Source organism: Oryctolagus cuniculus, chromosome 7 (genome assembly GCF_964237555.1).
Source record: "Oryctolagus cuniculus chromosome 7, mOryCun1.1, whole genome shotgun sequence".
Classification (NCBI taxonomy): domain Eukaryota; kingdom Metazoa; phylum Chordata; class Mammalia; order Lagomorpha; family Leporidae; genus Oryctolagus; species Oryctolagus cuniculus.
Window position 1 is genome coordinate 140714545 of NC_091438.1, and position 62192 is coordinate 140776736.

The 62192-nt window shown below is 59.7% G+C and overlaps 1 protein-coding gene and 1 long non-coding RNA gene across 5 annotated transcripts; one reads left to right on the plus strand and one right to left on the minus strand.

The window, feature by feature from the left end:
- Positions 1-6524: 6524 nt before the first annotated feature.
- On the plus strand, positions 6525-52913 carry COL16A1 (collagen type XVI alpha 1 chain). 4 transcript variants are annotated; one of them, XM_051832133.2, is made up of 71 exons: positions 6525-6737; positions 8259-8365; positions 10319-10393; positions 10486-10603; positions 11438-11561; positions 11762-12028; positions 12865-12945; positions 13085-13210; positions 13984-14037; positions 14304-14330; positions 14906-14941; positions 15903-15992; positions 16187-16228; positions 16327-16371; positions 16463-16498; positions 16846-16908; positions 17213-17257; positions 17340-17435; positions 17611-17649; positions 18152-18196; positions 18375-18410; positions 18871-18981; positions 19347-19382; positions 19834-19869; positions 19945-20034; positions 20403-20447; positions 22162-22197; positions 22308-22352; positions 22586-22717; positions 23421-23456; positions 23660-23767; positions 23992-24114; positions 24200-24253; positions 24400-24441; positions 24785-24820; positions 24906-24959; positions 25147-25215; positions 27877-27930; positions 28021-28047; positions 28798-28857; positions 29047-29094; positions 29228-29281; positions 32362-32415; positions 32616-32648; positions 34662-34778; positions 34867-34908; positions 35006-35092; positions 35697-35741; positions 36556-36600; positions 38188-38241; positions 38728-38781; positions 39238-39291; positions 40642-40686; positions 40795-40848; positions 41099-41134; positions 41450-41512; positions 43898-43969; positions 44141-44194; positions 44758-44802; positions 44967-45011; positions 45282-45335; positions 45718-45771; positions 46787-46837; positions 46991-47080; positions 48427-48462; positions 49003-49047; positions 50177-50365; positions 50753-50819; positions 51516-51692; positions 51877-51954; positions 52565-52913. In XM_051832133.2, the coding sequence occupies exons 2-71, from the start codon at positions 8293-8295 to the stop codon at positions 52765-52767; spliced, it is 4857 nt and encodes a 1618-aa protein (XP_051688093.2). In that variant the 5' UTR covers positions 6525-6737; positions 8259-8292; the 3' UTR covers positions 52768-52913. The 4 variants fall into 4 exon arrangements, with proteins under 4 accessions (XP_051688093.2, XP_017205727.2, XP_051688091.2 ...); XM_017350238.3 differs by having other exon boundaries at positions 6525-6715; XM_051832131.2 differs by lacking the exons at positions 6525-6737; positions 36556-36600.
- LOC138850692 (uncharacterized) lies at positions 12408-14705 on the minus strand. Its single transcript, XR_011390808.1, has 2 exons — positions 14577-14705; positions 12408-12641 (listed from the first exon to the last, which is right to left on the minus strand). It is a non-coding gene; the product is annotated as an uncharacterized lncRNA (long non-coding RNA).
- Positions 52914-62192: the final 9279 nt, after the last annotated feature.

Sequence of the window (62192 nt, forward strand, 5' to 3'; positions counted from 1 at the left end):
TCAAACAGGCTCTAGGAGGTAGAGTTGATTTGCTAAATTGCTGACACAGCTAGTAAGTGGTGAAGTAGGGCTTGAACCCAGTTATCCTAGGGCTGGAGCTCATACCCAGTCACTAGGCGAAGCACTCACTTGATTTCTACAGGTGAAGAAAATAAAGCCCAGAGAGGCCCAGAGGTTAGCTCAAGCTCAACACAGCACAGCAGGGCTGACTTGAGTTGGTTGGTAGCCAAAGGGATTCTAGGGTAAGGGCCACAAACTACACCATCAGGCCTCAGGAGGCTAGTTCTTGCTGTGAAAGGCTGGGGTCATTGGGGATGGGGCAGGGCCTGGAGGAAGACTAGGGGGGTCAGACCACCCTGGGGGTCCTTGATGCTGCCTGTGCACCACTCTCACCCCTGCCCCAGGAGGTGCTGTGCCTTGGGGCAGAGGCCCCGGGTGATACCCGGAGGGCTGGGGGCTGCCTCACACTGTCCCTCTCATGTTTGTCCTGAGGCGCCATCTCTGTGCCCTCTCTCTGCAGTCCTGGTGGCCAGCAGGTAGAAGAGGAAGAAAGATTCATCCTCTGCCCTCTAGGAGACTTTCTGGGTGGGGACTGGGCAATTGCCAGGGTTGGGGGTGGTCAACCCGGCAAGCACTTGAGTGCTTGCTAGGGGGCAGCATCAAGAGAGGGGCTTTCCCTCCTTAGCCTCTCCTGGAGTCCTTTCACCGCTGTGAGTGTGGCTCTCACAAGTGACATGACATCCCCAGGTTGGCAAGAGCAGGTGTCAGGATTTGAACCCAGATTCAGGTGTGGTCTCTACTGCCCGAGTTCCCCAGTGCGCTCTCTGGGGCAGCAGCAGCAGCACCTGGGAACTTGTCAGAAAAGCCAACCGCAGAAGCAGAAACTCGGGACTGGGGTCTGATCACTGGCGGTTACCACGTCCTCCTGTTTCAGAATTCCCGCTGTCCAGCTTGATGGCACCTGGGGGCTGCGGGTTACTTGCTTGAGGTCATGGGCCCTGGGGTCAGGCAGAGCTGAGTTCAAATCTGCTTTACTACTTCCCAGCCCTGTGGCACTCAGACTTCAATCTTTTTTTTTTTTTAAAGATTTATTTATTTGAAAGGTGGAGATACAGAAAGCGAGGGGAAGAGACACACAGAGAGAAACCTGCCGTCTGCTGGTTTACTCCCCAAGTGGCTGCCACAACAGGGCTGGGCCAGGCCAAAGCCAGGAGCCAGGAGCATCTTCTGGGTCTCCCATGTGGGTTCAGGGGCCCAAGTACTTGGGTCATCTTCCACTGCTTTCCCAGCTGCGTTCATGGGGAGCTGGATCAGAAGTGGAGCAGCTGGGACTCAAATTGGTGCCCATGTGGGATGCCGCATCACAGGAACCCAGGAACCCCAACCTGCTACACCACAACGTCAGCCTCTGAAACGTCAGTCTTGAATCCTCACCTTCTCATGATGTGGAGGTGAAGATACCACCTCACCTCTTAGAACTGTTGTGGAGTTAAATGAGACAGTGGGTCCTGCCTGACAGAGGAGGAAAAGGAGGCTCAGACGGGGAACAGGCTTGGCCAGGCACCTGCCTTGCAGGCTCTTTCCTGGAAAGCACTCTCTCCAGGTGCCCAGTTTATTTTATTTTATTTTAATTTTTTTTTGACAGGCAGAGTTAGGGAGAGAGACAGAGAGAAAGGTCTTCGTTTTCCGTTGGTTCACCCCCCCAAATGGCTGCTCCAGCCAGTGTTGCGCCAATCCGAAGCCAGGAGCCAGGTGTTTCTCCACGCAGTCAGCTCAGGGTCACACAGTGGTCGCACATGGAGCCTGGATTTAAACTGGGCACCTGGCCGGCGCCACGGCTCACTTGGCTAATCCTCCTCCTGCGGCGCTGGCATCCCAGGTTCTAGTCCCGGTTGCTCCTCTTCCATTCCAGCTCTCTTGCTGTGGCCCGGGAAGGCAGTGGAGGATGGCCCCTGCCACCCATGTGAGAGACCCTGATGGAGTTCCTGGCTCCTGGCTTTGGCCTGGCCTAACCCTGACTGTTGCAGGCATTTGGGGAGTGAAGGGAAGGTCTCTCTCTCTCTCTTCAACCTCCCCCACCCCGTCACTCTGCCTTTCAAGTAAATAAATCTTAAAAAATATCCCCAGGCATTGCCAAGGGGGCAAAATTATCCCCAGCTGAGAACCTCTGGGGTAAAATCCTCAGACCAGGTCCTGTAATACAGCAGCCAGGTAAGGCAGACTGGATCCCACCAGGGCTGTAGAGCTGCCAGCCAGAGGTGAAAGATGGGTGTCCCTGCCACAGGGACACCACAGGCTGTGGACACACAGAAGCAAGGCTGATTTAGGGCAAGGAGAGAGAGGGAGGGAGAATGAAAGAGAGACAGAGAGATGGAGACCCATCTGTCTGTGGAGACACAGACAGGTAGAGAGAAATACCTGGAGACACAGGGTGAAGACAACGATGGCAGGGATGTGTGTGTGTGTGTGTGTGTGTGAGAGAGAGAGAGAGAGAGAGAGAGAGAGAGAAGACAGGGACATAAAGATGCAGAAAGTGTGAGCAAAAGAAAAAGCCAGACTCCAGGGGCCCAGGTGATGGAGATGCAGGGTGAGAGCCCCTGATCCCCAAACAGACGCAAACTGGGGAGCTGGAAACAAAGGCGAGAGAGCTGCAGAGAGGGACCATGTCTCAGAGTGCTCAAGAGGCAGTGATTTTACAACCGACGCAGAGAAAAGGGGCCAGAGACGGCGAGAGTGCCCTGAAGTCGCAGGAGACAGGACAGAGGCACCCAGAGAAGCCGGAGTAGGAGAGAGAGGCCCGGAGCCTCAGATTACCGCCTCTCCTCCATGCCCCAGAGCTGTGTGCATGTGTGTGTGTGTGTGTGTGCACGTGTACGTGTTTATGTCCTGCCTCCTACAGGTGCGGGCCGGTGGTGTGTGTGTGCTTTTGTCATGCCTCCTGCAGGTGCGGGCCAGCGTCTCAGAGTCTGGCTGGCGCTTGCGTGCACGTTCATGCATTCAGTCCCTGGCGGGGTGCCTGTGGGATGCCAGGCTCAGCTGCGGGCTACCGTCATGGTGGACGGGCTCACTCGCGGAAGCTCAGTGTCTGTGAGCGAGAAAGACAATGAGCAAACACCAGAGCTGCGCAGAGATTTAAAACAGGGTCACGTGACAGGGAAGACTTGGGGAGCTGCCTGGAGAAACGAGGGAAGCCCAGAGACACAGAGATGCACTCCTCAAAGAGATGAGAGGGATGATGGTGGTCAGGGAAGGGCCCTTGGAGGCGGTGACTCAGCAGGGGAGCCCTGGACATGAAAGAGGCAAACCTTTCCAGGCAGAGGGAAGAGCAGATGGGAAAGGGACGGCCGATGTGATGAATTGAGGGCTGAGAGAGGGGCGGGCAGGAAGGCAGGGGCCAGGTCCTGCAGGGCTTGGCAAGGCCGAGGGGAGGATTTTGTGTTTTATTCTGGGTGTCATGAGAACTGGAAGACTGAAGGAGGAGAGGGAAGTGAACTGATTCAGGCTGAAAAATGCTTCAGTGGCTGCTGGGTGGGGAGCAGGGGTGGTGACGCCCAGGCTGCGGGCGGCTCAGTGAGGGGGTTCCGGGTTCTTTCTGCAGCCTCAGCGGAGGGGAGGAAGATGATGGGGGCTTGGGCAAGCAGGGAGAAGTGGATGAATGTGAGTCATGTTTGGGGATCGGAGGGACAGAACGACCCAAAGCAGGGCAGGGAAGGGGGCCCAGCCGAGGGCGTGGCCTGAGCACCCGAATGAATTATGGTGACATTTACCAGATCTGCAGGAAGTAATCACTCCTATGATGTCTGTCTGTGTGTGCACACCTGTGTGCATGTACCCCAGGGCCTGGGTGTGCACGTGAGCAGGTGCCGCATTCATCCTGCAAGCCGAAGACATTCAGACCACCTTTGCCTGCCTGCGTGGGGGCTCTGGGCCTATCCTGGCTCATCTGGCTCTGCTCTGGGCCCTCCCCCAGCCCCAGGGGCTGCTCCTGCCAGATGGGGATTCCCCAGTGGGCAGCTAGGGTGATGGGAGGCCCTGGGCACCGCCAACATCTGGGCACATTCCCCGGGCCCAGGAGGCCTCGGTAGTCCCACCCGGCAGCGGCAGGCAGGCTCCGGGGCAGCTGGTGGCGATTAGCAGCGTTGATTACCTCGTGGCGATGCCATCTGGGGTGAGGGCACTGAGCCCAGCCCCACGGGATACCCAGCTTGCTGGCACGCAAGGCTTCCTGTGGCTGAATGCATGTGAATATATCAGCCTCGCCGAGTGCAGGGACACGTGCCCCCGTGCCCGTGTGTGCGTCTCTGAGCGCGTGTGGCTACCTGTGCCTGTGGGTGCATGTGTATGTGCCGCGGGGCTGCAGGCTCCTCTGTGTGTGAGTGCACACCTGTGTTCTGTGTTTCTATGTATATGTGTGCATGTCTGGGTGAACATGCATGTGACTGCATGTGCACATGTAAGTACCGGCAGTGCTCAGAAGCCTGCCCCCATCAGTGCTGGGTTTGCCCTGGGATCTCCTTCTGTGGCTTAGATGAGCTTAGGCTCCTGTATGTGGTCTTGTAGATGTGGCTGTGGAGGGGCAGCGTGTGTGCCCGGTTCTGGGGTCAGGCGTGTCTGTGTGAACATGAGTGCACGTGTGCAGGTGGAGTCTGCACACCCCAGTGCAGACAGAGCGTACCTGACTGCGGGCTTCTGGGTGCAGCCAGGTGTGGCCGGGGGCGGAAGGGGCACAGGCACACCTCCAGACTGCATCCGTGACAGTGGCTCTGGGTAGAGCATGTGTCCTAGGCTTGGCTGTTCTTGTGAGCACCCTTGGGTGCTATGGGAAGGCATTTAGACTCCTCCTTCCAAGGTTCCCTGCCAGCCACGTGCGAGTGGGGGAAGGGTGGGAGAGGCCGGGATGGCCCAACAGGCCACTGGACCTGTGCTGAGTCTCCACTCTGCCGGTGGCTGTGTGCGACCCTGGGCAGCCGTGGCCTCCTCTCTGCTCTAGGCTTCCCTCACTGAGATGGCAATGAGGCGAGAACGCTGCTTCCCAGGTGGGGGAGGTGGCGGTGAGGAAGAGACGATCACACATGTGAGTTCTTAGGACAGAGCCTGACCTATTTGTCCCCAGTGCCCCCCTCCATGCCCCGCGGACAGGCGAACCCCACCCCCTGCACTTCCTGCCTGCTGAGCTCAGCGTTTCCCAGGCCCCGCCACAGCATCTGGGCCAGCTCTGCGCGGGGACCACAGTGGGGCGCCTCCGTGGCAGTGGCGTGGTTGGGGTTTCCACTGACTCAGCGCTTCTGGGTCTGGAGGAGGAAACCCCAGACCTGCCCCCCGACCCCATTTGGGTTAGATGGAGCCACAGGGCGAGGTGACAGGAAGCACCCCCCACCCCCACAACAATCAAGGCACTCAGTTACTCCCTGGGTGACCTTCAAACCCATTTCTACCCCTCAGCAGCTGCCTGAGCCTTGGTGCCTCCAAGGGGGAAGCCCCCTCCCGGGGGAGGTCACCAAGCCCCTGCCTCTGGACACCACCTGTGGCTTCTCCCTTGGAAGCCTGATCTTCTGTCCTGCCTCAACTGCTCTTGCCTGCCTGGACCTCGTATAAGGCAACCTCCTCCCCATCACCGGGCTGCCCCGGCCTGGCCCTCTCCCCACGCCCCACCTGGGAGCACCAGAATAATGATAATTTACTGAGCCCTCTTCCGTGCCGGACGGTGTCTGAGCGCTTCCACAGACCCTCACTTGCTTCCTGCTCACAGCAGAGGTGTGAGACCCGCATGCTCCCAGCCCACAGATGAGAAAGTAGAGTTACACTCAGAGCCGGGCTGGAGGCAGGCACCGGGAGGTGAGCCCTCCTAAAGCTTGTGGAGTCAGGGGGAATAAGGGGCCTTGCTCGGCGCCACTGCTCTGGGAGGGAGGCCAGAGCACAGGGCTTGCTTTAGCTCCCCTCTCTCCCAGCCCTAGTGCAGACAGACAGAGGGACAGGCTGCCCAGGAATGCTAGGCCGAGAAGCTGGAAAAAGCTGACCGCTGAGCCTCGGCTGGCAGCCACGTCACCAGTTCCTTGGACTCTGGGAGGAGGGTCCCTACCCGCCTCCCCCAGCCTTCTGGGGGCCCAGCCAAGGCAGGGGAACAGGGGCGGGTGGGGGGGGGTTGGGTACCGGGAAGGCTCTTTAAGCTCCAGGCCCAGCTCTCAGAGCGCCAGACCCCCGCCTGCCCCCCGCGCAGGAACCCCCTTCCGGGGCAGCTCCGGGCACGCAAGGTCCCGCCTAGCGCAGCGCGCTGCTCGCTCACCTGGCGGGGAAGCGGCAGGGGCGGGCCTGGGCTCCCGGCCAGGCCAGGAGCGGGACTGCGCGTCGGTCCGGCGGTCCAGCCGCCTCTCCCGCTGCCGCCGGGGCCCCTCCCGGCCTCCCGCCTCCTCCGGCCTGGCGGGCGGGCCCAGCTGTGTTCCATTAGACGCCCTGGCAGGCCCCCAGCCCCCTGGAGCCGCCCCTCTTCCCCCACCCGGAGTGGCCGCAGTCCCAGGCAGGCAGGCAGGCAGGCAGGCGTGCGCCCCGGCGGCGGCGGCACTCAGCCCCGGGAGCTCCGGGGCCGGCGCGGGAAGCTGGGGACCCGCGGGGCCGGCAGCCGGGAGAGATCGAGGACCCCACCAGGGGGCCTGAGGAAGCAAGGCCCTGCGTGCCTTGGCTGGCTGCCTGCCTGAGGCTGCCCGGATTGCTCAGGGAGGTGAGGGCATCCCTTACCACTGGTAAGTGGGGGTGCAGCGGGCTGCCTTGGGGCTCTGGGCTGAAAGGCCCTTTCTGCTCCCGACTTGCTGTGTGACCTGCGGCAAGTGGCGTCCCCTCTCTGGGCCTCGGTCATCTTCTCTGCAGTGGCATGAACTCTAAACTCCATCCTGGTTCTGCCTCTCCCGGCCCCCGAATCCGTGCTGCTGTGTTAGGGCCGTGTCTCTGGCAGCTTCTCTCCCTCGCGTCCTGTGGCCCTCCCCTCTGGCTGAGGCCTGGGCAGTGGAGGCCAGAGATCCGGAGGAGCCGGGAAGAGCACATTTGTGCTCACGCCTCTGCAGGCCCTCGCATGTGTGGAGTGGCTGGCCTTCCATTGGCTGGCAGCAAGGGCAGAGCAGGATGGGTTTTGAGAGATGGGAAGTGTGCACCTTTAGGATGAGGGTGAATGGGGTGAGGGCACGGTTCTGTCCCAGGAAGAAGGAGGCTGAAGTCCTGTCTCCAAATCTACTGGGGTGAGGGGACCCTTCTGTTCTCACTCACTATCCATGATAGTGGGGTGTGCGGCATAGGATTCCATTACAGTTGGAAGGAATGAGGTCAGACTCACGTAAGAACTTCCCAGCAGGAAGGCCTACTGGAGGGGTGGTCATTAGCTGGCTGTGTGTGTGTGTGTGTGCAGGCTGGTGTGGCTGGGCAGACCAGCGAGCATGCCTGTGTGTGCGTGGGCTTTTGTGTGCATACCAGTACCGTGTGTGTGTCCGCTTATCCATGTGCCTGTGCCTCCGCATGTGCTGTGCACGCACACACGTGGCTCTGTGCACGCCCGAGCTGCCTGTCCGGAGGGGGCCGGATGATATACAGCGCTGCTGGCCGCATGCAGAGCCTGCATTGATTTATCTGGGCCCATCCATCAGGGTTTCATAAAACTAAAAGACGAGCATCCATCAGTAGGAAAGGTTGGCAACAAGATCGTGAGCCCTGGCGACCTGCTCTCCCGCCCACCGCCTCCATGGGGGGAGCTTCCTGGCCCACACGCAGACCTGTGAGACCTGCCAGGAGCCTCGGCCCCTGACCTCGCGGGTGCCTGCAGGGCTGCCTTGGCAGAGCCCAGTGCAGCTAGCCAGATACGAGGCTGGTCTACACTAGCACAGAGCACAACTTATTAAAATACTGAAATGCTTCCCATTCTCAAGCCCCAGCATGATCCTGACTTCTCTGGGCTTCTAGAACTCTCTCGACTGCTCCTTCATCCAGCCACTGGCACGGTCAGGTGCTGCCTGGCCCCCGTCTGGATGCTCTGGCCAGCACTCTGCCCTGCTGGTCCATGTCTGTGCCATACCAGTGGTTAAATATTTTGAATATCGCCCCCGCGCAGATCCTAGCTCAAAGCCTGTGGCTGGGGCCCTGAGAGGGGCTGATGCCCGGCCAGACCGCCCGCCACCGCAGTCCCAGTGCCTGGGCCCCATGCGCTGGCTGCCGCTTGCCCACGTGTAAGCCGTGCTGTGTCAACTCAGGATCCCGTCTTCCCGGTCTCTGGTTTTCAGGTGCTGTGGCTGTGGCTCATCTCTCTGGACCAAGATGTGGGTATCTTGGGCTCCTGGCCTCTGGCTGCTCGGCCTCTGGGCCACCTTCAGCCATGGAGCAAACACAGGTGAGATGGCATAGGGAGGGTCAGGATCCCCCAGGCCTGCAGCTGGCTCCTGGCGATGCCGGAGTCCTTATGCGTATGTGACCATGTGCATGCCAGTCATGGGGGCCCTAGGGGAGAGTCTAGGGGCTGGGCCCAGGGTAGCCTGCGGTGCTGGCACCTGTGTGAGGTGAGCGGGAGAGTGTGTGTGTGCATGTGTGTGTTTGTGCCCTGAGCATGGCTGTGTTTGCACTCAGAGTTACTCTGTTCGTATTCCTGTGTCCCTGTGTGTGGGAGAACAGCTTCCTCCCCGCTCCGTCACCCACCCTGTGCTCACATGCTGGGAAGGCCTCTGGGGGCGGGGCAGGAACGGCAGTGCGTTCTTCCTGCTGAAGATGCCCGAGGCCTCGGATCCTTTGCACGGGGGAGAAGCTGTCCTGCAGCCCTGTCCTCCTCCTGTGCTGATCTGGATCTCTGACAAAGGCCTGCCCGAGGCCCGAAGGCTGGCTGGGACTAAGGGTGCAGCTTTCTAGGGCCCAAAGCCAGGGGAAGTTGATCGGGCAACTTGCCCGGCCTCACTGGGTGCCCTCTGGGCTGGGTAGCACCCTGCCTAGCCAAGTGGAAACAGAACTTCTGGAACCCAGATCCAGCTGGGGAGTGGGGGAGAGGGCAGGAAGAGCCGGGTGCTGAAGCGAGAGGGATTGTGCGCTGGGGGTGAGCGTGCCTGCCCGGCGGCTGTGTGTGCCTGCCCTGCGTGCACGTATGATTCCCTGCGTGTGTGCTCGTGAGCCTCGCTCTCCTCTCCCGCTCCAGGTCCCCTGAGGGGGCTGGGGCAGAGAATTTCCACATCTGTAAGGAATCTGGGCCCGGTGCCAAGGGGTGAGTCACCCATCGTGCTGTGCTGGGGAAGACAGTGATGGTCTTTCTGGCCAGACCAGGGGGAGGGAGGCTGCAGTGGGGTCGCTAAGTTCAGGGACCCAGGGCTCCTGCCAGCCAGGCTTGCCAGGGAGTGGAATGCCAGGTTCTAGGGGCAGTCTTCGATGTCTCGTCCCGCTGCCCCATCTGCGTTGCTAGGATGGCCTTTCCAAGTCCCCCCTCTGTCTCTGCTGCCACAGCACCTCCCTCGATACTTCCGCTCAGCCAGTCCCAGGCAGAGGGAGGCCCGTGGCTGCCCACCTGGCCCTTCAGGGCTTTGGAGACCTGAATTCAACCATCCTCTTTAGGAGCCCTTATTCCCTTAATGTACCCTGCCTGGAGCCCCAAGTTCCTCCTGGAGGTGCCCTGGAGCTTGGGGTCCCCTCAGACCCTCCATCTCATATCTCACAAGACGGTGACCCAGGTGAAAAGCCATTCTGTTGGCTTAGCTTTTATCTGGCCTGCTTGTCTGCTTTGGTTGTGGGACGTGGGCAGCCACCCATTGCTGAGGACATGTGTACCAGCTGCCTGTGACATCCCTCATGGCATGGCTGTCCACAACTCATGCACATGTGGGCACACACATGCCATTGTACATGCCTGACACAAGGCGTGCATGACCTTGACGGTTCCCCACCTGCCCTGGGTGGGCATGATGGCGAGAACACGCGCGCACACACACGCAGTTCCCCAGCGTGGCCCTCCGGGGCTGCCCAGGGTATCTTTTATTCTTTGCTGGCCTGGCCCCTTGGAGCACTGGGAGATTTGACTTTCTCGAGTTCTGATTCTGCTCGGCTGTTGACTCATTTCTTGGCCCGGGGTCTCAGTCTCTGGGCCTCAGTCTTCCGGACTATATGCTGGGGCGGAGGGTGGGGGTCGCCTTGGTTCCCGGTGCAGCTGGGATTCAGAAGGCACGTGGTGCAGGCAGCCTTGAGGAAGGTCCTGGCTATGGGTCCACAACAAGGTGCTACGCACTTGCTCCTCCCCAGCGTTCCCAAGAGCCCAGCCATGCAACTCCCTTGGCCGGAGCCGCTTAATGCCTGGCTCCCCATTCCCTTCCAGGGGGGCAGTGCCCACCTTCTCAGCAAGAAGGCCTCAAGTTGGAACACAGCAGCGATCCGTCCGCCAACGTGACCGGTGAGTACCTGTCTGTCCTGCCGGCCCCTCTTCTGGGCGTCTGCACCCTCTCCTCGCCTGCTCAGCTGAGCTGTGCACTGTCTCCCCTAAAGGCTTCAACCTCATCCGCCGACTCAGCCTCCTGAAGACGTCCGCCATCAAGAAGATCCGCAACCCTAAGGGGCCTCTCATTCTGCGGCTGGGGGCGGCCCCGCTGACCCAGCCCACACGGTAAAGGCCCCAGGGTGACGGCCAGGATCCCTGCTGCAGTCAGCCCCCCCAGCGACTCTGGATGTGGGGCCCCAGCTGGGAGCCCCGTCTGCGGGGCATTTCATACCTACCCCTGGGCCTTCAGGCTGCTCAGAGACAGGGCACATGACAGCCCCACTCCCAGATCTCCCCCAGCTCGGCTCACACTGGGGGCAGGGACAGGCCTGTACCCTAAGGGCACCCCAAGAACTCCAGGATGGGGGCGGAACCTGGCAAGAGGGGTGTGTGTGTGTGTGTGTGTCCACCCTGTGAAGTCCAGACTCCCACACATCCCCGGGTGGTCCGGCCCCTGCTTGTGTCTCAGGCTTCAGTTCTTGCTTGCTGCTCTGGTCTTCTTCAGCATCCCACCTCCCACCCCCAGTCAGCCCCTCCGGGGAGTCTGGTTCCTTGCAGGTTGCACAGAGCGGTCATTCTGGGCCTTCTTGGTGTGTGGTCCACCCACACCCCCATCCGACTGGACACGCCAAGGGGGCAGGCATCTCCCCCACTGTGATCCCCAGCCGCCAGGCACCTGATGAACGTGTAGAGAATGAATGAGTGGATCCGAGAGGTCTTAGAAAGCTCACGGGGCTGGCCTCTGGTGGAAAAACGGTGCACGGATTTCAAAATGTTGATACTGAGATCAACTTACCTTTGCACTCCAGGTCCCGTGAGCTTCTGGCAGCACCCTCCTGTGGGGCTAGAAGTCTGACCTGTGTGTGCCTGGGGCAGGCTCCCTAGATGGAGAGCCCAGGTGGGCAGCAGTGGGGGCCCTCACACCCGAGCCTCACGGCACCTTCTTTGCTCCATCCCCAGCCGAGTGTTCCCTCGGGGCTTCCCGGAGGAGTTTGCGCTGGTGCTGACCCTGCTGCTGAAGAAACACACTCCCCAGAGCACGTGGTACTTGTTTCAAGTGACTGATGGAGATGGGTACCCGCAGGTGAGCCCCACGCCCGACCTCTTTCCCAGCTGTGATTTCTGGGGCCTCCCTGCGCCATCCCCAACCCATCAACACCTGACCCCAGCCAGCTTTCTTCGCTGAGTCTGCATGTCCCCTCCCGAGCACTGAGCTCCAAGGCCTTTGAGTTTGGAGCCCTGGAGCTCTGAATCCGCTCTTTCCTCTTTCCCAATCCCATGCAGATTTCCCTGGAAGTCAATAGCCAGGAGCGGAGCCTGGAGCTCCGGGCCCAGGGCCAAGATGGCGACTTCGTGTCCTGCATCTTCCCAGTGCCCCAGCTCTTTGACCTGCGCTGGCACAAACTGATGCTGAGCGTGGCTGGACGCGTGGCCTCCGTGCACGTGGACTGCGTCTCCGCCTCCTCCCAGCCCCTGGGGCCCTGGCGACCTGTGCGGCCGCTGGGCCACGTGTTCCTGGGTTTAGACGCTGAGCAGGGCAAGCCCGTCTCGGTGAGTCGAGGCTGGGTCCTGGCCTCTGCTTGCACCCCTGGCCTCTGTATGTCACCAGGCCCTCCCCTTGCTCAGAATCCTCCTTAGCTCCCCACTGGCCTCCAGACCCAGCCTAAATGTGCTAAGCTGGCATTCAAGGCCCTTCATGAACTGTGTGTGTCCTCTTCCTTTATGTCTCTCCTTTCATCCCTGGTCAAGCTCCCTCCCCCCCCCCGCCCCTGCCTCTGCTGCTACCTCCGCCTGAACCACCTTTCCTTGTGTTGTCATCTGTGGAATATTTACTGTCTCTTCCAGACCCAGCCTGCGTGGACTCTGCTCCCTCCTTGCTCCTCTGGGCCTCCTCTCCCTCTCCCTGCATGTGTGTTTGGTGACAGCTATATTTTGAAAACAAAATATTTATTTATTTGAAAGGCAGAGTTACAGGGGGAGCGGGGAAGAGAGAGAGGAGAAAGATCTTCCATCTGCTGGTTTACTCCCCACATAGCCGCAACAGCCAGGACTGGGCCAGGTCAAAGGCAGGAACCAGGAGCTTCATCAGCGTCTCCCACATGGGTACAGGGGCTCAAGGACTTGGGCCATCTGCTGCTGCTTTCCCAGGCACATCAGCAGGGAGCTGGATAGGAAGTAGAGCAGCCAGGACTTGAACTGGTGTCCGCATGGGATGGCGGCTTTACCTGCTGCTCCACACGCTGGCCCCAACAGCTCTATCCCTGAGAGTCTCCCAGGCAGACTGGAAGCGCTGCAGGTCCAACCCTGCAGGGACGTCTCTGCCTCCCTGGAGGCCCAGGCACTGAGCTGTTGGAGCACGTGAAAGTGACCTGTGTTGTCCCCTGCAGTTTGACCTTCAACAGGCGCACATCTACTGTGACCCGGAGCTCGTGCTGGAGGAGGGCTGCTGTGAGATCCTCCCTGGAGGGGTGAGTGGCTTGGCCCTAGCACAGCTTATGGGGCTCGAGGCACTGCCCAGGCGCACTGTGCTGGCCTTGGGGGTCTGGGAGTGAGTGTCCGGGAGTCTTGGGGCAAGTCTGACCCTGGCCCTTCCCCTATACCAAACAGTGCCCCCCAGAGACCTCCAAGGCCCGTCGGGACACCCAGAATAATGAGCTCATCGAGATCAATCCGCAGACGGAAGGCAAAGTCTACACACGCTGCTTCTGCCTTGAGGAACCTCAGAACAGTAAGGTAGGTGAGCAGGGCCGGCAGACGTGGACACAGGCGGGCACCGGAGAGACTGCCCCTCCCCGTGACCTGACTGTGAGGTCTGCCACCAGGGTCAGGTGGCCATGTGCCCAGGGCAGGAAGGGCACAGGAAGCCCCACCTCTTTGCATACCATCCCAAAAGACTCAGGAAGGCTGACACAGCCCAGTGAGTGACCCTGTGCCCGCCCACTGCTGGCATTGAGAGTTAAGCCCAGACCCTCACCAGTGCCACCCAGAAAATTCTGATGAGGACAGGACCAGGCTTGCTCCCCAATGCAGGTTCTCCGAGACAGGGACATCCTGGGGTCAGAGGCCAGGTCCCACTGCTTCCCCCAGGGCTGGCTCCTTCTCCAGAATGCAGTCCTGGTCAATGCCAAGCTGTTTCTCTGCCCAGCACCATGGCCAGCTGCCCTCCTAGGTTCTTTGGAGGTGGCAGGGAAGCCCAATTCCTCCCTTAGCCCCGCCCCCTGGCTGGGCAGTGTCCCTGCCCTCCTGGGCATCATGCCTGGCCTTGGCCGCCGGAACACAGGAGCCCATTGATTCATGGTCTTGTTTTCTCCGACATCACGTGGGTGGGGAAAGAGAAGGGGCGCCGGCGAGGGAGGCCTCCGGGGTCTGGGCAGGCCCTTGATGTCCTAGGAGGTGCCAGATTCCAGGTTGAGGGTATTCCTGGGGTCCTTGCCTCCACCTGGGTGCCAGCGTGGGCCCCAGAACTGCTCCCTGCCCAAGAGTTTTCCTCTGCTTCCTCTGCCTAGGTGGATGCCCAGCTGACGGGAAGAATCAGCCCGAAGGCAGACAGGGGAGCAAAGGTAGAGGTGGTAGGCGGGGGGGAGGGGCATGCGGTGCCCTCAGTCTGCCCTGTGTGCCCTCTGTAAACCCCCAGAGGAGACACTCCACCCCCACTCTCCTCCTGCCGGGCCCCGCTCCTGGACAGAGCTTAGGACTTGTAGGTGCCAGCCCTGAGAGGGAGGGCAGATGGGGCAGGCACTCTAGCATGCCCACGCCTGGTTCTTGGGCAGGGGATGTTGGCAGCAGAGTTTGGTCCCTGAGTTCCATGCCCCTCCCTGCTTCCCAGGTCCATCGGGAGACAGCAGCCGACGAGGTGAGCAGGCATTTGGATTGGCAAAGGCCTTTGGACAAGGCTTCGGGCACAGAGGCTGGGCATGGGGCTGCTGGATGACTACACAGCTGCTGGCCTTTACTGGGGCCCATGCCTGGGCCCTGCCTGCCTACTGCCTCTCCTTGGGGTGCACGAGGTAGCCCTGGGGACACTATTGCTGAGTTGGCAGCAAATGACCATGGGCATCGTGGAGGCCTTGGCCACAGGTCCCCTAATTCTGGGTCTTACCTGCTAGTCTTGGCTGGGCTTCCATTTCCTGGTCTGAAGAAATGGCTGTGGATCGGGGCTGGTGGGAAGGGAAGGGCGAGGTGTGGTTTCCGGGATGCCCATCTCCGTGTCGCTCTCAGGTTCCACCCAGAAGTGTGATGTTCTCTAGGCTTGGGGCGTGCGTGTGTGTGCATGTGTGCCTCTGTGTGTGCATGTGTGCCTCTGTGTGTGCATGTGTGCCTCTGTGGGTGCGTGTGTGCCTCTGTGTGTGCGTGTGTTGGGTGGGGATGGGGGTGGAAGAAGGGTCCTGGGGCTCAGAATTGACCTTCTGGACTATTCTTGCCTTTCAGTGCCCACCCTGTGACAAGGGTACTGGAGAGAGCAATGTGAGTGAACGGAGCATGGGCCGGGTGGGGTGGGCGAGGGCTGGGAGTGGGTGTTGCCTGGAGTTGGCTGGGCAGCTTCCTGGTTGAGGACAAGCGGGTCTTTGTGCATTTCTACTCCCTCTCTGCCCATCTCCCAGAGCTAAGCCTGCCCCCACACCCACCTCCCCAAGTCCTGTGATCCAGCGATGCACTGGGCCCCAGGGTGGGCTGGGCACAGGGGCAGCTGGTGGGGTCAGGCCCTCGGTTGCTGAGCCCAGCTTTGCACTCCTACGCGATCTGAGCCTGCTATGCTGGAACAGCCTCGCAAGTCATCTTGCAGGCCTGGAGAGCAGGGAGGGTGGGGCGGGGGTCACAGAGCCCAACACCAGCCCCCGCAGCCAAGTGGACACAGGACCTGACACAGGACACAGGACCTGTCCCTCGCCAGTTGGACCAGGCTCAGGCTCCCTCTAAGGGTCCAGAAAGACAATGGGGGAGGGACCTAGTGAGAGCCCAGCTGGCACCCAGCTGGCACTACCTCTTCCGTGGGCAGCGTGAGTCACTACTTTCCCACGACCTGGGCGCTTCTCTCGCCCTTGACTTTGGGGTACATCAGGAAGTACCCCCTCTGCTACCTGTCCCGCTTTTGATCCAGCCCAAATCTGGTAAGGCATCTGATGGTCCCCAGAGGTAAGGGGTTACCATGGCAACCAAGCAGCCATGTTATCCTAGCAACAGGAAGGGGGTGTGGGGAGGAGGGAGCTAGCTAAAACCAGGCAGATTAGAGAAAGTAGATTGGATACCTTGGCAAGTTTCACTGCCTTCGGAATAGAGTCAGCAGACAAGATGGCCTGGGACGCAGAGCAGGGGCTGGGATTCAGGTTGGCAGTCCTACCACCATACTGTGCTGCGCTGGCTGAGCTGCTTGCCCTGGTTTCTTCTCCCTGCCTGAGGTGTGATGCTCTCTCCTCTGTCCCCTCAGGTCACTCTTGGGCCCTCCGGCCCCAAGGGAGGGAAAGGTGAGCAGGGCCCGCCAGGCCCATCAGGCCCCAAGGGAGAGAAAGGAGCACGGGTAAGTGCCCTGGCTCTTCCCCGCTCCTGCCAGCCCCTTCCCAGCTGTGCCCTGGGAGCTGGGATGAGGGCGGGGTCTTCCTGGGGGTTCCTATGCAAAGCCTCTGTTTTCCAGGGGCACATGGGACAACAGATCTAGGAGATGTCCCCAGAAGGCCCCACCCCTGACCCTTGCTCTCCACCCCCCACCCCCAGGGCAATGACTGTGTTCGAGTCTCCCCCGATGCCCCGCTTCAGGTAAGACAGGTGACAGCGCTTTGGGGCCAGTAGGGGGCAGCCCCTCTGCAGCCCATGGGGTGCCCCTGTGCCCCTTTCAGCGCTGTCTCCCTGTTTAGTGTGCAGAAGGCCCAAAAGGAGAGAAGGGCGCAGCAGGAGCCGTGGTGAGTGTGCACCAGACAGAGGGCGGGCTGCAGGGTGCTGGCCCAGCCTCGCCTTCCTCCCTCACCCCTTCTTTATGTCTCCTCCTCTCAGGGACCCTCAGGACCCCCAGGATCAACAGGCCAGAAGGTACAGGCCTGGATTTGGAGGGGTGGAGGTCCGTGAGCCCAGTGGGCATGCAGAGGGCCAGCGTCCCGGGTCTTCCAGGCTGGCGGTGGCAGTGGCAGAGTGGCATTGCCCCCACCTCTCCCCCCTGGTCATCCTGCCTTGTCCCAATGCCCCCAGATCTAGAGGTTTGTAAGTGTCACCGACTCCTGGGGTGGCTTGTCTGCTTGGGAAATTCTTCCTGTTGTCTGTCCCACTGTGGTGACTAAAGCCATTCAGAGACCAGGGTTCTAGGAGGTGGCTCTCCCTCCCAGACACAGCTCTCCAGTCCCTTCTGTCTGCCCCACTCACTCTGCCTCTTCCCTCCCCAGGGTCAGAAAGGAGAGAAGGGGGACGGAGGCATCAAGGGCCTGCCTGGAAAACCGGGCCGAGACGTAGGTTCCTGGGCCCCTGCTCTGTGCTGGGACTGAACCCTGGGGACCCATCCCCTACCACCGCTTGCCAGGGAGGGGAGGGGCTGAGCCCTGGGAGGCACAGCAAGAGGGGGCAGAACAGGACCTGGACCCCAGGTCTCCTGAGCCCCAGCCTCAGAGCCCCCGCCTATCTGATGTCCTGGGACATGGGGAGCGGCCTGGCTTGGGGAGGGGCAGTGAGAGTGGCACATGGGATAGTTCCTGTCCCCAGGGGGGAGATGCCAGGCCTTGGGGCCATTCTTACCCCCTACCTGCTTCCACACAGGGCCGACCGGGAGAGATCTGTGTCATTGGGCCCAAAGGGCAGAAGGTGAGCAGTGGGTCTGTTGGGGGGCAGCGTGGGGGCAGGGCAGAGCCACAGCTCTCACCTCACCCCCTTGTGTCTGTACCAGGGAGACCCTGGCTTTGTGGGGCCTGAGGGGCTGGCAGGAGAGCCCGGGCCCCCCGGCCTCCCTGGGCCGCCTGGGATAGGACTGCCGGGGACCCCGGTGAGTGCTCCCTTGTCTCACCTCTTGTCTTTGGCTGGGGCTGGGCAGAAGAGGCTATGTCTTGGGGGTTGTGGCTGGAGGCGGGGGTGGGGGGGGGTGGTTGGGGTAGACGGGCTTGCCAGGCCACAGGGAGAGGTCCCTGGGCAACCTTTTCTGACCCTGTTTCTGCCCTCAGGGGGATCCAGGTGGCCCACCAGGCCCTAAGGGGAACAAGGTGAGCACAGGTGCGGGGCGGGCACAGAGGGGCTCTCTGCTTGGCAGAAGAGAAGAGCAGACAAAGCCTGGCCCAGCGGAGAGGCCGGTGTTGGCTCAGCCAGGCCAGGGTGGGGTCCGTCCCTGTCCCCGTGCTTGAAAGATGGGGGCTGGGTAGGCCCAGGCTGGTCCAGACCACGTGGCCTTCCCTGGAGGGCCCTGGATAAGCAGGGAGCCATGGGAGTGACCATCTCTGTCTGTGGTTCCCCTGATAACCTCTGACCTGCTGCACCAGGGATGGGGCACCCCCAGGCAGCACTTCCTCCCGTCTTTTTGCAAGCCAGGGGGCTCGGGTTAGACATGGAGAAGGACAGGCAGCAGGAAGGGAAAGTTAACCGACCAAATGGATCAAATGGGGGCGGAAGGGTGGAGGTGATTGTCCCTCCCACCAGAAAGAGGATGGGTGGAGAAGGGTGGTGGTCACATCAGCCAGGCCTCCCCCTTCACCTTCCTTCTGACCCCAGGGCAGCCCCGGAGTGCCAGGAAGGGAAGGCCCTGGCGGGAAACCCGTGAGTAAGCTCGATCTGGTCGGTGAGGGGTGGGGATCTTGTCCACCAAACCTGTGTCTGTTCCCCTGAGGCCTCCAGAGAGGTGACCTCGGGCCTCGGGCCCCTCTCAGCCCCCCAGACCCTCTGCCCCCCAGCCCCTCTGCCCTGGCACTAATGCCCTCTGCTTCTTCTCCCACAGGGGAAGCCAGGGGTGCCAGGGATGAAGGGGCAGAAGGTGAGTCCCAGGCCTGGTTGGCTCCAGTGGGATGGGAAGGGAGCCCCTCTCTGTGGGGCTCACGGAGGAGTGCTGGGTCTTTCCCAGAGGGCCCCTCGCTCCTTCCATATCCCCAGGGACAATGTCTGTGATCAGTGGATAAAGAGCCCGGCTTGAGGTTAGCTGGGGTCACATCCTGCCCGTACCACATACGTGGTTATGAACGCAGCAACCCCATCAGCTCTCAGCCCAAGACCCCAGTCTGTCCCCCAACACAGTGGCTTAGGGCCTGCTCTGGCAGGGGAGCTGTGCGATGGCCAGGATTCCCCGCGAGTGGAGGAATCTGCAGTGTCCTGCTGCCCACTTTGGTGCTGGGGGCAAGCACTGGCCCACCCAGGGTCCAGGGCGGCTGCAGGCAAGAGGCCCCTCGCCTCCCCAGGGTCTCACCCAACCTGTCCACTCACAGTCCCCCTTCTGCTAGGGGGAGCCCTGTGAGGTGTGCCCAACGCTGCCTGAAGATTTCCAGAACTTTGTGGGGCTGCCTGGAAAACCAGGGCCCAAGGGAGAACCAGGTGATCCAGCTCCGATCAGGGTGAGTGCCCAGGGACCCCCACAAATCAACCAAACAACCCTTGGTGGGGGGCACAACCATCGAGAGGAATGGGGCAGAGGGGCTGAGTTCTCCTGGCCACAGAGATTGTGGACAGAGGGTCAGGCTGGGGTCCGGACCATAGAGCTCAGGGCCAGGCTAGAGTGCCGCCCGAGGTCTCCATGGCAACCTCCCACAGCTCTCCAGGAGCCTCCAGGATGCCTTTTGGGCACGCTGGGGTGGAGCCGGCTCTTGTTGTGAGTGGGGCTGTGCCCTGGGCCTGGGTATGACTGGAAGTATGGGCAGGGCTGGGTTGGGGTTCTGGCCTGGGCTCCCTGCCCCACTCCCTCACAGGGCCTCTCTTTCAGGAGGGCCTGGGATCTGCCGGACAGAAAGGTGATCGGGTACGTAACAGGAACTTTCCGTTGGGGAAGCTTAGATTGTTATTTATACGAAAGACGGGGAGACTGAGATAGTCAGACCTTTCCTCTGGTTCATGTCCCCAAATGCCTGCAACTGCTGGGGCTGGGCCAGCCCGAAGCCAGGGGTCAGGGAATCCATCCAGGTCTCCCCCGTGGGTGTCAGGGGCCTAAGTACTTGGCTATTGCCTCCTGGGTGCTCATTAGCAGGAAGATGGAATCAGAAAAGGAGTTGGGACACAAACCCAGGCACTCTGATGTGGGATGTGAGTGTCACCTTGGCCTCTTCCCCCGTTTGTTACATGGGCTGGTAAGCCCCACCTCTGGGGTGGAGGGACCCCGGGGTGTTGGAACAGGGCTGTCCTCATCTATGGCCAGAGAGTTTGGGCTGCCCCAATGTGCCCAGTTTCAGCCCACAAACCTTTTTCCCCTGCAGGGAGACCCTGGCATCCAAGGCATCAAAGGAGAGAAGGTGAGGGAGCCCCCGTTCCTGCTTTGCTCCTCTGCCTCCCCGGGAACCTTTCTGATCCCTCTGTCCCTCCCACAGGGGGAGCCCTGCTTGTCCTGCGGCTCGCCTGTAGAAGCCCAGCACCTCAGAGAAGTGAGCTCCCCGGGCCTCGGCTTGCCTGGCCTTCCGGTGAGTGACCGCTTCCTCCCCTCCCAGGCCTGCACAGCCCGTCCTTGTCACACTGGTGGCCTTCCTGATTCTTCAAGGGCAGGGACCCAGAGGGAGGCCACGAGGGAGATGTCCCAAGCCTGCACCCTGGCCCACCCGCAGTCCTCTCTCCGTCCCAGTCCCAGTCCCTGGGATGTCCCAGGCTGGGACTTCCTCTTAGGACCTCCAAGTGCCTGGGTGTAGACAGAAGGAACTGTCCAGCTACCCGCGGGCTTGTGAGAGTCCGAATCCTGATGTTGCCCTGCTCCTTCGGGCTGGACACTGGGACCCAGGGGGGGCCTTGCGGGGCCTGGGGTGGGAGAGGCTGTGACTCCTGGCTCTTTCCTCAGGGCAAAGCTGGTGCTCCGGGGCCTGCAGGGCTGAAAGGAGAGAAGGTGAGGCTTGGGTCAGAGGTCAGGGACGGCAGGCTTCTTAGCAGGGAGGCAGGGTGGGGTGGCCCTGGCAGGAATAGAGACGATGTCGACAAGGCACCCAACTGTAAATTCACAGTGAAATAAATTCACCAGTGTTTTGCAGATGGAGTCCAATAATTTATTTCCAAGAGCCCGCACGCTCTCCGAGAGAATTCCTTAGTGTTGTACTTTTAATTTAATGATCATCTAAAACTATTAAGCTTACTCAAGACTACCTTATAGTAAAATAACATTTAATCCTTCTTCATCACTTATTATGCTCCGGGCCCTGTTCCAAGTCTTGTCCATGTGTTCACTTGTTTTATCCTCCCCATGCACTCTGGAGTGCCTCTTCCTTTGTTCCCATTTTATGGATGAGAGCAGAGCCGCGCACGCAGGCCAAGTGAATTGCTCAAAGTCACACGAGTGTTTGGATGTGGAGCTGGGAGCCGAGCCCAGGAAGTCTGGCTCCAGTGTGTGTCTTCATCACTGGGCCTGGTCACTCCGTCTCCGGGCCCGTGGCGGCGTTTGTGTTTGTGACTACACTGGAGACAGCGGACATTGATCTTGCAATGCAGTGTTCCTTAGATGGGGATGAGGGCCCTGTGGGCAAACCAGTGCCCTGGTGCGGGCAGTACAGTAGACATGTGTGCAGGCCCAGCTCTGAGAGGCAAAGCACACTCAGATGGGGCTTGTGCACCCTCTCCCCACTGCCCGCCCTCCTTCCAGTCTTCTCCACTTCAGGGACTGGCATCTATGCAGTTTCCTGGACCCCAGCCCCAACCCCCACGTCGCCTTTGATTCCTGCCTTCCCCCACACCACGCCTGCCATCAGCCCACCAGCTAGGATCTGGCGCTTCGGCCAGCGACTCCTCCCTCCAGGGCCTCTGCTCTCTCCGCTCCCACCGCCATCGTCTCTCGCCCTGCATGGCCACTGCGGCCCTTCAACAGTCCACTTTTCCTCGGGTAGTTACTGATGACCCGGCTTCTGCCTTTCCAGGTCCGTCTGGCTCCGTCTCTCCTCTTCTCCACCGTGCTTTAGTGGCACCGGCTCTCCTTCTGTTCTGGAACATGTCAAGACGGCTGCCACCTCTTCATTCTGTCCCTGTGGTCCCCACTAGGAACGTCTAGAACATTCTCCCCCACCCCCTCCTCTTCTTTCCTCAGCCGACCTTAGGCTCATCCTTCTGATGATAATCGCAGCTAACATTTCCCAGGCCTCCCCGGCTGAAATGCCTCCTCCCACTCACTCTGTCGCCTCCCTCGGTTTCTTTGCTTCCTTGCTGTTTGAAGTCAGTGTTTTGAGGGTTCTGAGTGTGTAAGCCCCGCGAGGCGTTTTAGCCAGCGCTGGTTGTCGCTGTGCACCTGCTGCCTGGCCCAGCGCTCCGTGTAGGAAGGTGAAGGACCCAGCTGTTGGGTGAACGCAGATGAGCTCTGGGAGCCGGGGCAGTGTGAGCGTGGGGCTGGGAGTCTGTGAAGGCGGACGTGGGCCAGAAACATGGATCTGAGCCCCTGGCTGGCCACAGGGGCCTTGGGGGAAGAGCTCTTCTCTCTCTGGGCCTTAGCTTCCCTAGCCAGGAAATAGGATGTCGTGTAGACGTCCCGGGGGGTTCCTCTTGTAATTCTGGGTTGAGGAATGTTCTAGCACCCAGACCCCACCCCTTGTCTGACCATGCCTTCTCTGCTCTGCTCTCAGGGTAATTTTGGGGAGGCGGGGCCAGCTGGCAGTCCGGTAAGTGTTGTCTGGGACGGCAGCCGCTTGGGGGAGGACAGGTGGGAGCGATTGGCCTGGGCCGGTCCCCGGCAGATGCTGGGTGTCACATGTGGCTTCTTATCATGCAGGGGCCACCAGGGCCGGCAGGACCAGCGGGCATCAAAGGGGCAAAGGTGAGAGGGGACAATTCCTAGACAGACACCTTGCTTACTTCCAGCCTCCCCGCTCCTCAGTGCCTGGGCCCTGGAGTCAAGACCCCCTTTGACAGCCCCTGCCTCTGTTTCATGCCTGTTTCCCCCCAGTCTCTCTTGAGATACTCCCTCACCTGTGTCAGAATCCCAGATCCCAAGCCTGGCCCTTGGGCCCCAGAGCTGGAGAGCCCTAGCCCGATGCCCTTGCTCCACAGGGGGAGCCTTGTGAGCCATGCCCAGTCCTGTCCGAGCCCCAGGATGGCGTTGGCCGCATGGTGGCCTTGCCCGGCCCTGCTGGAGAGAAGGGGGATCCCGGGCCTCCAGGCTTCGGCCTGCCGGGAAAGCAGGTGAGTTCTGGGCCTCTGCAGGCAGAGGCAGACAGGGCTGGGTCTCTGGACTCCCTGGGGGTGGAGTTGGGGGTGGAGGGGGAGGGGTCAGTGTCTCTGCCCCCAGCAGGAGCCGCCCTGTCCTTTACCCTGGGATGCAGTGGGCAGAATGGGCAGAGAGCGCGCTGATTTAGGACTGGGTGGGTTCCCATCCCAGCTCTGCCTCTTACTGCAGCTTTGACTTGAGCCCCTCGCTTTCATTCTCCACACCCCCGCGTCCCACCAGTGGCATGACCGTAAGGCTTAGCAAGGACGTGTACGACGCGAAAGCCACACACAGCGGGCCCTGGAGAAATGATGGTGGTCACCACTATGATCCTGATGACTGTTACTGCTTTGAAAGGAGCAGGGGCTGGGACATACTGGGCACCCTGTGCCAGGCACCACTGCACACACATGAGCTTGTCCGGTCGCCTAAGATCCCCAGGGGTCCCACCTTGTGTGGTTCTCGTAATTCCAATTTGACAGGTGAACAAACTGAGGCGCAAGCTGGAGGAGGTAACTTGTCCAGGTCGCCTCTCTTAACCTCCACCGATTGCTCCAGGAGCCTGTGAGCAGGGCTCTGGTCTATGCTGTTGAGGGTGGGGCCCCAGGCCCAATACTGCACTGGGCACTTTGGGTGTCCAGTACAAGTGAATGGGGACTGGCAATGTTTTCTCCTCAGGGCAAGGCTGGAGAGCGTGGACTGAAGGGGCAGAAGGTGAGAGGTCCTTGGGGGACGTGGCGGGTGGGGGCTCCTCCTCTCCGATGCCCTCCCCACTGCTTTTCCCTCACTGGCCTGTGACCCCTCTCCGCCTCCTTCCCAACCCCCAGCCCCAGGCAGGGACTGTGTTTATGGGTCCCATGGGGCAGCCCATGTCTAGCTGGGTGACCCCTGGCCCTGGTGAACCCCACTCCTTACAGGGTGATGCCGGGAATCCTGGGGACCCGGGAATGCCAGGCACTGTGGGGCAGCCGGGACTGTCAGGAGAACCTGGGGTGCGGGGCCCCGCAGGGCCGAAAGGAGAAAAGGTCAGTTGGGGGTGCAGTTTGTGGTGCGAGAAGCATGAGGGCAGTGGGGTGGGGAGGAGGGCAGAGCTTGTGAGGTGGGGCTGTGAGCCTCAGAGGAGGCCAGCGGCCCGCCAGGCTGAGGTGTGGGCAGCAGAGGGGCGGAGCGCTCAGAACAAGGACCCCCTTTGCGGTGCCTGTCCCTGGCCGGGCTCATGGGCTCCCGGGCTGTGCCCATCTCTGACCAGGGTGACGGCTGCACTGCCTGCCCCAGCCTGCAGGGAGCGTTGACCGGCGTGGCGGGGCTGCCTGGGAGGCCGGGCCCCAAAGGAGAGCAGGGCCCAGAAGGCGTGGGCCGGCCTGGCAAAGCGGTGAGTGCGGGCTGCCTGGACTATGCCTCCTTTTCCTCGGCCCCTGCCTCCCATGGGGATTCCAAGGATCCCCTGTGCCTTTTAGGGTCAGCCTGGTCTGCCAGGAGTTCCGGGGCCCCCAGGACTGAAGGGCACACAGGTATGTGTGGGCTACAGCTGTGTGGGGATAAGGAGATACCTGGGGTCAGCCGGTCTGGGATGGGGGGAAATGGAGACAGGTACAGAGGAGGGAGGCGGGTGAGGGCGAGGGGTGTTTTACAAGAAACTGTGCCTCTGCCTCTCCAGGGTGAGCCAGGGCCTCCAGGAATAGGAGCACAGGGGCCCCAGGTGAGTCTCCAGCCTTCCCTTTGCGTGTCCACCCCCAACCCTTCCATTAGACAGCTGCTCACTCCCATCGCCCCAGACTGCAGGGCTCTGGCTGGCTCGGTTGCTCACAGCTGCAGCTCTGGGAGCAGAGTCAGCAGCAGCCCTGGCCGCTGTTGCTTTTGTCAAGGCCTTGGCTTAGACCTCCAGCTCTCTGACGTGCAGGGTCTCCCTGGGGTGCTCCCTCTGAGTTTGGGCAAGCAGACACTCCACCCTGGACCAGGTCTGCAGTGGGGTAAGACCACTGGGTCCAGAGGGGCAGGTTGGCCTGGGTGCCATGCCCCAGTGTGCCCTTTCTCACTTGCAGGGGGAGCCTGGAGCCCAGGGCTTGCCTGGCATTCAGGTATGTCTGCCTTGGGCCCGGCAGAGATGGACGGGGGAGGGGCCACTCTAGGATAAGGGAAAACTGCCCGTGCTTTCTTCTGCAGGGCCTTCCGGGACCTCGGGGCCCACCCGGCCCCACTGGAGAGACAGGTGCCCAGGTAAGCCTCTGCCTCCCTGGGCGCTGGGCCTGCAGCGCCTCCAGGTGCTCTGGCAGTGGGTACAGGGTCTCAGGGGGCTGAGAAGTGCCGGCCAGAGGCCTGCCCTAGGCCTGAGCTCAGCTCACCCGGGGGCCTGTGGCCAGCTGCGAATTGTGTCCCTGCAGCCTTGTCACCCTCTCTCCTCCAGGGAGCTCCAGGGATGAAAGGAGCCACTGGGCCTGCGGGGCCTCCAGGTGCCAGTGTCTCTGGCCCTCCGGTAAGAGTCCGCTCTGTGAGCTGTGCTGGGGGCATTGCTGGGACCAGGGACCTTGCTGCTGGGAAGGGGGCAAGGGGCTGACCAAGCCTTTCCCAGCAGCGTGGGGGATGGGAAGAGGAGAGCGGGCTCAGCAGGCCCGTCTCCTGAGGAGGAAGAGAACACTGTTACAGGGAGTGCTTGAATGGTAATAACGAGCACCATTGCTTTTATAAGAGGCCCACAGAGACACAGACGCAGAAAAAGAGAACTCCCATCCTCTGGTTCACTCCCCAAATGCCCACATCAGTCAGGGCCAAAGCTGGGAGCTGGAAACCCAATCCAGGTCTCCCACATGGACAGCAGGAACACAACTACCGAGCCATCACCACTGCCTCCCACCCTGTATCACATCCTAAAGAGAGAATGGAGAAAACACGGACTTTGGGCTGGACAAACTTAGGTACATTGGCAGGAGGCTGGAGTCAGGAGCTGGAGCCAGGAATCGAACCCAGGCACTGCGGTGTGGGACACCAGTGTCTTAACCTCTGGGCTAAATGCCTGCTCCTAATTGGCACCATTTTTTGAGCAGTGACTGTGCTGAGGCCCTGTGCTAAGCCCTAAACACAGTCTGTCACTTCTTCCTCATAAGGAAACTGCTATTATTGTCCCCGGTTCATAGACAAGGACACAGAAGGCTCAAGAGAGAATGACAGGGGCGGAGCCACGAACCTGCACCCAGGCCTGTGTGACCCAAGCCCGCCCCTGACTTCAGATCCTGGGGCCCTTAGGGACGCTCCAAACCCATGCTGTCTGCGAGAACTCTCTTCGTGGCTGGGAACATTCTAGGTGGCAAGACCTGAGACAATGCGTCAGGTTTAAAAGATGTGTCTATTGAACAAATTGCATAGATTAAGTAATAATAAATGCATTTTCTCATTTTAGTCATCAAAGACCTGTATAATAGCCAGATTCTGCTCCGCATGAACCCACTAGAATTTTGCAAGATGATATAATTTTAGCCTAAATCAAAGAAATGCTACCTTTCAGCTGGGCTGTGCCATGCTGGGTCGTGGGCAAAGGTATAATTTTTCTTGGGCTTTTGGTAATGTTGAAAATAGCCCAGTGAATCGTGTCGTGTGCTTTCCTGTCTTTGTGGGTCCCTAGAGAAGTTCTGGTTCCAGTTTGGGAATTGCTGACGGATTCCTCCCCAGGGTACACCAAAGCCCAGAGGGCACGGGACTTGCCGTGGGCGCAGCAGAGCTGGACAGTCAGGCCTCTGCCTGTCCCGAGGAGGCCCTGGAGGGAAAGGCAGCGATGCCGAGGCCCTGTGGGCAGGTGGAGGGTCCCAGGGGAAGGCGGCCAGCACAACCCCACCCCTCTGCCACACTGCAGGTTCTTCTACGAGTGCTCTCCAGCTCGCCCCTTAAGCTGAATCCCACCCGGGAGACCTCCCACTCCTAGCCCCTCACTCACTACCTGTGTGACCTCAAGCAAGGGCCAGTTCCTCAGAGTCTGCAGTTCCTTGTCTGTAAAATAAATAGTCCCAGGGCTGGCGCTGTGGCCCAGCATCCTCTACGAGCCCTGGTTTGAGTCCCGGCTGCTCTACTTCTTCTTCTTCTTCTTCTTCTTCTTCTTCTTCTTCTTCTTCTTCTTCTTCTTTTTTTTTAATAACATACTTTCTTTTTTTTTTTCTTTTTGACAGGCAGAGTGGAGAGAGAGACAGAGAGAAAGGTCTTCTTTTACCATTGGTTCACCCTCCAATGGCTGCTGCGTCCAGCGCACCACGCTGATCCGAAGCTGGGAGCCAGGTGCTTCTCCTGGTCTCCCATGCAGGTGCAGGGCCCAAGCACCTGGGCCATCCTCCACTGCACTTCCAGGCCACAGCAGAGAGCAGGACTGGAAGAGGGGCAACCGGGACAGAATCCGGTGTCCCGACCGGGACTAGAACCCGGTGTGCCGGTGCTGCAAGGCGGAGGATTAGCCTATTGAGCCGCGGCGCCGGCCTGCTCTACTTCTAACTCAGCTCCTAGCTAATGCACCTGAGAAAGCAGCAGAAGATGGCTCAAGTGTGGGAGACTGTGTGCAGCTCCAGTCTCCTGGCTTCTGCCTGGCCCAGCCCTGGCTGTTGTGGCCTTTTGAAGAGTGAACCAGGGGATATAATCTCTCTCTTTCTCTCTCTCTCTCTGTGTCTCTCTCTCTCTTTCTTTCCCCTGTGTCTCTCCCTCTGTCATTCTGGCTTTCAAATAAATAATCTTATTTTGTTTAAAAAAGGGCATTGAAAATAACAGAAAAAAAAATAGTCCAGTCACTCAATGTGGCATGTGATGGAGAGAACGTGTGTCACACACTAAAGAGAGACACTTGGGGTTGGCCAGCCTGGGTGCAGTGATGCTGTTGGGTCTATTGCTATCTCCCCTTGAGCTTCCTGAAAAGTGGAACCATGCCACCCAGCAGGGCTGGGTGTGGGGGCTCCACCCTGTGTTCCTGGTCAGGCACGTGGCCCACAGGTGCTCAGGCAATGCCAGTTCTCCTCCTCCTCCTCCTCCTCTTCTCTGATTGCCTGCTGTGCCTCCGTTGCCTCCTCTAAAATGTGGGCACTGGGGAGCCTGGTGCTGCGCCTGCTGGTCCTGCCCCCTCCTGCCGGCCAGCATCACCCACTGACTCTGGGCTCTCTTCCTTCAGGGCCACGCTGGGCAGCAAGGACAGATGGGCCATCCAGGAGTCAGAGGGATGCCGGTGAGTCTGGTGCCAAGGGGCAGCAGGAAGTTGTGGCTGGCCCTGCTCCGCACCTCTTTCTACTCACCTCCCTATGTTTCTTCCCTGCAGGGCGAGAAGGGATCTCGAGGAGAGAAGGTACGACCCAGACCCAAGGACCTGGGACCCATTCCCAGGGGGCATTAGCAGTGCCTGCAGCCCGCAGGAAAACCCCTGTGTACAGAGATGCCCTGGCTGCAGGGTGGGGGCCGGAGACGCATCCTGATCTCCATGCCATCCACCTGCTCCCTGATTCCAGGAGCCCCCAGAATCCCTTACTCCCCTAGTTGCTGGCCCAAGACTAAATTAGGACAGCAGGAGGCCAGAGAACAAGGTCCCGCTCCCACTGGCAGCTGCAATTTCAAAGCAGGCGGGGTGGAGTCAGAGGATGAAGCAGGAAGTGAGTTAGGAAGGACTGACAGGGAGAGGACAGACAGGAGAGTCTGGGAGAGAAGGGCTTGGAAGCCCAGCTGGGCCAGAGGTGCAAGCCTGCAGCAGGGTGGAGCTGCGGCTGTGAGGTGAGGACACCCGTGCCGCTGCACGAGGCTGTAACTGAGCAGCCCCAGTGACAAAAGTAGCCGGGCTCTGCCGAGTCCTCACCGGGTGGTGGGACCTCGTGTGCAGGCATCCAGTCTGGAATCACGATTTCAGTGTTACCCACAAGGAGGCTGAGGGTCAGAGAGGTTGGACAGGTTGCCCGGGGCACCATCGGAAGCGGCAGATGCTGCACCTAAGCCCTGGCCCCCCTCTCTGGAGAGCACACTTGGCCTCCCAATATTGGTTTCCAGAGGCCTCCCCCTGACCCAGCCCACTCCTGCCCACCCCTCACAGAGGCTCTTGTCTCTTTAGGGTGAGCCAGGGGAGTGTGCCTGCCCCCACCGAGGCGACCCCATCTTCTCTGGCATGCCGGTGAGTGGCGCTTAGAGTCTGCGCCCCAGCCAGGGGATGCAGCCTGGCTTCGGCCAAGCCTGCTGTTCTCCAGCAAGGGCCTCGCAGGGCTCCGCGCCCCAGCCAGCCGCCTCCCCACGCAGCCCCGCGCTTGGTGTGGACGTTGCCTATAACCTCTCCTCTTCTTTTGCGACCCCCACTCCCACCCAGGGTGCTCCGGGACTTTGGATGGGCAGCTCATGGCAGCCGGGCCCGCAGGTGTGTCGCTTGTCTCCCTGCCTCTCCTCTTGTTCGCCGGCGCCCTGTGGCTTGCCCGCCCTGCCACTGCTGCCCCCAGCGATGGGGCACAGCTCTCCTCTGGCCCTGATTCTTTCTTCTCTCTCTCTCTCAGGGTCCTCCGGGTGTTCCTGGACCGCCAGGGCCCCCTGGAATGCCTGGGCTGCAGGTAAGGGGGGAGGAGAGAGGGAAGGGTTCGGGTGGCAGGGTCGTGCGGTCACGGTGTCTGCTCTGTGCTCTGTGTCTGCTCTGAGCAGGTGCTCCTCAAACTGGTCCCAGCCGTGCTCCCACATGCTCTTGTCTCCAGGGCGGTGAGGAGGGGGCCCGCTGAGCCCAGCCCTTTATTTATTTATTTTTGCGGAATGCCCTGTTGTGTGTTAGCATCCGGTAGACGCCAAGCTCAGGCTTTGGTCAAATGTCAGAAAGGCAGGATCTGGGTCAGATCAAATCTCTCACACGGTCCAGAGCTCTGCCATTTGATATTCGTTCACACAACACATGTTTTTGTACACGTGCTGATTTCTGAGCACTGGTTTAGGTGCTGGGGACACAGCATTGGACAAAAATAAAGACCCCTGCCCTCCTGGAGTTTGCAGTCTAGAAGGAGAGACAGACAATAAGCAAGATGAATCAACAGAATGTAGTGTATTAGACGTACGCGCTGCGGAGAGAGACGGAGTGGGAGTCGGGGTGGGGATAGACGGTGCAGGGAGGGCAGGAAAGATATTTGCAAAAAGTGCTGAAAAGGAGGTGGAATTAATCAAAACTTAAAGGAAATGGGGGGCAAGCTGGTGATGGAGAGCAGCCTGGTCAGGGAAAGCAGCAGGTGCAAAGGCCCGGAGGTGGGAAATAGCAAGGAGAGCAGGGACTTCGAGCTGAGGTGGGTGCGGCATTGTCACTGGAGCGTGCATTCCAGACTCAGGCAGCCCGATTTTGAATCCCAGCTCTGCCATGTGCTGTCTGTGTGACGCTGGGCAAGTTAGTTGACCTCCCTGTGTCTCAGTTCCTTCATCTGTTAAGTAGGGATAACCACAGCGCCCCCACCATAGGGCAGAAACCAGTGCATGGGAGGAGTCAGTGTGTGCAAGGGGTCTAAGCCGAGCCTGGCGCGTGCTAAATGCTGGGGAGGCACTGACCATTGTTACTGTGATGACGGGGGGAAGTGCTGTGTGGCCTCCATTCTCTCACCCATCTGAGCCTTGCATCATGCTCCTCCCTTACATAAGGAAGGGGGTGCTACCCCCTTAGTCACGGCAGAGCAGGATCTCAGCCATGATCATTGGCCACGCTGGACTGTGCCTCCCCCACGCAGAGCACTCTCTGCTGCCTTCCGCTGGCAGTCAGCACAGCTCCCCAGTGGCTTGCACAGCAGGCCACCTTTCCCAGAGGGCCCAGGAGGTCCAGCAGGAAAGCTTCCGTGCCTGTGACCCTCAGCCCCTGCAGAGTGACTCCCACCTGGAGAAGCAGAGTGACTCCCACCTGGAGAAGCAGAGTCACGTGGTGGCTCCTCCCCACCCCAGCACACCGCCCCTTTCTGGGCTGGGAACGTGCCACGGCGAGGAAGCCACCATTGCTGATGGGAAGCTCCACCAGGATCCCAATTCTGTGTGTGTGTGTGGGGGGGGGGGGGTTCTTCCAGTTTGCTTAGGGGAAGCCAAGAGTCCTTTCAAAGCGCCCCATTCACAGGGAGCGCTGATGGGCTGTGAACCCTGCCAGACATGCTGACATTAGGCAGAAAAGAGTGACCGCTGAGTCTGGTCCCGGGCACCAGAGTCCTCTTCTGGTGCCAGTTCCTGAGCCCAAACCCAGGCTGCCACCAGCAGGCCCCTGCCCTGTGCCGAACAAGGTGCCGGAGGGCTCAGCCGCTCCTGTCTTGGGATGCAGAAGCAGGCTCAGCGACGCATGGCCCTCGCTCACCCAGTGCCTTGTGATCTCGTTTCATCCCAAACCATTTCACAGATGTGGAAACTGAGGCACAGAGGATAAGAAATCTGCCCGAGGCCCCATAACTAGTAGGCAGTTGAGCCTAGTGTTAACTCAGGCTGCACTCTTTAGTTCTATGGTAGAGCAGGTGGAACGCCCACTTAGTTCTGGGGGGGTCAGGAAGGGATCACCAAGTATCAGGCTTGAACTCGCACATCTGCGCTGAAGAGAGGAGCAGGGGTTGAGTCATGATCGAGGGCCTGATCATAATTAGCACGCAGGCATTGTCCCTGTGCCAGGCACTGTCCTCCACCCTGCTGGTGCCGAGGAGGGGGCCGCCTGGGTGGGAAGGGACGCGGTGGGGCTGGGTGAGGGCTGCCTCCCAGTGTGACCCAAGCCTGGAGGAGTCTCCCAGCAGCGATGTGTTCCGGTGCTGGGAGCTGGGATTTGAAGGGAGGCCAGGTCTCGGCACAGGCCAAGGAGATCCCGTGCAGGGAGGAGCGGGCCAAGCAACAGTGCCTTCACTCTGCACGTGTTTAATGTACACTCCCTCCTGGGAGTTCAAGTAGGGACACCCCCCCCCACCTTCCCTGGAGAGTTTAATACCCAGTTGCACACTGTGAGCTGGCCAGGGGTCCTGGGAGGCTCCCAGGTGTGGAGGACTAAGCTCCCTATAGCCACTGTCTCCTTGAAGCCTCACCATAAACTCTCCCTGTTTGACAGATAAGGAAACTGAGGCATGGAGTCCCCCCCCCCCCCAAGTAATCTGCCAAACATAGCTCGTCATGCAGCTAGATGGGTCTGAGCCGCAGGCACACGCCTTGCTGTACACACGAACGTTCTGGGGATGTCTTTGGAGGAACGAGGCTGAAATCGTCGTTATGAGAGGGGTCGGAAGCCGGTGGTCCCCATTGAGTCCCAGCCCTGTGACTTTTTTCTTTGGTGGCCTTTGGCAGTTTGCATACTCTCTCTGAGTTTTTTGCTCTGTTTTTAACATGGAGATAACACCACCAGGTAACCACGATGATTATAGGAGAAAATGCCAGAAACTGCTTAGCCCAGAAAGAAATGTTAGCCACATGGAAGCGCCTCTGCCTGGTTTTGGTTGCACCCCGGCCTGTAGGGAAAGCACTCTCTATTGGGCTGGTTTTGGGGGGTCACTCCTTTGGGCCTTCTTGGCTGCACCTGCAAAGGATCTGGAGACTCCCAAGCTCAGAAGAGATGTGAACCTTGTGCCCGTCAGGGCTTGGCTGGGCAGGACAAGGGAGCAGGGTGACCAGCAGGCTGGAGAGAGGGGGCCACTCATTCTTGTCTTCCTGGCTGCAGGGAGTGCCTGGGAACAACGGTCTGCCAGGACAGCCTGGGCTCACCGCGGAACTGGTAGGTACCTGCCAGAACTCACTGGCCACCCCCTCCCTGCCCAGGGCTGAACTGCCCACGGCGGCTCCTGCGGCTGCCATGGGTCGGGAGAGTCCCTGTCCTCTCCCTTCCAAAGCTGGGAGAAGCCGAGGTAATGCTTCCCTAGGCTGCCCCAATTCCCCATCCCTCACCTGCTGTCCCCCACGCTCTGTCTCCTGCAGGGGTCGCTCCCCATCGAGCAGCACCTCCTCAAGGTAAGCGGGCACGAGGTGGGCTGGGAGTGCTGGGGTTGTCCTCAGGGGACTCTCCTTGTAAGTGCTCAGTTGCACAGACCTTGCAGAGGAGGGTGGGAGGAAGCAGAGCGCTGAGCGACTGGCTGGCTGTTTGTAGGGAATATGCGATCCATGCAGTTGCCTTGCAGGGCCTAGCTGCTGCCTGGTTCATAACAGACCCCCAGGCACCATTTGCTTAAAGGAGTCCTGGGAAGGGACCCATATGGCGGCTGCTGTCAGCAGAACCCAACCTTGAGTGGGTCCACGGCAGCTGGCAGTGAGGCCCTGGAGCTCCAGGGACACATCAGGGCGTGACCTGCAGCAGAGCAGAGACGGGCAGTGGAGGGCTATGAGGAGAAAGGCTGGTGAAAGGCTGCAGCCCCTCTCTGGTCAGTGCAGAAAGAATCCAGCAAGGGAATGAGAAGCCATGCCAGTGGTGCAATACAGGGCCTGGGTTTGGTGTGCACCTGCAAACTGCCATAAGACCCCACCCCATGCAGTGGAAGGGTCAGGCTTCGTCACCACAGGGGATGAGGGTGCACTCATTCCTCCTGCTGCCTTCAGGGCTTTGCACTTAGCATCCCCAGGGGGCCCTCCCAGCCCTGGCCCCAGAGCATGCCCCCTTCTCCTGGCACTGCCACTGGCCAGGACGTCCCTCAGCCCTGCCGGGGACCCGGTCAAGCAGAGTTTGAGACTGCCTGCCCCACCCCCCATGAACAGCTAGACACAGCTAGAGCAGGAGGTGGGGCCGACCCTCTGGTGCAGCGACAGTCGAGATAACTGCGGGCTTGTGACAAGCAAGACCCCGGCATCCTCATTGCGGCTTCTGTCAGCCTGGGTCTCCCCAAGTCTTGCCCCTGGGCGGTGACTGTGTGGCTCCAAACCCAGAATTTGGCATTTCTTCTCGTGACCATTCGTTTGTTGGTTTCGTAACCACGTGCTCCACCGTCATCCCCAAATGCGCCCACTGAGCGAGCGGGGTCTGGAGAAGGGGCTGGGTGGCAGCCCAAGGGGTGCTGCATCCACAGCCCAGAGGAGGCCTGGGCCTGGGGGGAGAGCGCTGGCTCAGGCCGCACACTGACAGGGCCGCTCCGGGCTCCTGCCTACCCAGAGCAGTCCCGCCCGCCTCTTGTGGGCGTCAACTTGCTCTTCTGCACAATGTTCATAAGATCCCCACCCCCTGAGCCCTGAGCACCGGATGTGAAAATGTGCGAAGGTCCATTGCCACTCCTGGCCTCCCAGGCACAGAGTAAATGGTGACTGGTGATTGCTCTCATTGGGCGAACAGTGAAGGGGAGAGCAAGGGCTGCTGCCTGGGAGGCCATGGCCACCACACCAGGCCACAGAGAAACTCCAGGCCCCCCAGGCCCCTGCAATCGGACACTGGCTTTTTCTAGTGGGTCTGATCCTTCCGTGGGGGACACCTGTAGCTTTTATCAAAATTTCAGAGAGATCTGTGACCCGAAGAAGCTGAAAATCCCGGGATAGCAGCAGGCCCTTCTGATCCCGACCCAGCCTGCTGGGGAGCCCGGGAGCAGTGGGGTCTGCTTGGGCCACCCGGTCCCAGAGGGCGTCTGGCACGGCCCGGCTTCCCCCACAGCGGTTTCCCCCGCTCCCTTGGGCCGCGAAGCTGCGTTTGGAGCCAGCATTTTCAGCCTCAACCCGCATGCCTTGTCCTGGCAGTGGCTGCAGGCTGCGGGGACAGCCGGGACAGATGGTCCCTCTGCGGGCCCCTCCGCCTCCTCCCACACGCCTGTCTGGAAAGTGGCTCTGGCTTGGTTTTGCCAGAGCTCCTTCCTGGAGGAAACTCAAAGCCGATGGCTGGGATTGGGTCCCCTGGGGGCGGAGCAAAGCTGCCGCAGGCGTGGGGCTGGGGCAGGAGAGTGTGGGCTGAGGACGGCTGCTGGTCAGGGTGCCCCCGTGTGGCCCAACCTGGCCATCTCCCCGCCCTGCCGCCCCACCCCAGGCCCCACTGCCCTCCCCTTCCCTCCGCAGAGCATCTGTGGGGACTGCGTCCAGGGCCAGACGGCCCGCTCTGTGTCCCTGCTGGAGAAAGGAGAGAAGGGAGACCAGGGCATCCCCGGTGTGCCAGGACTGGACAACTGCGCCCGGGTAGGCGCCGGGCTCGGGGCAGGCCCGGTGGGGGAGGGCTCCCTGCTTGCCTCACCTGACAGAGCCCCACCTTGTCCCCCACCCCCAGTGCTTCTTGGAGCGGGAGCGGCCCCGAGCTGAGGAGGCCAGGGTGAGTGGGCCCCACCTGGTCTTGCCCCAGTCTGGGCTGCACAAGGGGTTGGGGGAGGCCCTAACTGCCCACTCTCACCACCCCATCCCCCCTCCAGGGAGACAACAGCGAGGGAGAGCCCGGTTGTGCTGGGAGCCCTGGCCTGCCTGGGCCTCCGGGACTGCCAGGCCAGAGAGGAGAAGAGGTAGGACCAGGGGCCAGGCCTCAAGGGGGCTGGGGTTCCCCATCAGCCTCAGAGGCCAGCCAGGGCCTCCTCTGTCCCCGAGGTTGCTGGTTTCTCCCCATGCTGGTACCAGTTGGCTTTTCCTCCCTGGGCCCCTCTTCTAGGCCCACGCCTGCCCTCCAGCTCACGGCTTAAACACCACCTTCTCTGGGAGGCTTTCTTGGACCATCTTCTTAAAAGTGGAGCCCCCCAGGGCCCCTCCCTGCGCTGTACTCATCCCCATCCCACATCCTGCACGTTGGCTTGGTTCAGGAGCATCCCACAGACACCCACTTCGTACCCGTACCCACGTCGTCCCAGAATGCAAGTGCCTCGAGGCAGGCGATGACGTCCTGACTTGTGGGTGGCAGTGTGCCCCGGGCACCTGCACCAGCACTTGTAGTGTCCTAACAGCTGTTCGGTTAAATGTTCACTGGGTGACCCAGTGGACAGAAGGGCAGTTTTAACATCCACTAAATGGGCCTCTTTTGGCAACAGCCGCCCCTGCTGCCTCTGGCTGGAGCGACTGAGTTGGGAGTTGGGAGGCCCTGGCCTCTTCATGCATTTCCCTTGGTTTCCTTTGCAGGGTCCACCTGGCGTGAGAGGCTCCCCGGGTCCTCCAGGCCCTATTGTAAGTGTCTGCGGTGCCCTGGGCTGTTGGAGCTGCTCTCAGAGGGGTCATAGGGCTCATACATCCTCTGCTGTCTTATCCCCCAGCTGCCAGGCAGGGCAAGAGGGAGGTGACACCCACTGTCCCCCCCTTTCCCGCCTCAGCACCAGACCACGGAATGCCCTGGAGCTGCCTTCCCCAGGGAGGCCCGCAGGGCGTGTGGGTGCTTCCTCTCCCCCGCCGCTGTAGTCGACACTGGACTCAGGAGCCCTGGGCAGCGGGGGGGGCGGGGAGGGTGTGTGTGTGTGGCATTCTGGCCAGACATTTCGCTAGCCCTGTGGCCCCAGGTGCCACGAAGTTTGGGGGCTGAGCTGGAGCTGCCGCCCGTTGCTCTTGGGGCCAAATCTCGAGCAAAGTCTCCAAAGCCCAGGCCAGGTGCATCCACCCCAGAGTTCCCTGCGGTGTTGATGTGGCAGGAAACTGGAAGCAACCGGCAAAGACAGGAAGAACTGAAAATGCGTGGCTGGTGGGAGCCACCTACTAGAGGTTGCGGGGCAGGCAGGATGGGCCAGGCAAAAAGACAGGAGCTTCCACTCTTACAAAGGTGCCAGGAGGATTCTGGAAGACTTGGGAAGCACTGTCTGACTTGGGGGCGGATTCGCGTCTCTGCCCCTGGACAGAGGAGCCAAGGGCAGGAGCAGCTGCCCCTGTGGGCCGAGAGCACCCACGAGTCTCTTCCTCCAGCGGCCTGGACAGTGCCGCCCTGGCCCCCAGCCTCAGGCCGCCCCAGCGTGACTGTGCTTGTGAGATGTGACCTGCCTGTTTCTCCCACCAGGGCCCCCCAGGTTTTCCTGGTGCTGTTGGCTCCCCCGGATTGCCCGTAAGAACCTAGCACTGCACCCCCACCCCCACCTGCCAGCCAGGTCTCTGTGCCTCGTGCTTGTCTCCCTGTCCTGGTGTTTGTTGTCGCCCTTCAGGCACGGTAGCTAACGACACAGCTTCCCACAGCTTCCCCGAGGGGCCAGCAGCTTGGACGTCCTCCCGGGTTCTGCCTCTTTTCAGTTCTCCCTCTCATCTTCCCGCTGCCACCCCCTCTTGTTTCCTCTCTCCTCGCCTGCTCACAATCCTGGATCACTCCGCGCCCCTCCATCCCCCCCCCCAGCTCTCTTACCTTCTTGCTTTAAGTTGGCGCCCCCCTGGAGCCCCTTTTCTTCCTCTCTTCTCCCTTCTGCCTCCTGCTCCCCACCACCTGCCGTGTGGACGGAAGATTTGCTGAAAGTCGTTCTTGGGGCCCTGCCAGGCCCTGGCTCGGAGCCCGGCGGAGACGCCAAGGCTTCACATTGCAGGCTGGCACAGGTTGGCTGCCCTGCTGCTTGGCAGGGCTGTCCAGAAGCACCCCAGGGATTTAAAGGCAGCCGTGCCTACACCTTTCCCACCATTCTAGAGGAAACCCTCAGCTTCCTCCCCTGCCTCTCCTCTTTCTTGGCGCCAGTCCCAGGCTGCTCCGAGGCTGGGCACGTGGCGCCCGCCGGTTGGGTTTCTGGGTGTCGCGGGGCCCCGGTGCCTTGGCCCGCTCCCTCTGCCAGGTGTCGTTAATTGCTCTGCCGTCGTCATTGTCACAGGTGTGTTTAAGTCACCTCCATCCTCACCGCTGCTCCCTCCTGGGTCACGGAAACTAACCTCCTGTTTGTCAGATTTTGTGTTCCCGGGGCCTGGCTCCTCTCCTCCTAAGCCTGGCGACAGAGGCTCAGGGAGCAGGGCCCCTCCTTGTCACAGCCCCATCTGTCCCCACGTCCTCCTCTCTGGCCGGGCCTCGTGTGTTTCTGCTTGCTTGGGTGAAGGGGCCATCTGTCCGTCTAGCCATCTGTCTTGTGTGGTGGAAAGGTCTGGGTGTCGTCTCCGGAGGGGCCGAGGGAGAAGGGGGCAGAGAAGGTGTGCTCGTGGTGGCGTGGTGACCCCGCGCAGGTCAGGAGTGAGGGCTGATGGGCGGGTCTCCAGCGCTGAGTGGCGGGAACATCACTTCCATGCTACAAAGTGGCAGGGGCCGCGCTGGAGGGCGTCCTCCTGTGTCTCTCTCCACGGTCCTAATTCGGGGCTGGGTGGGAGGGCTGGACAGGTAAGTGCTGGGCATCTGGTGCCATCCTGTGCTGGGGAGTGTCACTTCCAGAAGCTCTCATTTGCTGTGTGGGGCACGCTGGTGACAGTCACCTGAGGGTCCCCCTGGGAGTCACCCCCCTGGGGGCATATCTCTGTAGCTGTCTGGTGGGGGGTAATGTGCCCAAAAGGCACCACTTGCTAGGGCTTTCCTCCTCCTACAGTCGCCCTCTGCAGCGCAGCTCCTGGGTCACCTCGTCTGGGACGTGGGGGCCGGTCCACTAGCGCCTCCCTTTGCTTAGGATGGGAGCAGAGGCCGTGGGCAGGTGGGAAGTGCGCTCCTGGGTGGTTTCTCATGATTCTTCTCCCCAAGGGCCTTCAAGGAGAGCGAGGCCTCAGGGGCCTGACAGGAGACAAGGGGGAACCGGTAAGAAGAGGGCTGCAGGGCGGGGAGGGGGCCCTGGGCTGGGAGGGGGGTGGCTGCCTGATGGCAGGGGGAGGTGGACTCCTCTTTCTGAGACTCTCTGCCCCTCCACCCAGATCACTCAGTGTGGGGGTCTTCGCAGCCCCTCAGGACCAGAGATCTCGATGTGCCCTGACTCCCTGGAAGGAGCACGTGGCCCTGTGTCCTCCCACGGCATCAGCCCTCAGTGTGCCCTCCCTTCCACTGGGTCCTCATCACCCCCCTTGCTGGCCCTCTCCTCTGGCTCAGCCTCCGGGTCCTGGAGCCTGGGGCTTGTCACAAAGTCCTAGGTCTTGGTTACCACCAGGGGACCTGTGGCTTAGGGCAATGTGGGTCCAGGGTGGTAGCTGTCCTGGTGGAGGGGGATGGGCCTCCACCATCTCCTGCTCTCAAGGAGTGGAGAACAGAAGCGGTGAGGGGCTGGCCCATCACATCTGTCTTTATTTGCAGGGTCCTCCAGGGCAACCTGGTTACCCAGGCGCCATGGGCCCCCCGGGACTGCCTGTGAGTAAGGGGAACCTGGATGTGGGGGTACTGGTGGTGTGGGCAGTGGTCGGGGCAGGACCAGGCTGGGTGTTCCTCCGCAGGTTGCCCCTCTGCCGGCATTTCAGCCCCTGCCTCTGCTTGCCGTCTGTGCAGCCTCCTCTTGGAGCTGTTTGGCGGTGTGGCTCCCCGCCCCCCATTTCTGCCTTGGCTGGGCAGATTCACAGAGCACCCTGCAAGTCCCAGACCTGTCCCGGGGTGCGGGGAGAGCAGGGCAGACGGCTGGGAGGCGTCCCCCTACATGTCCCGCTTCCCACTGAGGGCCGCAGCCGCCCGGCCCCACCTCCCCCAGCCATCCTCCTCAGTGCCATCTGCCTCTGAGTGCCAGTCTGGGTGCCAGCTGCAGGATCCACCCCTCACATTAGCACCGCGACAGGCGGGCCACGGGCTAATTCCGCTCTCTCTGCCGCTTGTCAGGGCATCAAGGGAGAGCGCGGTTACAGCGGGCCCGCGGGAGAGAAGGGGGAGTCGGTGAGTCGCCCGCAGCCCGGGGATGGACAGGACCTGTGGGAGGAAGGGCTTCAAAGGGAGCTGCTCCCCCCCCACCCGCTGCTGCACCCACGCAGGCGGCTGGAGAGAATGTTCTAGCAGCCTGTGAAGGAGCAGACCGTGACCCCTGCTGCTGCTGCCCCGAGCCCGTCCAGCTGAATCCCAGCAGGCTTCGTGGGGACTGGCGGTGGGGGCTGCCCCGGGAAGGGGGCAGAGGAACTCCTCTTCCTCCTCCCCCGCCTCTTCCCCTTCTTCTTCTTCCCCTTCCTCCTCTTTCTCTCCCTCTTCCTCTTCCTCTTCCTCCTCCCTCCCCTCCTCCTCTTCCTCTCCCTCCTCCCTCCCCTCCCCCTGCCAAGGCAAAGGCTGGTGGGCCTGAAACTCTAGCCCCAGCCCCAGCTCTGGGCGGGCGGGGGCTGTGATTAGAGGAGGAGGACACCAAGAGCCCCATGGCGGGACTCCCCCAAGGGAGGAAGTGCTGGGGCCTGGACTCCTGGTGACAAACCTCCCACGCCTCAGCTGAGGCTCCAACTCCCTGCTCACAAACTTCAGCCAGGCCTCAGTGGGATTCCAGAGACCTCGTCACACATATTCAGTGACAGACGTTTCTGGCGGGCCCGCTGGGCTCCGGGCTCCCTTCTGAGGACACTGAGGGACAAAACAAGCTCTGCACTGAGATGAATGAACAAAGACCTGTGGATGATGAGAGCTGAGACCTATGCAGGAAACCGCAGGCTAAGGGGCTGGAGCCGGTGCAGGCTGCTTTTCAGAGCGAGGTCCCAGAAGGCCTCTGTGAGGAGGTGTTTGGGCCCAGATCTGGATGCAGGGTGGGAGGGAGCCCAGAGGGAGTGGCTGTGTGTGTGTGTGGGGGGGGTGCTGCAGGAACAGCCATCTGCTGATGTGCTCAGGTGGGGACGGGTGGGGATTCCAGGTAAAGGGGAGAGCCGTGCAAAGGCCCAGTGGTGAGAGCACAGGGAACAGCGGTCTGACTGAGCAAGGCAGGAGAGAAGGGAGGCGGGAAGGGTGGTTGGCACTGGATCATAGGACACCTGCAAGACCGGCATTGGTGGAGGGTATGCCCCTCTCTCCATGGGCAGAGGGGAGCAAGAGAGTGACATGCTCAGAGCTGTGCTGGGGGAAGAGGAGGTGGTGGCCATCGGTGGGCCAGGTTGAAGTGAGCCCGGTGGTAGCAGGACGGTTAGGGGGCTGGCGTCAGGTAGCTCAGGCGAGAGAGGGAGGGCTGCCAGCCGGAGTTGGCTCCTGCCGCACCTGCCTCTGCTCTGTGCCGTGCCCCCCCGCCCCCGTCAGTGACTGACTGCTCCCTCGTGTCCCCAGGGCCCACCAGGATCAGAAGGCCTCCCAGGTCCCCCAGGCCCAGCAGTGAGTGCGGGAGGGGTGGGAGACGTGGATGTGGGACCCGGTGGACCTGCCCTGGGTCAGAGGGTGGGAGGACTGGGTTCCAGCGGTGTTCTTCTCTGTGGGCGACAGGGGCCCCGAGGAGAGCGAGGACCCCAAGGGAACTCTGGTGAGAAGGGTGACCCGGTGAGTAATGGCTGAGACCTGGATGTGGGAGGTACAAAGAGGCGGGGTCTCCCTGCCTGGTGGTCCCCAGCTCTCTTTGGCACCTCGGGCCTCACCTGCCAGCCATGGTGGGCAGAGGGGCGAGCCCTGCGGCTCAGCTTGGGGCTGCCTCATTCTGTCACACACACACACACACACACACACACACACCCGCTCTCCGGTGGCCAGGCAGGGCGGGGCGGCACAGCACTGTCCCTTGCTTCTCCCCTAGGGATTCCAAGGTCAGCCAGGCTTTCCAGGCCCGCCGGTGAGTACAGCCCCAGAGCCGCTCCGTCTGATGTGGTCTCCTCGGGAGGGGCAGGCTGGACCAGGCCAGGCTGGGCGAGGATGGGCCCAGAAGGGGAGGAACAGCCTGGGTGGCCAGGCCGGAGTCCAGGAATCAGGACCTGGAGAGCAAAGCCTCCTGGGTGGGCCCAGCGGCCAGGCAGACACCATGCCCCTGCGTGGTGTTCTAGGAAGTCCAAACGCATTGCGTTAACAACAGAGAAACACGCACAGGGGGAGCGAAGAAGGGCCCCCTCCTGCCCTAATTTGATTCCCAGCGGCTGCTTTGTTGACACAGGGTCCTCCAGGATTCCCTGGCAAAGTTGGAGCCCCTGGACCACCCGGACCCCAAGCGGAGAAGGTGAGCAGGACCCCAGGCTGGCCAAAGCCAGGAATCAGCCCCACATTCCCCACACTCACTCCAGCCCACCACCAGCACCAGGCCTCGGGGGAAGTCCAAGACTGGCTCTGTGACATCAAGGCTGGGAGCAGAAGCCTCCGGGCTGGGCCCATGGAACTTGGCGTGGGGGTGGGGGTGGGGAGTGGGGACCTGGTGGGTAGGGGGGAATCCCCCCCAAAGAAGGCACCAACCTGGCACAGGAATGGGTCTGGGTCAGGGCAGCCATGCTCAGGTTGTCCCCAAGGTCCCTTAAGAGGCAACTGGGGGCCTGTGCCCCAGTGACCAGTACGGGCAGGAAGAGCAGTCCGGGGAGACCCATCCATGCTGGCTGCCATTGAGCTTGGCTAGACAGAGATGCGATGCCACCTGGTAGCTCAGCTGAGCTTGGGGTCCCTAGATGTGCCGGGTGGGTGGTGGATGAGGCCCCAGGACTGACTTCCGAGCTTGTCCTGGGGGCCAGGGGCAGGGCAGGAGTCCTGCAGCCTCTCGGGAATTTCTTCTGAAAGCACTCAATTAACTTCAGGTGAGGGAACACCCGTAGGGGGCCCGAAAGGCCAGGGAGGGGGGTGTAGTGGAACAATAGGTCAGTAGTAGTGCCAGGACTGCCAGCTCCGGGAGAGCCCTGTGCCCCTCACCGCCTCCCCGAGCCAGTGCCTGTCAGCCACGAGTGGCCGTGGCGGCTGCCAGCTTCCTTCCCTCCCCTTCCAGTGGAGGGCCCAAGTGGCTGCCCCTGAGCTCCTCAGGCTGGTCACCGCAGAGGATCCTAGAAGCCTGGCCAGTGTGGTTCTCCTCCGGACTCCTGCTGGGGGCTGCCCTTGGCTGGGGCTGTGCTGACCCCTCCTGGTGCCTGGTGGCATTGCACTGCCCCTAGAGCTTTCCCCTATTGCTGGGTCTGGAGGTGGATCCCTTCCCCTCTGCCGCCCACACAGCCACTGGTCCAGAACAGCTGCCCTGTGCCCACTGGGGGAGTGCGGTGCCCGCCCTGCCCCCCACCCTGCCTCTCTTCCTGCTCCTTATCCAGTACCCAGTACCCAGTCCAAGTCACCCACCTGCTCTCCTCACTCTCCTGCCTGGAAATTTCCACGGCTCTCCAGTGCCTGTAGCAGGGGTTTTTGGACTTTGCTTTGTAGTCCCTGAGCCTTTTCTTTTTTAAGATTTATTTGAAATTCAGAGAGAGAGAGAGAGAGAGAGAGAGAGAGAGAGATCTTCCATCTACTGCTATGCTCCCCAGATGGCCACAATGGCTGGGCTGGGCCAAGCCAAAGTCAGGAGTCAGGAGCCACTCCCACGTGGGTGTCAGAGGCCTATAAACACTTGGGTCATCCTCCACTGCTCTTCTCGGGCCATTAGCAGGGAGCTGGATCAGAAGTGGAGCAGCCGGGACACAAACCAGCACCCATATGGGATGCTGGCATCTCGGGGGTGGCTTTATCCTCTACTCCACGCCAGCCCCTCCCTGAGCCTTGTGATCACAAGAAAAAGTTCATGTGACATCTCAGTCTATCAGACAGATGCAAGTGGGGCTGCTTTTGTTAAGACAGGCTAGGAGGCCTTGGAGTCCCACCCTCTGGTCTGCACCTCCTGTGCCCAGCTCCAGGAAGCCCTAGGGTGCTGTGAAGTGCAGTCGGGAGAACACCTTGCTGGTTGCTGGATCAAGTTCAGCACAGTGTTCCGGGCCCTTTCAGGTCAGGCTGTGACTCCAGCCTCCTGGCCCGCCCCACCCATCGCATGGTCCCGGCCACCCAGGCCAAACCTTTGCCTTTCTCGTCGGTTGCTTCTGGCTGCCCTTTCTCTTGGGCCTGCTCCAGCCCCTCAGAGTCCAGTGTCTGGTGACTCCTCTTTATGATGCTTCCCCGGGCCCCAGCCAGAGTGACAGCTCGCTCTGCTGAGCTCCCACTGCCCCCTGTTCACAAAGAGCGCGTGGACTGTGGCGTTGTCCTGGGTCAGGGTGAGCCTGGACCCCTTGCTGGATCACGAGCCCCCTGAGGACAGGGGCCGCCCTACCCTTCTCGTCGTGGGAGATCAATGACCACATCCAGTGGCGTGCTGTGGAGACCCCAGGGCACTGGACACGTGTTTCCAGTTTAGCACATGCCTGCTGAGCCCTGCTGTGCCAGTTCCTGCTCGCTCTGACGAGGAAGCTGGCCAGGACGGGCTCTGTCCCTTCTCACAGAGCAGGGAGCAGGGGAGGGTGCCTTGTAGGTGACATCTAGGTTGGCCTGGACAGCACTAGGGTTAGAAGCCAGCTGTCCAAGCTTTCACGGGTCACCAGAATGCCTGGGTCAGGGCCTGGTCTCCAGGGAGGGGGCCAGGCCCTGCTGACTTTGGGGGTGGGCTGTTTTCCAGGGCAGCGAAGGGATGCGAGGCCCATCAGGCATGCCTGGTCCCCCTGGGCCACCAGGACCTCCCGGGATCCAGGTGAGTGTGTGCCCTGTCAGCCCAGTGGGCATGTGGGGTGTATGTGTGTGTGTGCATGCGTGTGTGCACATGCGTGCATGTGTCTGTGTGGTAGGGGTGGGAGCTGGGTGAGGGGCGGGGTCAGGGGCAGCCCAGCCCAGCCTTGTGGGATTGCCTCTTTCCTGTCCCCAGGGCCCTGCCGGCCTGGACGGTCTGGATGGAAAGGATGGAAAGCCTGGCCTGAGGGTGAGACGGTGGGCTCAGGAGGGCCAGCAGCCCCTCTGCTCCTTCTCTTCCCAAGAGCTGGTGTCAAAGGAACCCCAACAAAGAGAGCTGAAGTGTCCCCTGGCCCCATCAGCGAGCACCCTTGCCTTCCTTTGGTCTCTCCCCCACCTTTCCAGGGGCTCCGGAGCCCTTGGCCTCCAGTTCTCCTAGTGGCCTTGACCAGGCTGGATGAGCCAGTGATGGGAGTGAGTTTCCATCCAGAACCTCGGCTGGTGAAAGAAACCAGGCTGGGTTTCTGAAAGAATCCAGCTGCAGACACGCAGGGCTTTAAGCCAGTCCCGGCTCGTCAGGTCTCATCTTGCCAGGGAAGCTGAAGAGAGTGGGGTTGTGGCAAGGACAGACACCGAGGTCACTCCCTTCTGCACCCAGAGGAGGAAAACGGAGGCCCAGAGATGGGCCAGAGTCCTTAGGGCCCGAAGCAGTCAGGGAACGGTCCCACCCCCTGGGCTAGCTGGGAGGAGCTAGAGAAAGGGGCGGGCCGTGGCCACAACCCCTGTCTCAGTGCTGTTGCTCTCTTTCCCCAGGGAGACCCCGGCCCCGCTGGACCCCCCGGACTCATGGGACCCCCGGTAAGTTGAGCTGAGGAAAGGACGGGAATCTGGGAGGCTCCAAGCTGAGCAGCCGCTGCTGGGGTTGGGGGGTGGAGGGTGTGGCCTAGTTAGGACCGGGCTGGTTTTCTTTGTGTCGTCTGGTGAGGTGAGGGCTTTGACAGCTCCCTGCTTTCCCCTTCCAGGGCTTCAAGGGGAAGACGGGACATCCCGGCCTCCCAGGACCCAAGGTAAGGCCTGGTGACTTGGACCACGCAGTTTTTATCTGCTCTGCGTAAGACCTGAGCGCAGGCACACACAGCGACCTGGCCCGGCCTGGTCTGGGTGGAGCTACCTGACCCTAGGCTGGGCTGCTGTCCCCACGGCTGGGCCTCCTGAGGCCAGCAGCTCAGGGCAGATTGGGTGGTGGTGGTGGGGGGGGTTGTGTGACGTGGGGCCGACTTGCAGTGGGAGAGCCACGTGGACGTGTAGTGAGCCCCAGCTGCCTCTCTCTCTTCTAGGGTGACTGCGGCAATCCAGGTCCGCCTGGCAGCAGCGGCCGGCCCGGCGCGGAGGTGAGGGCTGGGGTCTGCACACGCTGGCTTTAGATGGCGCTGGCCCTGCTCAGTCTCCTTCTGGCCAAGCAGCTGCCTTCTCTCCTGGGCCTTCCAGGGGGAGCTTTCACCAACACTGTGCAACTTGAACCTTCTCCCTGCCCTTAATGGTTGTAGCTGGTTCCCCTCCCTAGAGGCTGCTAGGCACTCACCTTAACTGGCAGGCTCTGGCCTGTCGTGGGCCCTGGACAGCCTAGGGCTGCAGCCCCCAGCCCAGCCTGGCTCCTCTGGCCAGTGGCATTTGTTCTCACCTGCCCTGCTCTGTTCTGTTCCATGTAGCAGCCACATGCATGCAAGTCGATCCACTTCTGTATCATTTCTTCTTTTTGTCTGGCTCCTGTAGGGTGAGCCTGGTGCCATGGGACCCCAAGGAAGACCAGGACCCCCTGGCCATGTTGTGAGTTAAACGGTTTCCGCGGCTGTCACAGTTGGGGCAGGGTGGTGGTGGCCTTCAAGAACGGCTCATAGGAGCTGCCCCAACCACCCAGAGCTAGAAAAGAGCTCAGGTTCAGTAGCCCCCAAACTTCTCACCACGTCCCTGCTTCCTGGGCACTTCACGTTCACTTAGCAGATGAAGGTCATGCAGTCAGTCAACAAATAACCATTGAGCACCTGCTCCACGCCAGGCACTGTTCCAAGCACTGGGTCAACCGTGGGGTGCAAGATATACAAGGGTTCCCGCACAGGCCGGGCAAACACATCCCCGTGAAGGCATCAGGCGGTGGTGAGGCGTCGCAGAGAGGGGCTGGGGGTGACTTTAGAGGAACCCTCACTGCAGAAGTGGCGTGGGAGCTGAGGACGGCATGGAAGAAGGAGCCCGCGACTGAGCAGTGCTGCGGAGGAGAGTCCCGGGCAGAGGGGCCAGCACACACAGAGCCTAAGGCAGTGGGGAGCTTGGGGTGTTGGAGGAAGCCCACGAGGCTCAGAAGGGCTGGGGTGTAGTCTGAGAAGGCAGGGGTTGGGGTGGGGAGAAGCTGGGCTTAGAGAAGGACACGGTGCAGCCGTGGAAGCTGCGTGGTCAGGAGTCGGGGGAGGGCACCCACAGGGCACGGAAGCCACGGATGGTGTCTGTTGCTGGGTTGAGGGGAGAGGCTGGGACAGATCTGGGATGTGTCAGGAGGTGGAGGACTTGCTAAGGACCTGGACTAGGGTGGGGGTGGGGAGGGGTAGAGTAGTAGCACAGCTCCGGATGCCCTGTTCACAGACAGAAGGTGGGAGGGTCCTGTGGACCCCGAGCCCAGATCTCAGCCCCGTCAGCTCTGTGCCCGGGTCTGGCAGCAGCTCAAGTGTACCTGAGGGGAGGGAGGCTTTCAGGAGGAGAATGGAGGCGTGGGGGAAGCTCGGAGTCCCGTCCTGCTGCTGGGCCCTTGCCTCCCCGGGGGCTTCCATCCCACTGAGTCCTCTCTCTCTAGGGGCCGCCGGGGCCTCCAGGCCAGCCAGGGCCAGCTGGGATCTCAGCCATGGTGAGTGACAAGCCAGAGCGGCACAGCAGTGGATCTCTGCTGCCACCTCCTCGTGTGGGACCTGGAGGAGGGTGGGGTCATGGGCCCTTGCACACAACAGGGTGTCATCTCTACACCTTCCTTTTCCTCTCACCACCCCCTCCTATTCTCTAGGGCCTGAAAGGAGACCGGGGAGCCACTGGAGAAAGGGGCCTCGTGGGCCTCCCGGGCCAGCCCGGCCCACCTGGACACCCTGGGCCCCCGGTAAGACCCCACGTGTATGGCGCAGCCTCGGGCAGAGGCTCCGGTGGCTTTGCCAGTTAAACCCAGCACGACCACCTGGGGTCTCCAGGGAGGGTCGCATCACGTTTGGAAAGTCAGGTGCACACACGGTCCTGCCTCTGCCCACGCACTGACGTCCACCCTCTGCAGACCCTTGCCCTGCCCCACAGGAGCTTTTGGACAGCCAAAGGGAAGCTCTGTAAATGTCAGCAACCAGAACCGCTGGGCCCTTCCTGTAAGTTGCTGAGCCTAGAAGCCCCCGCCGCCTGTCGGCTCAGGGTTAAGGCTCACAGCGATGCCGACTGTCACTGAGCCGGTGCTGAGCGGATGGGGAGCTCAGAGCTTGAGGGGCTTCCTGCACGGATGCGTGCCACAAGCCCGTTTAACAGCTCGGACTGTCCCCGTTTTACAGATGAGGAATCAGCAAGGTTACTAGGCTGCCCAGTCACGTGGCTGTGGGCGGGAGCGCTGTGTTTCCATCCGCAGCCGCCCTGATTCCGCAACTTGGGTCCTTAGCCTCTCTTTCAGAAGTCCCAGGCAGGGGAACCCCATCAGCTGGAACTGACTGCCAGTCTCGGGGACGACAAGTCTCCGGGGACAGCTGAGGCAGGGAGCAGGTCTCTCGGCACCCACAATGGCACGGTTTCCACCAACGCAGACTCCTGGGGAGCAGTAGCAATGCCCTTGGCTAGCGGCCTGGGATGGGGTGGATGACTCCAGCTGGTGCACTGGGGGCCCGTGGGTCCCTCTGCTGGGAAGACCTGGTCTCACCACCCCCACCCACTGATTCCATGGGGAGGCCCCTTCATCCCTGCCTCTCTCCCCTCCCCACCTGCAGGCCTAGGACTCCTCTACCCCTTGCTCCACAGTCACAGATTTCACCTCCCCGGCATCCCACAGAAGGGGGCCCGGTGAGGGAGGCAGCCTCTGTGTCCTGCATGGGGAGGCGGCTGGCTGTGGCTCACCCTAGCTGCTCTCTGGGACCTCACCCCCAGGCAGAGGCTTGTGGTTCCTGTGTTCATTCAGCAAACGTTTAACCCATTCCCAGCACCAGGGGATGTGCAAGGTGCAATCAGCAAGCCAGGCACAATCTGTTTTTCCCTTCTAGAGCTCAGGGGAGCAGGGCCGGGACAGCTGGGAGCTGGCAGTGTGGGCTCCAGGCCAGGCTGGAGTGTGGGGTGGGGAGAGGTGCTGTGTGACAGCGTCACAGGGCCAGGGCTGGAGGGTCGTGGCTTCGTTGTGGAGCTGGGGCTGGGTACGTCCAGCGGGCTAAGTGATGCCAGGTGGGGTTGGAGCTCATGATGTCTCCATTGCGTTCTCCTCCCCAGGGCGAGCCCGGGACGGATGGTGCGGCCGGCAAAGAGGTACCACTGTGCTGAACTTCTCCTTTCCCTGGGGCTACTCCTGGACCCCTCGTATTCACAGGACATGTTCCCCGTGTGCACAGACTCTCTGGGCAAATACACAGGACACTGTAGCTCTTGCTGCTCTGGGAGAGAGGCGGGGACCAGAAGATGCAGGCAGGAGTTAGACCTGTTTCACGTCAGTCACATTCGTTACCCTGTACATGGCCAACAAGAACCGGCAGTGACAATGAACTGCGAACAAACAGCCGCTGGAGCCAGCTCTGGCTAGGCCATGCACAGTGCCCTAGATTGGCTGTCACCTCCGCGACCCCATGAGGAACAAGGCCAACGCAAGTGACCGCACAAGGCCGGGCCAGGGGACAGCACGCCCCCTGCCGGCTGTCAGCCCCTCTATGGGCAAGGGAGGCTGCTGGCCACTCTCACACAGAGCCCTACTGGGCCTGGCCCCAGGGTGCTGGCCAATTCACTGCACCAACTTCCCCAAGAAGCCTGGGAGATCCTCTCCGCATTTGACCTCTGACCTTTGCTTTTCTCTAGGGACCTCCTGGAAAGCAGGGACTCTATGGACCCCCTGGTCCCAAGGTGAGTAGGCAGTGGCCAGGGCTGAGAGGAGAAGCTCATGAGTTGGTGAAGCCCAGTGGCGAGTTGTGACTTTAGCCATGGAGAGGACACACAGAGGACAGAAGAAGAGCTGACGAACTTCTCACAGGGGGCCCTCCCGGGGTTCTTAGCTGGGGTAGGAGCCTGGACCTCGCCAGTTCACTCATTCATTGTTTGATTAATGCATTCATTCCTTTAAAAAAAATAGTTACTGATTTGAAAGGCAGAGTCACAGAGAGGGAGGGAGGGAGAGAGATATTTTCTGTCCACTGGTTCACTCCCCAAATGGCTGCAATGGCTGGGGTTGGTCCAGGCCAAAGCCAGGAGCCCAGAGCTCCATCTGGGTCTCCCACAAGGTTGGCAGGTGCTCAAGCACTTGGGCCATCCTCTGCTGCTTTCCCAGGTGCATAGCAGGGAGCTGGATCAGAAGTGGAGCAGTCCAAACTCAAATTAGTGCTCACATGGGATGCCAGCATTGTTAGTGGCTTCCCCCTCTGCACCACAAGGCCGCCCCTCACTCGCCTTTCTCATTCTACAACATCTGCTTGCTCCTGCTCGCGCTGCAGGCCCTCTCTCCCAGCCTTGGGTAAAGCGCTCTCTGCACTTTCACTAGAGGATGGCAAAGTTTCATGGGCGCAGGGGCCATGCAGCGCTGGGGGGTAGGGGCGAGGGAGCAACAACCGAGCCTGGGCACTCAGGGCTGCGTGGGGATCAGGACGCTCGCAGAGGAGGAGTGCACTGGGCGGCGGCGAGGGGCAGGGCCTTGCAGGCAGGCAGGTGCGGCTACAGTGGAGGGCAGGGAGGCGAGGCTGAGGAAGGCGCGATCAGGGCCATGTCTCGAATGGTCTTGAACAGGCCAGGGAACCAGACCTTTTGGCGGAGGGCACACGGGAGACGGGAGAATCTCCAAGTGGGGGTAACCCCATGAATGACAGAGGACCGCTATGGGAGTAGTGGGGCAGAGTGACGGGGAGGATGCTGGGGCTGCAGCCCACAGGGCCACGCTGGGGGCCTGCAGGGAGCATTGGCAGAAGGAGGCAGCTTGCTGAGAGACGCTGACATGGCCTTGACTGCGCCTGGTAATGCTAGACTGTGATTTCTGTCCCTGTAGGGTGATCCGGGACCTGCGGGGCAGAAAGGCCAAGCAGGAGAGAAGGGGAGAGCCGGCATGCCTGGGGGGCCTGGCAAGAGCGGCTCCATGGGGCCTGTCGGGCCGCCAGGTCCTGCGGGGGAGAGAGGCCACCCTGGGTCTCCGGGGCCAGCCGGGAGCCCTGGATTGCCCGGGGTGCCTGGCTCCATGGTAAGGGGTGCGGTTGGCAGCCACGGGCTCTCTACCAAAGAGCAGCATGTGGCATGAAGCGTGGGGCATTTTAGAAGCTGCCGCTGGCGTTCTGTGGGCAAGAACGCAGCTCCGAGACGCGGGGTAGAGTTCTGTGCGGGGCGGGGGGTGGGGTGGGGGTGGGGGTGGAGATGGGGGCTGCAGGGTGCTCCCCCCAGGAAGACACACTTCGCAGCAAAATGTTTGGGACCACTTCCGGGAGGTTGGGGCTTCGGACGAATACGCCGTGGTGGGGCTCCTGGAGCCTTGGCCTTCTCCTCCCTCCTTTCTGTTCATGAAGCCTGTCCCCAGGAGGAAGGCGCCAGGCTTGGGAGGATACTTGAGGCAGGTTCTCCTTTTTTCCCTCAGGGAGACATGGTGAATTACGATGAAATCAAGAGGTTCATCAGACAAGAGATCGTCAAAATGCTTGATGGTAATTGGCAGCCGGCTGCGTGGCTGTGGGTGCTGCTCGCCCGTCCCAGCCTCGTCCCACCCAGCCCTGGCCTCCTTTTCTTCAAGCTCCGTGTCCCTCACCTCCATCCCCTCCCACTCCCAGGCATGGGAGTTGACGGGCGCGTGTTCAATGATCCATCACACCTTCCCTGCCACCTGTGCCATTCAGAGATGAAACAGCTCCCTCCTCTCCTCCCCCAGCCCCCACTTGAGCGAAGCAGGCAGACAAGAAAATTGGTCTCAAATGATTCGGCATGGAGCAAGCGCCACAGAGAGAGGGGCGAGCAGCAGCTGTGCGCAGCCTGCGGTGGTTTGAGCTTCCCCCCACCCCGCTCATTTGTTCTCCAGTGTTGATGGCGCTAGGGACTGGGGACAATGTGGATGCCGACCCAAAGGGGCTGGGCACCTTGCCTGGGAGGCAGACCCTGAGTGTCAAGCCAGGAGTCTGGAGCTTATCCTGAAGCCAGCGGTGAGCCAGGGGAGGCTGTGGCAAAAGGCAGGTGCCGCGGTCAGGCCTGCGCACCTGCGAGAACTCTGTGGAAAGCCAAGTGGAGGCCAGGGCAGGGACCCGCGCCCCACCCCCACACTCCCGGCTCCCACACCCTCTGAGGAAAGGCTGCTGGTGCAAGCTGAACCGTGGGGCCGCCCCGTGACCTGTCCTCGTCCTCTCTTACAGAGAGGATGGCCTACTACACCTCCAGGATGCAGTTCCCCATGGAGATGGCAGCGGCTCCAGGCCGGCCCGGGCCCCCCGGGAAGGATGGCGCCCCGGGCCGGCCAGGCGCTCCCGGGTCACCGGGGCTCCCCGGTCAGATTGGCAGAGAAGGACGGCAGGGCTTGCCAGGAATGAGAGGTAGCTCGTCCCGCCACTTCCCTAGGGGCGGGTGCAGCTCCGAGAGGCAGGCCTGAACGTGACAAAAACGCACGAGGGCTGCCGCGAACATGGGCCCGAGTGTACGTGTATCTCCCGAGCTACCCGATGGGCTGCGCCCTGCTTCTGCTCAAAGATAAGACGCCTCTTCTTTCTTTTGTCCCAGGACTACCTGGCACCAAAGGTGAAAAGGGGGACACCGGTGTTGGCATTGCGGGAGAAAATGGCCTGCCTGGCCCCCCAGGTATGAATAAGCAGCATTGAATTGAGAGCAGCAGGGAGCCCCCCCCATGTGGTAGTTGTGTAGAGCTTTGAACAGCTACCAGCCCATCAACTCCCCGTTACGGTGATGCCACTGTGTGTAAGACAGTGGGGCCTGCGGGAGCCAAAGACCCAGTTCTGGCCTCAAGTGCTAAGTGGGGCTAGCCTGTCGCAGGGGAGATGGCTGCACGTACGGACTCAGCGTATCTTGCTGGCTGTGTGACCTTGAAGAGGTCATTTCTATTCTCAGGGTGGCTCTCTCAGATGCACACTTCTCCGTGTAGCCTGAAAGGAAGGGCCGGAGCCTGACCCCGTGGCCCTGAGACCCAGCTCCCCACCTGCCAGATGTGTGCCCTCTCTGAGCCTGAGCCCTCTCTCAGAGAATCATTGTGCAGAGGCAATGGATAAGGAAGCGAAAGCACTCGGCCTTGTGCCTGGCACGTGGAAGCTCTTAATAGCGTTGTTAATTCCATGGGAGGCTCGGGTGTCCACGGAAGGTAGTCACCAAGTGTAAGCTTCCTTCTCCCATGGCCATGCTGTCTTCTTAGGATCGGGGTCTCCTGATTTTCCTTCTGTGACTCTTTCCTCCCTAGGTCCCCAAGGGCCTCCGGGGTATGGCAAGATGGGTGCCACAGGACCCATGGGCCAGCAGGGCATCCCTGGCATCCCTGGCCCCCCGGGGCCCATGGGCCAGCCAGGCAAGGCGGGTCACTGCAACCCCTCGGACTGCTTTGGAGCCATGCCAATGGAGCAGCAGTACCCACCCATGAAAACCATGAAGGGGCCTTTCGGCTGAAGTCGCCGCCACCCGGTGGGAGATGAAGGAATCCATTGGGGATAAGTGGCCAAAGCTCCAGGACTCTGTGATGGGTTGTGAATGTTTCGTTGTTGTTGTTTTTAATTGCTGTTAATATTTTTTTAAACAATAAAGAAACAAAAGGATCTGCAATCCCACGTCCAGTGGGGTGCCTCCGGTGCTGCAGCCTCGTCTCCCTGTCCTCCTCCTCTTCTCATCCGATCCCAGGCCCCTCGTTGTGTGTGGTCAGCCCGTGGAGTTGTGGCTGCTGCTGCCTGGGGCTCAGCTCCCCTCTCCAGAGGCTTCTGATGCGTTCTTTGGCCCTCGGGACCTCGTGTCCTGTCCTCCAGGGCACGCTTTTATCCAGTCAGAGAAGGGACAGCACTCAACCTCTCCTCTTGAGTGGACCAGAAGCAGGTCTGAGCGGCTGGTGTGGTGACACAGCAGGCTAAGCCATGACCTGCAGAGCCAGCTTCCCATAGCAGAGTGCCAGTTCCAGTCCTGACTGTTCTGCTTCCAATCCGGCTCCCTGCTAATGTGCCTAGGAAGGCAGCGGAAGATGGCCCAAGTACTTGGGAACTACCACCCAAGTGGGAGAGCAGGATGGAGTTCCTGGCTCCTGGCTTTAGTCTGGCACAGACCTGGCTGTTACAGCTATTTGGGGAATGAATCGATGGATGGAAGATTCTCGCTGTCTCTCCTCTCCCCCTCTCTTCCTATTGCTCTGCTTTTCAAATAAATCTTAAAAAAAAAAAAAAAAAAAAAGGCAGGTTGGAAGACCTTGCTTCCAGCTCATGAAGGCCTCTCCCTGTTTGCTGCCCCACCCACCCTCCTCACTTTGGGTGACCCTAAGCCAATCCAGGTTGCACCCTGTGAAACACCCCCTCCCCGCAGCGCTGAGGCGTGTTCACCTGCCTGGAAGCCCCTCTAAGAACACAGGCTCTTCGTGACGCTCCAGTAATCCTGCAATTAGAGAGCCTGTGCAAATGGGAGGACGGGCAGGCCCAGCCCCTGCCTGGGCAGCCAGGGACCGCTTGTCTGGGAAATGAGACGGAACCTCCTGCCTGTACGTGAAGCATGGCTTGGCCACCAGCTCTGCACGGAGCATGTCAGGCGCGGACTTTTGCCGTTCTTTGTCATTCTAATGCATGGGAGTGCTTTTCCTGGACATCTTAGCCCAGACCTTCAGGAACAGCTGGGTGGTATCCGTGCAAAAGCGGTCACGGGCCAGACACGACACGATCTAAGCTGCAGTCCACCGGGAGTCCCATGCTCTATCTGCCATCTCCTTCTCCATGGGTAAACAGCCAGGGAACGGAACATCATAGAATCATGCTTTCTCACCCACAAGCTCTGCCTTCTCTGCTTCTCAGATCGCCTGCCCTGATGGGCCCGCTGCCCTGTGGGAAAGCAACAGGACACACCCGGGGGACTTCCACAGAAAGCCTTTTTGAATGGCCCTAGCATTCTGGAAAGTTTATTCGAGCTGGATAAACTTCAAAGGCCTCACACAGCAGGCTGGGAAACGTACCCAGAGTCTAGATGCTCACCCAAGCTGCCTGAGGCCTTCAAACTGATGTCAGACGGCTCCAGAGCTGGCATTTCCAGCGCATTGTTGAGAATTTCCTTGTCTGGTTGGGCCCCAAATACCCAGGGAGCCAGCCTCTTGACGGCTTTTCAGGACCTTTGCTCTCTTTCTTTCCTGCTGGGAGTGGAGGTGTGCCTGTCCAGGGACTGGAACCAGGCAGACTCTTGGGCGTGCCTGAGGGTCGCCTGTGATGATTTTAGGAAGAGGAGGGGTCGATCCTTTTTCCACCCCTCAGTCTGGTTTTAACAGAAAACATTAAAAAGCGAGTGCATCATGTTTGCATTGAAGTAGCAGCCAGGGTTTGGACAGTGGATGAGGACAGATGTTAAAGCACTCCCATTGGAAGGCCGGCCTCCACTTCCCGTCCAGGCTGCGGAGTGCTGCCGGCTGGCCGGCCCCGTCATCAGGAGCTCGCTGGCGCCAGCAGAGAGGACGAGAAGCAAGGAGCAGCTGTTGCATTGGCTTTGAAGGCCGGGGTAGGAGGAATGGCCGTGGGGAAACATCCCACGCGGCCCCTTGCAGGGTCACCAGGGAATCCATGCTCGCAGAGTAAATGACGCTTTCTCCACTTTTCTCCCCGAGTCACACGCAGGCTACTCCTGGGGAATTCGACGACAGGCTGGGTTTAAGCTTTCATGATTTGAGTGTCTTCCTGGAGTTGGAAATTGCTGTGTTTTCTTGGACCATGAAGAACCAGATGGAAAGCTGAATTTTATAGTCTCTTCTTCCATGGTCAGCAAAAAATGCGCGGCTCTAGCTCATCAGTTCAGGAGCTGGTAAGCCGGGGAGAAGGGAAGGAGGGGCACGCCGCCCATGCCGCCCACCCCGCCCGGGCCACCTTCCCACCCCGCAGTTCTCCTGTCTTCATTCCTTCCTCTAGTCCAGGCTTTGAAGGTGACACACTGGTCATTCAGATGGGCAGAGTTTACCTTGATGTGTCATTTCCCCTCCCTACTTTGTGCCAGAAGCCAAGCTAGGCTCTGGGGATCCAGGCAGATATGGTCCCTGCCCCACAGTACCTACAGGTGGAGCAGAGAGAAATCAGCAATTCCAGTGAAGTGGGCGGAAGGGGCAGTAACAGGTGCCGGGGGAGTGAACAGCTGGGGGACCCAGCCGTGTCTAGACAGCGATCGATCCAGGCAGAGGAAACAGCATGTGCCAAGGTCCAGAGTTGATTGAGCACAGCAGGCTGAGTGGCAGGACACAGGGCAGCGGGGCTGGATTGCTGAACAGGAGCAGGGAAGGCACGGTGGGAAGCTACTGATGGGTTTTCCGCCGAGGTACGTTGAGTCAGGTTGGCCTACAGGGGGCGCTCACCAGCGGCCATGTGAGGATGGGCTGGCCGGCCTTTGCAAAACCTTCCACTCTGTAAAATGGAAAATAAAGGCTGCTGCATATTTATTAGAGAAAAATCCCAAATTTGATGCCTTCTGGAATTTAAATCTTTGTCATAATATTTTCCTCTGTCACCAGAACTCAACAGAATCTAATTAGTCTGCCTTCACATGTGGTCTCTTAACCCCTTACATGACTAGATTGTGGTTGCTGTGGTTGCTGTCCTACTAAATAGTTCACGGGAAGAGAAGATGCATCAGTGGGCCGCCCTATCATGGAAGGGGAGTGGGGCCAGATCGCCACAGCTGCTGTTCTCGTTTTGCCACGGTTTGTACGGAAAGTTGCAAATCACCCCCACCCCCTGTCCTGACCCACCACATCACAACTGGAATTTAAATTTCAGAAGTAGATCTGGTTGGAATCAAAGAGAATCAATTCCACAGTCATTAGGGGGATGCTGGTATTCTTTCGCAGCCAGGCAGCCGGGAGCTGGCACCGAGCCAGGCGGCTGCGGGCAGTGTCTCTCCGGGAGAGGCAATACTTTCCAGCCCCTGGGCCTTCCATTTCCAAGGCTGCCTCACCTCCACCGGGTCAACCACGGGGCTGCCGTGAACTGAGGACAGGGCTCTGTGCTCTGCAAAGGGCTGGGATCCAAGTTCTCCCCTTTTGGCTGAAACAGAAACAATACCAGGCATTTCCCCACCCACCTCTGTCTGCCTCAGGTAGTTGAGGTTTGGAAAAACAGTTGATTGTTTTTCAGTCTTGGGAACTCTCTGATCTCCTCCATCCAGCTCCCTCCAAGACAAACACACCTGGGCCTGCTGTGTTCCTCAGAGAAGCAGCCCTGGGTGTTGGGTTTGGCTGGTCTCTGGCTGCCTGGGAGTAGACCTGGATGCCCCCAGAAAGCACAGACCTCCTGCGGAACAGTCCCCTAAGAGCCCTTTGCTGGGTGGACGAGGGGGATGAGGACAAAGAATTCTTACAGGGGTTGAATCCCCATCACCTAGGACCGAGCCCGGCAAGTGGTGGGGACCCAGAAGTCTAACACGGCTGTGGATGGATGAGTGCATACGAGCCTGGGCTGCCGGCCAGGTGTCACCGTGCTGTCTCCAGGAAGACAGCCACTGGGTCTTCAGCGGGACTTCAGGGCTTCTTTCTGAGACTTTATAATTCAAATCCACCAAGAGTTTTTGTGGGGGGCTGGTGGTGTGGTGCAGTGAGTGAAGCAGCAGCCTGCAGCACCGGCATGCTGTCTAGGCACTGGTTCATGTCCCGACTGCTCCGCTTCTGATCCAACTCCCTGCTAACGTGCTTGGGAAAGCACCCATGTGGGAGACCCCAAAGAAGCTTCTGGCTTCTGGCTTTGGCCTGGCCCAGCCCCGGTCATTGCGGACATTTGGGGAGTGAACCAGCAGATGGAAGATCTCTCTCTCTCTCACTCTTGCTCTTGTGTTGTATCTCTGCCTTTCAAATGAATAAATAAATCTTCAAACAAAAGTTTTTGGACTGGAAAGGAGTTTATAAAGGTAAAGAAGGCACGACCTCCTAATTTTTTTTAAAAAGATTTATTTATTTATTTGAAAGGCAGAAATACAGATAGAGAAGGAGAAAGAGAGGAAGAGATATTCGATCCACTGGATCACTCCCCAAATGGCCAAAACGGCCAGGGCTGGGCCAGGCTGGAGCCAGGAGCCAGGAGCTTCATCCGGGTCTCCTACATGGGTGCAGGGGCCCAAACTTGGGCCATCTTTGGCTGCTTTCCTAGGCACATTAGCAGGGAGCTGGATTGGAAGCAGAGCAGCCAGGACTCGAACCAGCACCCAAGTGGGATGCTGGCACTGCAGGTAGAGGCTTAACCTATCATGTCACAGTGCCACAGCTGTGACCTCCTATTAAATAATGAGTAGTTAAAATAGTATGGTCTTTGGCTTATTTTTTAATTTTTAAAAATATTTATTTATTTGAAAGGCAGAGAGAGTGACAGAAAGGGAAACCCAGAGAGAGAAAAAGATCTTCCATCCACTGGTTCACTCTCCAAATGGTCACAACAGCTGGGACTGGGCCAAGGTAAAGCCAAGAGCTAGGACCTCCATCTGGGTCTTCCACATGGCTGGCAGGGGCCCAAGCACTTGGACAGTCTTCCTCTGCCTTCCCAGGTGGATTAGCGGGAGCTGGATGGGCAGCAGAGCAGCTGGGACCAGAACCAGCATGCCGACATGGGGTGCCAGCATCACAGGCAGCAGTTTAGCCCACTGTGCCACAACACCAGCCCCCGGACCTGGGTTTGGATCCTGGCTTCTTCATTTATGATTTTGGATATTAAGGAACTCATTAAACTTCTCAGGGCTTCAGTTCCTCGCTATGAATAGGTACCAGCATCTATCGCCAAAGACTGTGGTGAAAATGAAACAGTACAGTGTCTCATAATAACACTACCAACTGACACTTGTCGGATTCATGCCAGGTGCTGTTCCAGGGGCTGGGCATAGAGAAGTAAATAAAAAAAAGACAATCCTATAATACACATGGAAACTTGTCATATACATGTACATCTTAAAGACAATAATTCAAGTAGTAAAAAACATTATGGGGCCTAGAGCTGTAGTGTAGCAGGTGAAGCCCCGGCCTGCAGTGCCGGCAAGCCATATGGGTGCTGGTTCCAGTACCCACTGCGCCACTTCCAATCCAGCTCCCTGCTAATGGCCTGGGAAAGCAGTGGAGGATGGCCCAAGTGCTTGGGTCCCTGTATTCATGAGGGAGACCTGCGAGAAGCTCCTGTCTCCTGGCTTTGAATCAGTCCAGATCCAGCCATTATGGCCATCTGGGGAGTGAACCAGTGGCTGGAAGTCCTCTCTCTCTCTCTCTCTCTGCCTCTCTGTAACTCTGCTTTTCAAATAAATAAATAAGTCTTTTTTAAAAATCATTATGAAAACATAAGATAAAGTGGTATGATTGGCTGGAATGTGTGTAGGGAGGCACTGTGCTTTAAATGTGGTGTTAAGGAATATCCCTCCCTCCCTCGCTCCTAGGGAGTGATATTTATTTTTTTGAAAAAATTCTTAGTGGGGCTGAAGCTGTGGCTTAAAGGGTTAAGCCACTGCCTGTGGTGCCGGCATCCCATATGGGCAATGGTTTGAGTCCCGGCTGCTCCACTTCCAATCCAGCCCCCTGCTAATGCACCTGGGAAAGCAGTGGAAGATGGCCCAAGTGCTTGTGCCCCTGCACCCACGCGGAGACCCAGAAGAAACTCCTGGCTCCTGGCTTTGGACCCACCCAGCTTCTGCTGTGTAGCCATTTGGGGAGTGAACCGGAAAATGGAAGATCTCTCTCTCTCGGTCTCCACCCACCTCTCTGTAACTCAAAAATAAATGTTTCAAATAAAATAAACCAATCTTTGAAAAATTTAATCGTAATTGTACAAAAATTGTATGGGCTACAATGTGACATTAACACCTATGTACAATGTGTACTGATCAAATCAAGGCAATCAGCATTTCCCCTTCTCTGACATTTCTTTATGATTGGAGGCTTAGAGCTTCTTTGGATCGTTCACACAGTATCTGCTGGGTTACTGTGACCTGTAATTTCCCAGCCATGCTGTGTAACACCAGAAACTCATTCCTTCCACTGAACTGACTTGGTACCTGCTATCCAAAGTCTTCTATCCCTCTCTACCCCTCCCAATCTCTAGTAATCACTTTCTTGTGATCAGATTGTGTTGTTGTTGTTTTTTAGAAAAATTGGAATGCTTCACAAATGTGGTGTCACTCTTGTGCAGGGGCCATGTGTCGTTCCAATTTTAGTATGCATGCCGCTGAAGCCAGCACAGGAGGTGATATTTGAACGAAGACCTGGATGACAAAGAGAAGCCCACCAGGGAAAAGTAGCTCAAACAGAGGCAAGCGCTAACCCAGAGATCTGGAGGCAGGAATGAGCTCAGTATGTTCCCGGGCAACGGGCCGAGTGGTGACTGGGCCAGCGTGGCTGGCGTGAACAAAGGAGACAGCAGGGGCAGGAAGTGAGGCTGGAGTTGCGGGCAGGGTCTAGGTCAAGTAGGGCCATCAGAGTCATAAGGATGGGTTTGGATTTGATTACAAGAGTGATGGGGCTGGTGCCGCAGCTCACTAGGGCTAATCCTCTGCCTTGCGGCGCGGGCATACCGGATTCTGTCCCGGTAGCCCCTCTTCCAGGCCAGCTCTCTGCTATGGCCAGGGAGTGCAGTGGAGGATGGCCCAAGTACTTGGGCCCTGCACCCCATGGGAGACCGGGAGAAGCACCTGGCTCCTGCCATCGGATCAGCGCGGTGCGCCGGCCGCAGCGTGCCAGCCGCGGCGGCCATTGGAGGGTGAGCCAACGGCAAATGGAAGACCTTTCTCTCTGTCTCTCTCTCTCACTGTCCACTCTGCCTGTCAAAAAAAAAAAAATTGTGATGGGAAGCCCCTGGAGAAGTTCAAGCCAATGAATGACGTGATCATTTTAAGACAGTCTCTCTGGCCGTCCTGCGGAGTGGAGCGGGGTGGAGGGGGAAGCGGGGATGCTGTTGCAGCAATCCTTGTGCAGATGACCCTGTTGTGGCATGGTGACAGTGCACAGGGAGAAGGGCAAGTGCAGTGTGGGGGCAAATGCAGGAGGTTAGAAGGGTGGGGTTGGAACTAAGCCTTGAAGGACTGGAGAAGGGAGGGTTTTGCTGGCCCAGGTGAACGGAGTGGCTTGAGCATAAGTCTGGCCAATGGCTGGGGTAAGAAGCTCACTTTCAAGTTTACTTGTTTCTGACAGCTGAGAAAACTCAGATTCAGAGAGGCTAAGTAACTCCCCCAGGTCACACAGTTGGGTGAGAACAGCAGGGCCGGCGCTGTGGCGTAGTGGTAAAGCTGCCGCTTGCAGTGCCAGCATTCCATATGGGCATCATTTCACGTCCTGGCTGCTGCACTTCTGAATCAGCTTCCTGCTAATGTGCCTGAGGAAAGCAGCGGGGGAAGACCCAAGTGCTTGGGCCCTCTCACCCACGGGGGAAACCTGGAAGAGGCTCCTGGCTGCTAGCTTTGGATCAGCCCTGCGCTGGCCATTACGGCTATTTCGGGAAGTGAACCAGTGGATGGAAGATCTCTCTCTCTCTCCCTCTCTCCTTCTATTTCTCTGTAACTCTGCCTTTCAAAAAAATAAAACAAAATCTTTTTTTTAAAAAAAGTGGTAACACCAAAATCTTCACTGTGAAGCAAGAGTGCTGACCCGCGCATGCCGTGGGGCGTGGGTGTCCAGTGTGGACGACTGGAGCTGTGGACTGGAAGGCCATGTTGGGCCCGACTCTGCAAGGCCTGGAGAGCTAGGATGAAGAATGGGCCCATGTTCCATGGGTGTGACTGAAGAGCACCCACTGCAAGCTGTCCAGCGGGCAAGGAGCATGGTCAGTGCCATGGTTTTAGGAAGTGCCCGGCTACGCGGTTAGATAGATGGGCTGCACTGGATTACAATTCAGAACACCAACCTACTCGTTATTTACTAAAAACTCAGTGCCAGGCTCCGTACCAGGAACCCACAGCAAACGAGGGCAAATCGCTGCCTCTCAGGAGCAGTTTCCTCATTTATGAAGACAAAGGGCATGGGATAATCTTATTTTCTGCCAACCCTGCGGTTTAATATTTTCTTCTGTACCTAAAAGGTAGTCGATACAGGTGAAATTGGCACTTTGAGATGCGATGACTTTGGACAGCCCTTGTCTCGACTGTTGAGGAAGAGTTTTTTTTTTTTTTTTTTTTCATACTATCTGTTGAACTCTTTACTTAGTGTAGCTAATCTTGTGTGTACAAAGTTTATTGAGAGGGGGCTGGCGCTGTGGTGTAGTTGGTAAAAAGCTGCTGCCTGCGATGCCGGCATCCCATGTGGGCACTGGTTGGAGTCCCAGCTGCTCTACTTCCAATCTCTCTGCTGTGGCCTGGCAAAGCAGTGGAAGATGGCCCAACTTCTTGGGCCCCTGCACCGGCGTGGGAGACCCGAGGGAGGCTCCTGGCTTTGGATCGGCTCAGCTCCAGCCGTTGCGGCCAGTTGGGGAGTGAACCAGCGGATGGAAGACCTCTCTCTCTCTCTCTCTGCCTCTTCCTCTCTCTCTGGGTAGCTCTAAATTTCAAATAAATAAATAAATCTTTAAAAAACTGAGAATAGATCTTAGTGGAAAATAAGAATGGGAACAGGAGTGGGAGGAATAGGAAGGGTGGCAGTGCAGGTGGGAAGAATCAGTATGTTCCTAAAGTCGTATTTATGAAACGCAGAAAGTTTGTATACCTTAAACAAAAGGTTTCTGGGTAAAAAAACACTTTCTTCTCCCAAAAACCTCAGATTTTACACCACTCCACGGCTACCGTCACCTGGTGCCTTAGAGCAGTGATTCCACCATCGCCTGTCCCTTCCAGGAGGCCGCAAGCAGTCCCCCGTCGTCATGGCAACAGTCGTCCCAGCTAGGCGGAAACTTGGCGTGACGACAGCAACTACGCCACTATCATGCGTC

Bases quoted from the DNA above. Each gene is read 5' to 3' on its own strand.
- COL16A1 (XM_051832133.2), top strand. From the start codon at position 8,293: ATGTGGGTATCTTGGGCTCCTGGCCTCTGGCTGCTCGGCCTCTGGGCC. The intron at 22,198-22,307 runs GTAAGTGTTGTC...CTTATCATGCAG, and splicing joins CGGGGCCAGCTGGCAGTCCG to GGGCCACCAGGGCCGGCAGG. The intron at 40,687-40,794 runs GTGAGTGCGGGA...TGTGGGCGACAG, and splicing joins CAGGTCCCCCAGGCCCAGCA to GGGCCCCGAGGAGAGCGAGG.